Here is a 72,089-nt window from a genome sequence, read left to right as displayed (position 1 = left end):
AGTATGATGTTAGCTGTGGGTTTGTGGTGTATGGCCTTTAGTATGTTGAGGTACTCTCCTTCTATATGCAATTTGTTGAGAGATTTTATCATGAAAGAATGTTGAGTTTTGTTCAATTCTTTTTCTGAATATAGTGAAATGATCATATATTTTTTATCTTTCATTCTATCGATGTAGTGTATCACATTTATTGATTTGCGTATGTTGAACCATCTTTGCATGCCAGAGATGAATTACACTTGATCATGGTGAATAACGCTTTTTAAAAAAATTTTTTTAATTGAGTTCATAATAGTTTACATCAATGTGAGATTTCAGTTGTACATTGTTTCTTGACTGTCACCACATAAGTGCTCCCCTTTACCCTCTGTGCCCACCCCCCACCTCCCTTCCCCGTGCCCACCCCCCACCTCGCTTCCCCGGTAACCACTGAACTGCTTTCTTTTTCCATGAATTTGTTCATATTCCACATATGAGTGAAAGAATGATCCTTTTAATGTGCCACTGAATTTGGTTTGCTAATATTTTGTTGAGAATTTTTGGTTCCAATTTCAGCATAAATATTGGTCCATAACTTTCTTTTCTTGTAGGGTTCTTATCTGGCTTTGGTATCAGGGTAATGCTGGCCTCATAAATGAGTCTGGGCGTGTTCCTTCCTCTTCAATTTTTTGGAACTGTTGAGAAGGATTGGCATTATTTCTTATTTAAATGTTTGGTAGTATTCGCCAACGTATCCATTTGGTTCTGGGCTTTTCTGTGTTCAGAGGAGATTTTTAATTGTTAATTCAATCTCCTTATTCCTTATAGGTCTTTTCAGATTTTCCATTTCTTCATGATTAAGAGTAGGCAGGTTGTTTAGTTCTAGGAATTTATCCATTTCTTCTAGGTTGTTCAATTTGTTGGTGTATAATTATTCATAGCTGTCTTATGTGATCCTTTGTATTTCTATGATATATGTTTTAATGTCTCCTTTTCCATTTATAATTTTATTTATTCAAGACGTCTCTTTTTTCTTGGTAAATCTAGCTATAGGTTTGTCAGTTTTGTTTATCTTTTCAAAGTACTGACTTAGTTTTGTTAATCTTTTCTATTATCTAATTCATTTATTTACTATATTCTTCCTTTTGGTAACATTGGGCTTAGTTTATTCTTCTTTTTCTAGTTCCTTTAGGTAAAAAGTTCGGTTTTTAATTTGAGGTCTTTCTTTCTTCTTGATGAAAGTGCTAATAGCTAAAACTTTCCTCTTAAACTGCTCTTACCATATCCAACTGGTTTTGTTATGTTGTGTTTCATTTTCACTTGTTTCAATATTTTTTCTTTACCTTTTGATTTTTTTCTTTGGTCCACTAGTTGTTCATGAGTGCATTGTTTAATTTCCAAGTGTTTGTAAATTTTCCACATTTTCTCCTGTTACTGATTTCTAGTTTGAGACCATTGCAGTTGGAAATGATACTTGATATAATTTCTATCTTCTTGAATTTGTTAAGAGTTGTTTTGTGGCCTAATATATGATCTATCCTGGAGAATGTTCCGTGTGAGTTTGAGAAGAGTGTGCATATTTCTCCTGTTGGTTGGAATGTTCTGTATATGTCTGTCAGGTCCATTTAGTCTGTAGTTTTGTTCGAATGCGCGGCTTTCATATTAATTCTCTGTCTGGATGATCTACCCATTGTGAGGCGGGGTATTAAAGTCCCCATCTATTACTGTATTGCTGTTGATTTCTCCTTTTAGTTCTGTTAATATATGCCTTATATATTTAAGTGCTCTGATAGTACGTGCGTAAACAGTTATAATTGTCCATCTTCTTAATGAATTGACCCCTTTATCATTATATAATGACTTTTTTCTCTCTTTGACCCTTTTTATTTAAAGTATTTTGTCTGACACAACTATAGGCGCCCCTGCTTTCTTTTGGTTACCACTTGCTTCAAACATGTTTTCCCACCCCTTCACTCTCAGCCTATGTGAGTCTGAAAGCCAACGTGAGTCTCTTGCAGGCAACTTCTTGTTGGATCTTGTTTTTATCGACTTGGCCATTTTATGTCTTTTAATTGAAGAATGTAATACATTTACATTTAAAGTAATTATTGATGAGTATGGACTTACTATTGCCATTTTGTTCATTGTTTTCTGACTGTTTGGTAGATCCTTTAATCTTTTCTTCCTCTCTTGCCTTCTTCCTTTGTGATTTGATGAGTTTTGGGGGTGATATGCTTTGATTTCTTTATCATAATCTTTTGTGTATCTACTAAAGGTTTTTCCTTTCTCTTTACCATGAAACTTACATAAAAGATCTTACAGTTATAACATCCTATTTTAAGCTGATAACAATTTAACTTTGATAGCATATAAAAACTTTATGCTTTTACTTCTCCTCCCTCACGTTTTAGATTATTGGTGAGCTAATCTACATCTTTTTAATATTGTGTATCCAATAACATATCATTATAGTTATAGTTATTTTTAATATGTTTGTTTTTTTAACTTTTAAACTAGAGTTGTAAGAGATTTGTGCACCACCATTACAATATTAGAGAATCTAGCTTGGACTATATATTTATCTTTATCAATGAGTTTTATATATTTATACGTTTTCATGAAGCTAATTAGCATCTTTTCATTTCAGCTTGAAGAATGCGTTTTAGCATTTTTCTGTAAGGCAGGTCTAAAAACTTCCTGAGTTTGTCTTTTTTTTTTTTCTTTTTTTTAAATTTGTTTTTATTAAGGTTATGAAAGTTAACATCCTTGTGAAATTACAGTTGTACATCATTATTAGTCATGTTGTAGGTACACTGCTTCACCCCTAGTGCCCTCCCCCCACCCCCCTTTCTCCTGGTAACCACCGATCAGTTCTCTTTGTCTATATGTTAACTACCACCTATGAGTGGAGTCATATAGAGTTCGTCTTTCTCTGTCGGGCTTATTTCACTCAACATAATACCCTCAAGGTCTATTCATGTTGTTGTGAATGGGACGACTTTGTCCTTTTTTATGGCTGAGTAGTATTCCATTGTATATATATACTGTGTCTTCTTTATCCAATCATCAGTTGCTGGGCACTTAGGTTGGTTCCATGACTTGGCTATTGTGAATAATGCTGCGATGAACATAGGGGTGCATGGAACTTTCGGAATTGCTGATTTCAGGTTCTTAGGATAGATACCCAGTAGTGGGATGGCTAGGTCATAAGGTATTTCTATTCTTAACTTTTTGAGGAATCTCCATACTGTTTTCCATAGTGGCTGCACCAGTTTGCATTCCCACCAACAGTGTATGAGGGTTCCCTTTTCTCCACAGCCTCTCCAACATTTGTCACTCTTGGTTTTGGATATTTTTGCCATTCTAACAGGTGTAAGGTGATATCTTAGTGTAGTTTTGATTTGCATTTCCCTGGTGATTAGTGATGATGAGCATCTTTTCATGTGTCTATTGGCCATCTGTATATCTTCTTTGGAGAAATGTCTGTTCATGTCCCCTGCCCATTTTGTAATTGGGTTGTTTGATTTTTTATTGTTGAGCTGTGTGAGTTCTTTGTATATTATGGAGATTAACCCTTTGTTAGATAAATAACTTGTGAATATTTTTTCCCAATCAGTGGGCTGTTTTTTTGTTTCAATCCTGTTTTCCCTTGCCTTGAAGAAGCTCTTTAGTCTGATGAAGTCCCATTTGTTTATTCTTTCTATTGTTTCCCTCATGTGAGGGGTTACAGTGTCCGAAAAGATTCTTTTGAAGCTGATGTCAAAGAGTGTACTGCCGCTGAGTTTTTCTTTGTTTGCAAAAGTCTTTCTCTCTCCTTTGTGTCTCTAGGACAGCTTTGCCAGTGTGATATTCTTGCTTGACGGTTCTTTTCTTTCTACATTTTGAACATATCGTCCTTCTCACTCTCCGCCTGCAAAGTTTCTGCTGAGACACCTGTTGATAGTCTTATGGAGGCTCCTTTGTATGTGATGAGTCATTTCTCTCTTGCTGCTTCCAAAATTCTCTGTCTTTGATTTTTGGCAATTTAATTATCATGTGTCTTGACATAGCCCTTTTCAGGTTCAGCTAATTTGGGGTTCTTTAGGAATCATGTATCTGGATGTCCATTTCTCTCCCCAAGTTTAAGAAGTTTTCAGCTATTAATTCTTTAAATAGACTTTCTGTCCCCTTCTCTTTTTCTTCTCCTTCCAGGATTCTCATAGTGAATATCCAGTCACGCATCACTCAGTGATGGGGATATGTGCTGAGAAATGTGTTGTGAGGCAATTTCATCATTGCGCAAACATCATGGAGTGTCCTTACACAAACCTAGATGGTACAGCCTGCTACACATCTGGGCTGTATAGTGCTAATCTTATAGGATCACCAACGTATACGTGGTCTGTTGTTGACCAGAACATTGTTACGTGGCCATGACTACATTGTTCTTTTAATGATGTCCCACACGTCCTGCAGGCCTTCTTCACTCTTTTTCTTTTCTTTTTTTTGCTCTCCTGATTGGATCATTTCAAACGGCCTGTCTTTGAGTTCACCAATTTTTCTGCTTGGTTGAGTCTCAGTTGAAGTTCTCTATTGAATTCTTCAGCTGAGTCATTTTATTCTTCAGCTGCAGGATTTTTGTTTTCTCCTTTTTTTGATGGTTTCTAGTTCCTTGTTGAACTTCTCATTTTGTCCATGTGTTGTTTCTCTAATTTTGTTTAGTTGTCTCTGTTCTTGTAGTTCACTAAACTACTTTTTTTTTTCTTTTTAGATTGGCACCTGGGCTAACAACTGTTGCCAATCTTTTTTTTTCCTGCTTTTTCTCCCCAAGTCCCCCCAGTACATAGTTGTATATTTTAGTTGTGGGTCCTTCTAGTTGTGGCATGTGGGACGCCGCCTCAGCATGGCTTGAGGAGCGGTGCCATGTCTGTGGTCAGGATCTGAATCAGTGAAACCCTGGGCTGCCAAAGCGGAGCACATCGACTGAACCACTCAGCCACGGGGCAGGCCCTACTGAACTACTTTAAGAGGATTATTCTGAATCCCTTGTGAAAGAGTTCATAGATCTCCATTTCTTTAGGGTCAGTTATTGGAGCTTGTGATGAGAAAGTGGCCATTCTGAGTCACTGCCTCAGAATTTACAGTATGACAACCCTGCTCACACCCCAGAGTCTGGAAGTCTGGGTGCTTAGATGAGGATCTGACCTTAGGATGCCCACCTCAGGTTCCCTTTTGCTACTCCCGGGGCACCTTTTAAAATAACCACTTAGAGTTGAGCCCATGAAAAGTTAGTGACCTCCACCCTAACCACCTCGTAAGTAACAGGTGCCTGCTGCCCTGCTCTCCACCTGCTCGCTGGTGACCTGGGACGGAGGACTGTCCTTCCCTGGCTCATTGTGCCCCCTGTTCTGGGATCTGTAAGTAATGAATCTTGTGACTCTACTTCCTTCATGTGAGGGTACTGAAACCACATCTTCCCTCAAAACGACCCGGGGTTTTACTTCCCCAAAGTGGGAGCTCAGTGTCAAGGGAGCCACCTGCTGACCCCGGTGGGTGGCGCGTGCCCCCTCATTCAGCAGGTCATAATCTGAATGTTCTTAATGTAATACACCAGCTCCAGGCCCCACACAGACCTTCATTAGTTCCCTTGGTAGTGTCACGTCTGCATGATCCTTTGGGAGCCTCGAGTCCTGGCATTGATTTCTGTGCATTTGAGTAGGCAGTCTCCTTGTCCAGACTTACAGGTTTGCTTTGGTAGGGAAAGATGTTCACCAGTCGGCTTAGCTTGGGGTACTGGACAGATCAGCTGATGGCGTTCTTGGGCAGCAGGGTCTGCTATTGGGGTCTCTAGATGGGTGAGGCCATTACCTGTGCTTCATCTCAGGGGTTGGGTGCTGCTGGCTGGACTATGTATTTGGGGGGCCTGCTGGCTGAGCTCTGTCTTCAAGTGGGGCTGCTCAGTGGACTCCCCGGTCAATGGGGCTGCTGTCTGTGTTCCATGGTCACGTGAAGTGGGCCATTAGCAGGGCTCTGCAATCACCTCTGGTTGGGCAGGTCACACTCTGTGTTCCCTGGAGACGTAGTGCCACTGATCGGACTCCCTGGTTGGGCAGGGCTGCAGGCTGGGCTCCACAATCGCTCCTGGTCTGATGGGGCCTCAGGCTGTGCTCCCCGACTGGATGTGGCTGGACTCTGCATTCAGGTACAGGACTAATGAAGCTGGTGACTTTAAGTTGAAGCCAATGCTCATTTACTATTCTGAAAATCCTAGGGCCCTTAAGAATTATGTTACACCTATTCTGTTTTGCTCTATAAATGGAACAACAAAGCCTGGGTGACAGCACCTCTGTTTAAAACATGGTTCACTAAATATTTTAAGCCCACTGTTGAGACTTACTGCTCAGAAAAACAGGTTCCTTCCGAAATCTTACTGCTCATTGACAACGCGCCTGGTCACCCAAGAGCTCTGTGGGAGATGTACGAGATTAATGTTGTTGTCATGCCTGCTAACCCAACATCCATTCTACAGCCCATGGGTCAAGGAGTAATTTTGACTTTCAAGTCTCATTATTTAAGAAATACATCTCATAAGGCTACAGCTGCCATAGATAGTGATTCCTCTGATGGATCTGGGCAAAGGAAATTGAAAACCTTCTGGAAAGGATTCACCATTCTAGATGCCAATAAGAACACTCGCGATTCTAGGGAAGGGGTCAAAATACCAACACTAACAGGAGTTTGAAGAAGTTGATTCCAACCTTCACGGGTGAGTTTGAGGAGTTCAAGTCTTCAGTGGAGGAAGTAACTGCAGATGTGGTGGAAATAGCAAGAGAATTAGATTTAGAAGCGGAGCCTGAAGATGTGACTGAGTGGCTGCAATCTCATGATGCAACTTTAACAGATGAGGATTGCTTCTGATGGATGAGCAAAGAAAGTGGTTTCCTGAGATGGAATCTACTCCTGGGGCAGATGCTGTGAAGATTGATGAAGTGACAACAAAGGATTTAGAATGTTACATAAGCTTAGTTGATAGAGCAGTGGTGGAGTTTGATAGGATCGACTCCCATTTTGAAAGAAGTTCTACTGTGGGTAGAATGCTATCAAAGAGTATGGCATGCTGCAGAGAAATCATTCATGAAAGAAAGAGTCAATTGATGCTGCAAAATTCATTGTTGTCCTGTTTTAAGAAATTGCCACTCTAACCTTCAGTACCCACCACCCTGACCAGTCAGCAGCTATCAACACCAAGGCAAGACCCTCCACCAGCAAGAAGATTATGACTCACTGAGGACTTACATGATGGTTAGCATGTTTTAGCAATAAAGTATTTTTTAAATTAACGTATGTACATTTTTAAAGACAGAATGCTATTGCATACTTAATAGACTGGAGTATAGTGTAAACATAACTTTTATATGCACTGGGGAACCAAAAAATTTGTATGACTCTCTTTATCGCCGTATTTGCTTTACTGCAGTTGTCCGGAACTGAACCTGCAATATCTCCGAAATATGTCTGTACACACTATAGAATATTATTCAGCCATGAGAAAGAAGGAAATCCCGCCATTGGGACAATGTAGATGGACCTTGAGGGCATTTTGTTAAGTGAAATAAGTCAGGCAGTGAAAAACAAATACCGTATGATGTCACTACATGCGGAATCTAAAAAAAAAAAAAACTGTACTCTTAGAAACAGAGGCATAGAAACAGCCAGGGGATGGGGAAAACGGGGAGATGTTGGTCAAAGGGTACAAACCTCCAATTAGAAGATGATAAGTTCTGGGAGCTGATGTACAGCATGGTGACCATAGTTAACAAGACAGTGTGTGCTCTAAAGTTTCTTAGAGAGTAGACCTGAAATGTTCTCGTCACACAAAAACGGTAAACAAGGTGGTGGCGGTGTGAACTAACTCTACTGTGGTCATCATTTCACAATATATACGTCTATCAAATCATCCTGCTGTATATCTTAAACTTACACAATGTCGTATGTGAATTATATCTCAAGAAAGCTGGAGAATAAAGACACATGTGAAAGAAGAAGAAAAGAATTTGGAATTTTAACCAATTCCCCGAGGATGCTGATGCTGCTGGCCCTGGGCCCACACTGTGAGACCCGCCGGCCTGGAGACAAATGGGTGACCTGTCTGTGTTTTATGGCTGCAGGGAGAGTCGGGCCAAACTTAGGGGCCAATTGTCGGTCAGCTCCCTGACTGACCTTTTCAGTTGTCACAGTATTGCTATTACTGTTCAAGGACCAAATTATTTTTAGGAAATTCCTATAAGGTCTAAATATTTCTAGGATTTTGGTCGTAAGGATTCCACATTCTATAATAGGAATCTTAAGCACTTCATTGCCAAGATCTCACGCGTACATCCGAAGTCAAACAAGTGAACACAGACAGAAATACGTGTATCAGCCACCAAGATGCAGACTTCACGGGAAGCAGGAAAATCACTAACAGTTACAACACTCCATCAAAATTGACAACGCCCAAATGTAAGCCATTTTATGTGAATCTCAATCTATTTATAAGTAGACACTAAGGAATGCACATGTAAAGAGTTGTAGATTCTTCCAGGAAAAAAATATAGCTACACTCAGACACATACACACAAATTTACCAATCCAAGTGAAATTCTGGAGAGGTGAAGAACTTCAGGACTATGTGCTGTCTGAGTAAAGAACATAGGTTCACCACCATTCTCAGGGGCCTTAATTGCATATTTAAAAGCTTCACGTAATTTCTGAAATAAGAAAAGATAATTAAGGTGCAGGATAATTAGGGGTATGAACATCAGGTTACATCCCTGTTCTGGCCCAGACCATTCACCCTCTAACAAAGGGAAACGCCGAATCACGCTAAGAGCTCCAATCTCCAGTACTGCAGAGAGAAAAGGTGCCATATTAAGGTTCAAACGCAGAACTTCTCTCCAGTTTGGGGCAAGGCTGCCTATTTTCAAAGTCCAAGAAAAGACAGGATCCTATGCAGCAAACACACATTTTTATTCTTTGAAAAAAGGGCTTAACCTTGTTGTTTGTAGCCTGAAAAACCATAGTTGGAATCTACCCATCTTCCACCTCAATGAGTATCCGTTGCGCTTTATCTGACTTGATGGGAAGAGTGTGCCTTAAGGTCTGAGAGAGCTGGTTCTGGTTTTGGCAGCCACTAGCCACCAGCAGTCTGACCTTGAGGAAGTCACAACACATCTGGAAATTAATCCCTTTACATGTAAATTTAGAAGTTAATCTTTTTCAAGCTGCATGCAAGATTGTATTTTTTTTTTTATCAATAAAGTGTGAACAGCTAGGATCCAAGAAAATCAGATATATTGTGTTTTCTGCTACTATTCAAAGAGATTCCTGTCTTAAAGCAAGTGGTAGTGCCAATGCAAATTTAAGTAGTTAAATAAAATGTTGCAATCAAATTATTTTTGCCAGTTGTACAGATGGCTGACACTCCTATTCGTCTTTGGTTTAGGAGGTGTGCAGGAGGCGAGACGAGAACGACATGTGCACAGCAAATGTGGGGTGGGGTGGGGCATAGACACTGTCTGGTCACCTGGACTGGACTGGACTGGCTGAACACCGGCCCACGACGGGACCCCATCATGTAGGAGATGAAGACACATCGGGTGGAGTCGAGGGAAGAAGTGAAGCTTCTCTGGGCTTCTCAACAGGGCAGTGACGGACCCAAGACTTCCCTGTGTCTGTGTCTCCCTTCCCGTGTTGGAGGGTGCGGATTCAACTCTTGGCTCCCCACAGTGTCATGGTTTTAACTTTGCCAGTCCGGGACCAAATGAAGAAATTGATCTACTTTCATTTTTACATAAAACCCAGACATCAATTCTCTCTTTAAGAAAACCGGAGTCTCATGTTTGGGAACTTTTGTGATGCTTTCCCGGTGAGCTCTGCCTTCATACATGGGGGCCGGGGCCAACCTCTGGATGCGAACCCCACTCCCTGAGGTCTTAGCTCTGTAAATAAGCTGATGTCTGTCCTCAGGCCCCCAGACTATTCCAAATTCCCAAGGCCACGGGGTGTTAAAGTTGTCCTCTCATCCCCTTGGTATGCACAGTAAAATGACATCATGTTTGTTCTTCAAGCACTTAGAACTAGTTGCCCTTTCCTTTATCCGTGTGCCATCCCCTTAGCCCTAAGGCACCTTATATACGGGTGTGAGATGAAATATGCTGGTTGAAATGTGGCTCTGTGCCACTGTGCCCACTAAGCTGCAGAGATGCCCCCTCTGGTCAGTCCTGGTAGCTTTTGCCCTCAGCTAACTATTTCTCTTCCAAGCTGTGCTGCTTAAAAGTTCATTAACTCCTCACTGGGGAAGGCACTATTTTTGTGCTCAATCTCCCATCAGAGTTTCTGTTGGAATTTCCTTCGGAAGATCGAGAAAGTGAAAGGGACCAGAATTAGCTGCCTCATCCCTGAGAAAATTCTTGGCTGATCTCTGGAATTGAAGTAAGGAGAGCTGACAGATCGTAGATCTTTCACTTTCTGGAAAGAACAGCAGTGAGGATTTCGATATGAGCTTTGTTGTAGCAATGAGTCTTATTTCTGTACCCTTGGTCCCTTGTGTATGGGTATATAATTATCTTTGTGACAGTTTTATCAAAGCACCAGAGCAAGATGGTTCCCAACACCCACTCGCACTTTCACTCCATTTGGAGCAGTCACTGCACCCAATTCACAAGCAATCGAATGGCCCAAGTTCCAACAAAGTGGGTCTCAGACAGACAGATGAGGACAGATTATGTCTACTCACTACCTCATTCCTCGTTGGGCATCCCCTGAGCCTAGATGCACACACAGCCTCATCCTTTTCAGTCTCCTCATGAAATGAGAGCCAATTTGAAGGGAAGATCTCTGTGTTGTCCTGTTTGGGCATAGTGCCACATCAAGCTTTGCAAGCCATCCTGGCAACGCTGAGAACGATCGCAAGCTTCTCCCCAGCTAGTGCTCACGTGATGGCTCTGCTGTCAGACCTGTACCTGCCGATCGGTGGGGGAGCAGGAGTAAATGATCGACTTTAAACAAGTTTAAATAGATAGAAACAGGGGAGGGAGGCAGAGCCAATGGGACTCGGAGCTAACGGGTGGGACTGGCTCTGACGTGACCTTGCTCTGACATGAAGCTGTTGTGCGAGCACTGGCTGTTCTTTTGACCTCCCTGTCATTGAGGCCATTGGTCTCTAACGTGGAGATCCTAATGCTTGGCTTGTCCATCTTGCAGGGCTGCTGTGAGGAGGGCCCAGGACTGTGGGTGTGAAAGCTGTGAAATGTTTAACGTGTTGTAACTGTGAAAAGAGTGATGGTTGCTTAGAATGCTTGGGTGTAACCCTCTGTCAGAGAATCCAGCCCAATGCTTCGATCCAATTTCAGACCTTTAGGCCGAAGCTTTCAAAATCAGCGCACACTTATAGTGTTATGTGCCAACTAAACTACTATAGGTGTTTGAACGACTGCATTCCTTTTCAATTTCCATTTTCAACAGCTCAGTTCCTTGCAATTTCATGGTTCTGAACTCAGAATATGAGCCAAAACCCATTAAAAAACTAGGCTCACTGATTTATACCGTTAGGCGAAACAGAGGAGAGCCTCTGGGTCTCGGGCATGAGGCCAAGCATTGGGTCATCCCGAATGAAAGAATAATAGGTTGAGAAACCATCACTTAGAGTAGGTAAATTGTAAAAAGATAATGTGATAAATTTGCAATTTTGACTGAGGAGTCAGGCCCTAAGTGATGCAGGTTGCTGAGTAAGTTGTGTAGCTTGTCGTCGCCACTTGTGGGGTCTTTTATTTGTTCTCTTGAGTGTGGGTGAAGGCTTGTGACAGGTCTGTGGATACAGAAGTGCGTGTTGTTCTTCACAACTGACACAGCAAAGTGTGTGGGCCAGTCTCCCCTTGAGTGTTCGGCTGACCTCATAAGGCCGTGCTGCAGGCTTCGGTCCTTGGCCGGCTGCTTCTGATCATTCTTCACGGGCTTTGCTGAGGGTCCTGTGCCTGACGCAGTGACTGGAAATGGACAGAATGTCCACCTGTGGCTCTGGCTGGATAGAGCTCTTAGCTTCTCCACTGGTCTCAACAGGCGATGACAGAGCCGCATGGAGATACCCGTCCTTCCAAATGTTTCCATAGTCTTCTTCCTGCTGCTCCCTTCTGTGTGTTGCCATCTGCTATCACCACAGCTGATGCAAGCTGGCTGAACACTGGTGCTGGAGGCAGAGCCCCATCAAAGCCCTTGGCATAAACTGCAGAAACTGTGAAGAGCAGAGAATGTTGAGGGCATATACCCAGTGTCCCCAGTCACATGGGCATGTGAGGTCTGCGTGTAGATTTAGAGAGGACCTAACCTGCTTTCCAGCTTGCACAAGGAAGCACCAAGATATGGACAGAAAAACTGGATTTCAGACCACACATTCGCAGACGTGCCTTTCATAAAGGCAGAATCCAGTCTCTCATCTCAACTTCTTTCAGGGTCAAAAAGCATTGTGTTTAATCTCAATAAAATTCCACGTCATTAAGGAGTTGCCTGGCAGGTACATTCGTGGATTCCCTGAGCATCATCCATGAATTTGGTCCTTTGTGCCTTTGAGCGCACTGCTTCCTCTTCTTGAGACGTGTTTTGCTCAATCTGCCACATGTAAAATTCTTACCTGTTATTTGGAAAACTACTAAAACCCCCCTCAGTTACTGCAGTCTCCCCTAACAGGAACTCCTACAGGGGTTTCCCTGGTGAATTGGAAATAATTTGCAAAACACTCAGCTTTTCAACAAATCTTCTTCTAGAGAACTTTCATTTTCTCCCTTCTTTGTGTTATTTACCTAGGAGGCCAACTCCTGGGTCAATTCATCTTCTACCCTCCAGGGGCATTGGGCACACTACTTAGCATACAATAGGTGTCAATTAGTGTATGCTAAAAAGAGAATGACTCTCCTAACTTTGCAGACCCATAAATGGAAATTGGAGAGTGTTGGGTGCAGTCTTCATTTGCGGCCTCATCCAATTCTTTTTTTCTGCATCTCCATAACAGCTGGGGAAGATTATGGGAAGAGACAATGACAGCTACCAACAGGCATTCATCCTGGTGGGCTTTTCTGATCGGCCTCGACTGGAGATAATTCTCTTTGCTTTTATCCTGGTCTTTTACATCCTGGCCCTGCTGGGCAACACTGCCATCATCCTCTTGTCGATCGTGGACACCAGGCTCCACACACCCATGTACTTCTTTCTAGGGAACCTGTCATTCTTGGACCTCTGCTTTACGACGAGCATTGTCCCCCAGCTGCTGTGGAACCTTTGGGGTCCAGAGAAGACCATCACCTACCATGGCTGTGTGGCCCAACTCTATATCTACATGGTGTTGGGCTCGACTGAGTGTGTTCTCCTGGCTGCCATGTCCTATGACCGCTATGTGGCCGTCTGCCGGCCCCTGCATTACACTGTGGTCATGCACCCACATCTCTGCCTGAAGTTGGTGGCTGTGGCTTGGTGTTGTGGCTTTCTAAACTCCTTTGTCATGTGTCCCCAGACAATGCAACTCTCTCGATGTGGGCGTCGCAGGGTGGACCACTTTTTGTGTGAGATGCCTGCTTTGATTGCCATGTCTTGTGAAGACACCATGCTGGTAGAAGCGTTTGCCTTTGCCCTGGGGGTCGCCCTTCTCCTGCTGCCCCTCTCCTTGATCCTTTTCTCCTATGGTGTGATTGCTGCCACTGTGCTGAGGATCAAGTCAGCAGCAGGGCGCAAGAAGGCTCTCAGCACCTGCTCTTCTCACCTGACGGTCGTCTCCCTCTTCTATGGAACCATCATCTACATGTACCTGCAGCCAGCCAACAGCTACTCCCAGGATCAGGGCAAGTTCCTCACCCTCTTCTATACCATCGGCGCCCCCAGTGCCAATCCCCTCATCTATACCCTGAGGAACAAGGATGTGAAGGGGGCAATGAAGAAGCTCGTGGGAGGGAGGAAGGGGCTGGGGAAGCCTGAGTGAGAGGAATGCTGGGGTGATAGATGGTACTCTGCAGACACTCCCGGAGACATGTCTATAACCATGGGGAGAGCTAATATTCAAAGACTGGAGTGAACGTAGATCGGCACAATGCTCTTGAGATTGACCCTGTCCTCTGCTCTCTGGATGTGAAGCGGCTTCCTTCTGCTTAAAGGTGTCTGCTTTAGGAGATCTCTACTGTACTTGCATTTCCTCCATCTTTGGGCTTTAGTCACAACTGCAGGGGCCCTATAGATCTAATTCAAAGCACACATTCTGCAGATTATGTCATGAAATGTCAAATAAAAATGAGACAGCATGAGTGGCCTCCTCTTGAAGCCCCTTTATTTATGACTGCAGTGGTTTTTCAGAGAGGGGCGAGTCACCATCAGTAAAATCAGTCCTGTCCCAGACATAGGTTGATTCTCCGTGACTGAGGAGTGTTCTTTGATTTGCTTTTTGAAAGGAAGGAAGAGTTTGTTAGAGTTGTCTGCACCTTTTCCTTGACTTTCTCTCATAGCCAAAGCATTTACAAGATAGTTGACTGGAGTTAGAGTCCAAATGAAACACATCAGAATAGAATGAATCACTTTGGTCTCCTTAGCAGGTTACTTTAATTAGCTATGTGTGTTCCTCTTTAAAGACAGCTGTGCTATATTCAGATTAATTACCACTCCCTCCAAAAAAAAAAAAAAAAAACTTTGATGGGCAAAGTGATTGGAATTGGAAGTTACTAAGAGCAGTCCTTCCAAAACTTGGTTTTGCATCAGAACTCTTGAGATAGGAATTTCCAAGAACTCTTTAGACTTCTTGCATCAAAAACTCCAGGTGTGGAGTCCAGGCATCTCTGTTTTTAAAAACTCCTCTAGGGGCTGGCTCCGTGGCCGAGTGGTTAAGTTTGCGCGCTCCGCTGCGGCGGCCCAGGGTTCGGATCCTGGGTGCGGACATGGCACCGCTCGTCAGGCCACGTTGAGGGGGCGTCCCACACCCCACAACTAGAAGGACCTGCAACTAAGATATACAACTATGTACGGGGGGTTTGGGAAGATAAAGCAGGAAAAAAAATTAAAAAAAAAAAAAGAAGAAGATTGGCAACAGTTGTTAGCTCAGGTGCCAATCTTTAAAAAAAATTTTTTAATAAAAACTCCTCTAGATATCACTGATGACAGATTTGGAAATAATTGTTTTAGAGACAATTTAAATCCAACTCTTTGCACCAACCAGGAATCTCCTAGAGCATTCTGAGTGTACAGCCACCTTTCTGGGCGTGAGCAGCACTGCGAACCAGGCAGGGAGACGTTATCACCCACATCTGGGTTTGGAATTGATTTGTCCTCTCTCTGGGTATCTCTCGGAGTCTAGCACTTTTCATGTGTATTATTGGGCTAAGAGTCTTCTTTTTGTGAGGTTGTAGTAGACGTTACATACAGTGAGATGTGTCAAGTGTGAGGCAAGTGGTCTCTCGACAACATTTGCCTTTCTTTCCATGATCCACAGCCACTGGCAATCTATTCCTTTTGAAATAGATTCAATTTTGTTATTTAGATCTTGTTTTAGTAAAAATCGTGTTTAGCATTTTCCCACTCAAATCTGCAAGGTGAAAAACTCCTTCTCCCAGATATGGGAACTTGCTTCTTCAATATGAGGTAAGTAGGGTCCCTCATGAACTCTCCGAGGACTCTGCTGCACACTTTAGCACCGCAGCATAAGTGTGGGGTGGGGTAGGGGGGCAGGTGAAGACCCGGGTCTGCGTGCTGATTCTACACTGTTAGTAGACAGCACAAGTTCAGCTATGGGGATTACGGGGGAGTGGGTCACAGACTACGACAGAGGCTAAATCTGTAATAACAAGATATCAACCTGGAAATGGGAAAATTATTTCAAAGTCAACTAGGTGCTTTGGAGATGTTAAGAATAAAGTGAAATTAATTTGTTTCTCTCATCTTCCTGTATTATGAAGATGATCACAAGACCACATAGGGAAGGTAGATATTTTTTACTCCATTTGCAAATGATGTGATGAAATGAAGGGAGGCTGAGGGGTTGCTCATTCTTACGAGGGAAGTGAACACCCAAGACAGAGCTCAGTGTCTGTCAGACGTTTCCCATTTCCCACTGAGTTTTCCATTTCATCAGCTGCCTCTTGTGAATTCAGGCTGTATGCAGTTAAAATGTGGACTATCTAGTAGCCCAATGTGGCCTTCCTATTTTATTAAAAAAAGACCATTTAAGTTTCCTTTTAAGCTCAAGAAATCACCCACAGACATCATCTGGGAAATAAAAGACTGAAGGAATTCTGTCTGTTGTTCCAAATGCCAGTCCTTTTCTCTATCCTGCTTCTCCTTGTTGCGTCTCTGTGATGTGACAATCACAGACAAAGCATCCACACACGTATAATAAGGGTATTTCCTGCTGATCTGGAGTAGAGTGCTGGCCAGAGAGGGGACGTCATTTCCCAAGTGGTTCTGCTCTTTCACTGAAAACCTCCTACAGCCATGCTATTTCCGCAATAAAATTTCCAATAGGCCAACATGATAAGTATTTATCAAACACACATATATCCTGGAAATTCTAAGGAAATCAAAGAAACTGACCTGGCCGGGGGTGGGGTGCCTGCCCATTCATACCTCCCTAAGTACGCCCATTTTTCCTAGCACTGACACTGCGACAGTGGACAAATTTTGCTCCAACAAAACCTCACCCTTGTATATACTTAATGGTGAACAGGAGTTTCAGGAGATGGAGTGAGGAGTCAACCAACCAGTCAATGAACCGGCCAGTGACCTCTGTACCAAGTCTCTTTTAGGGGTTTAGGAAACTGACTTGGAGATGCTCCCCAAAACTTCATCAGTTGAAAAGAAATTGGAATCAAGTACTTTATAATAAAATACAACAGAAAGTAAAGTGAGGAAGAGAAGACATGGAATAGTGATAAAAGATCTGGCCAGAGACTTGAGTTAGAACAGCTGGAAGTTATAGAATTCTGATGATCTGCAAAAATATTTGAAAGGAGCAAAAAAAAAATAATGGCAAATGGGAACAGATATTTCACCCTGGGAAATATGGCAGCACAGGCGGAGTAAGATTGACTGTAAATGGTCTTAAATCACGGCAACAAAGATTTCACGTGAAAAGAACGCTAGTAAGGTCAAATTTCCCCGGAGGACTGTTCACCTGGGACCGGCAGATGCAGCCCACTTTGAGGTTTGCACTGGAATGTGCGCGACCTAAGGGCTGAGCTCCTACCTTGCAGAATCCCTCTTTGGGCCTCCATGGTGCCCCCTGGTTGCGCAGGCTCAGAGACGCAGACTCACTTTAACCAACTTCGTCAGAGCCTGCATATTAGAGCAGGATGGCAATGTGCTAACTTCACGATGAGAGAAAACTGTCTTTCCATGGTACCATTCCTTCTTGCCAATGAACAGTAGATTTTACTCCTGTTGGGAAGCTACATGGGGAAGCAAACGATCAGAAAGTGGCTTGGTCAACGTGTAAAGCAAATAAAGGGAATTTGATTTAAAATGAAGATTTGATAGTATCAATCTCTGCTAATACACAATATCTAACTCTCAACTAGTGTTTACCATGTGCCAGGCACTCACAAACATTTTGCCTTATATAACCCACTTAGATCCTTAAAAGCACCCTGAGAAGAGAGGTAGGTGCAGAGAGGTCTGTAACTCCGCACAGGTCACACAGCTCATAAAATGCTGGAGTCAGGGACTGATCCCAGCGTATCTGGCTCCACAGTCCATGCCTGTGGCCCTTGGTACATCCTGCTTTACTCGCAGCTCTGAACAAAGGACAAATACAGTCCAAGTTTAGTACGAGGAACTCCCAGCTAGCAGCCTCTTACAGATGTGATGGGGCTTGAAAAATGAGCTGAGCTTAACCATCTGATTATTTTCTCACAAACTGAGAATTGAGAATGAGAGGAACTAAGACAGCAGCAAGTAAGACCTGAAGCAGACACATCATCATGCAGAAGAAGGCCAGGCAGAGATCAGAGAGGGGTTGTTTGGAGGGGACATGTGTAAGGTACTGTGGTCCTTGGGTAAAGGAGCCAGAGGGAGAGGCAAGGAGACTGCCAGTAGGGAGGGAGACAGGAGAAGGGCACCTGACGTGGGAAGGACCATGGGTCTTGCTGCGAGATCCTTTTCTCCTGGAGAGCCCAGGTGGTGCTCTGGTCTCTGCCTCAAATTCCCGTGGGATCACTCATCTGCTTTACAGCAACATCCACCTTCTTTCACATGAGGTGGCTTGAGTTGGTCTTTCCTGCTTTTACTTAAAAACAAATAAAGGTTCAAACATCTTTCCCTACTAAAGAGAGCTTGAATGGGCAGGATCAGTCTTCCACCACGATTCTCCTTTCAGTTTTTTGGTAGAGCAATCTTTTCTTTAGCTCTTCAAATCCTGTCAGTCAAGCCAAGAAAATATTTCTTTGGCAGCTGTCCCTCTATGATGAATTTTTTACCCCCTTTTCTTATTCATTCTTTCACAGTTTAACATTTGGAAGACAGTAACAGGTAGAATTTACTGAATATTGACTATGGCGCTCTGCTAAGACTTTACATATTTTATCTCAGTTAATCTTTACGAAAACTCTGAGAAGCAAACACTATTACTGTTCCCCAGATAAGAAAACTGAGTCTAAAAGGGTCATCATGAGAGTCTTAATTGGGGGCTGAATTCCTGTTTCCTGGATGTCGTCAATCTATTGTGAGTCAGACCCAGCGACTGAAGGCCAAGAGCCGGCGATGTGAGAACTGAAGCAGGTTAGTGAGGCAAAGGCGTGCCCATTGATAGATGCCCCCCGGCCCCCCAATTCTTAACTTCTCAGACTGAAATAACCAAACAGCCTTATCTCGTCTATCCATTCTGAAGTCATTCACTTAAGAAAACTTTGAGCCTGGGGAAACCAGGTGAGGCCGCCATGGTGCCCAGGAGGTTAAGGCCCGTCTCTGCAGGCTGAGGCCACACCACTCTCTCCTAGGGCAGGAGGCCAGGAGCAGAGTGTGAGAGACAAGAGAAGGTCGTGGACTCAGACCAGGGGGACAGTTGTGCTGTCCTCACTGTTCTCCCCTTGGCCTTGTCTTTCCCAGTCCATGTTCCCAGGCTGGACATAGATTTTTCCCTTCACAACTCCTTTCCTGATAATGCAAACCCTTATTAGTCTTGTTCTTAAAACTTGTGAATAGGAATATGAGAACTGGTCTCCAAAATTTAATGTTTTTTTTAAGATTGGCCCTGAGCTAACATCTGTTGTCAATCTCTTTTTTTCTTTTTCTTCTCCCCAAAGCCCCCCAGTACATAGTTGTATATTCTGGTTGTGAGTGCCTCTGGTTGTGCTATGTGGGATGCCACCTCAGCACGGCTTGATGAGCTGTGCCATGTCTGTGCCCAGGATCCGAACCGGCGAAACCCTGGACTGCCAAAGTGGAGTGCACAAACTTAACCACTCAGCCATAGGGCTAGCCCCACCAAAACTTCATTTTTAATAACAAATCTTAGTTGCTGTTTCTAATGCAGGCATGCAACCAACTTGGGATTCCATTACCAATTTGAGGCCAGTCTATACTTTGACAAATTGAAAATCCCTGGAACGTTTATGATAAGCTTTTCAACACTGACAAAACTGGTCTTTCTTCTCGCATCAAAGATATTTAATTCACGCCTGCTTGCTTGTACCATATTTTCAATATGGTAGGTTCAATATTGAACCCAATAGTCCTCCTACAATTGTGGGACCTTTCATAAGAAAGCATGAATATTTTACACCCCTGTGTATAATCTTCTACTCTCTTGATGTGAATTTGCTTTGGGAGGGTGGAGAAAACAGAATTCCAAATGCCCATTGCAGTCATTATGTTCCTTTTTTCTCACTCAATGAGCAGGTATTTACTTACTACTTCCCGCGTGCCACACGTGAGGCTACGACAGTGGGGACACAAGTGTGAAACACAAAGAAAAGTGCCACCTGACATTGACACTTTGCTGTAGGATGAAGTGGGCACCCTGCACTTGACCCCTGAGGCTCAGTTTCCTGCAGCAGGTGATGGCCGCTGTGAGTCTTGAAAGGCGAACTAGTTATGAAGTAAAAGAACTGAGATAAGGTGCTGCAAGTAAACGCAGAAGCTTGTGCTGAGGCAGGGAGACGAGGGGAAGCATTTGGAACTCAGCGGGGGGTGTGCTTGGATGTCCTAAGGGAGTGGTGGTGGGTAAATAGGGAGCTGTGGGCAGGAGCCAGGCCTTGAAGCATCCTCCCCAAGACTGAGCTTGGATTGTATTTTGTCCATCATGGAGAGGAAATGAAGGTATTTAGGAAAAAGAACGAAATCAATGGGGTGATTTTAGGCAGATGATTTGCTGCAATTTAAAGTATGTCTTAAACTTGGAAGCAACCCAAGTGCCCATCAATGGCTGAACGGATAAAGATGTTTTATATATATACAATGGAATGCTACTCAGACATAAGAAAGACAAAATCTTGCCATTTGCAACAACATGGATGGCCCTTGACAGTATAAGCAAAATAAGTCAGATAGAGAAGGACAGATACTATATGATTTCACTCATGTGTGGAAGATAAACACATAGACACAGAGAATAGATTGGTGGTTACCAGAGGAGAGAGGGGTGGGGGGAGGGCAAAAGGGGTAAAGGGCACATATGTGTGGTGATGGATAAAAACTAGACTATTGGTGATGAACATGATGTATACAGAAGCTGAAATATAATAATGTACACCTGAAATTCACACGATGATATAAGTCAACATGACCTCAATAAAACAATCTTTAAGAATAAAAATAAAAAATAAAGAATGTTTTAGGAAAGAGAAGAAAAAGCATTTTGATAATCCAAGTGAGAAGTTAGGAGAATTTAATGAAGGGAATGAGGTGTGGATGCCGCTGAGGAGCTGGACCGGGGGATGTCAGAGGCAGAGAATTCTCAGGATTTGGGATTTGACGGGAAGTGAGAAACCAGTAACAGAGAGTAATCTAGACTTACTCCCTGGTGCCTGGTTTACTTTTCTGGATGTAGAGGGAGCATGTTGGCCCTGATGGCTGAAGAGTTCCATTTTAATTACATGAAATGGCAATTAGCATAGTTTTCTCCCAAAGCAGGAGGAAGGATCTCAAGAATCATTATTTTAAGACTAAGGGAACAAATCCCGTGAAAATAAGGATCTCAGATTCAGCATGCCCTCTGAGCCAGGAGCCCCCAGCGCAGAAGGACTCATTAAGCCTTTGCTGAAGACGCCAGGCTGTAATTGGGTCATTAAAAAGTTTGGTGTGCTGATGTCTGGGTTGGGCCCCTGAGGTGACAATGTCTTTCGAGGTTTCTTTGTCATCTCTACCGGAATGAGCTCCAAGGCCTGGGTGGAGATGCTGACAGCCCCAGGGAGAGATGTGTACGAGTCAGTGTGTTGGAAGTCCCATTGCCCTGTGCAGACATGGGGACAGTGTTCTCCCTTGGGTCCTGCCTCATCTGTCTGACTTAATTCTGTCTCAGAGCAGAACACCCATAAGCGGGTCAAAAGTCCCACAGCTGATGAATTGTCAGTAAACTATCCTGTTTAAACTGAGTTTTAAAAAATTACTCAGGTTGCTTGAGTTGATCATGCCACTCCTTTATTTTGTCACTGGAGTTATAATTACCCATAACAGTTGAAGCACTGTTTGCCCGGCCCACTCAGCCAAAGGAAATAGGAGGATTAAGATGGTTTACGTTAACAAACGTTTCTCTGAAATATCCAGTCATGAATCTTCTAGGCCATTATTCCTGCTTTCTATATTCTAATGATCTTTGAAACACTATATTCCAGACAGAAGAATGAATCTAGAACTTGAGTAACTTTCCACCAGACAGCTTTTCAAATAATAGGAAAAGAGTCCCTAGGTATTTAAGAAAATCCTTTCTTCAGATTGTTTTAAACTGTACTTTTTAGTTTGTCATAAGGTAAAACTGTAAATTCTCTGGTGAACAGTTCTATGAATTTTCTCTGTGTACAGATTTAGGCAACTGTCCTCAAGATGAGGGTGTGGGACAGCTACGTGACCCTCCAAAACGCCTCGTCTCATCCCGTTATTGACACATCTCCCCTCCTCTGCTCCCTGGCAACCGCTACCTGTCAGCATCCCCATGTTTTTGTCCTTTTGAGTTTGGAACATCCACCAATGAAACCGTGAGGCACCGTGTTGGTAAGACGGCCTCCTTTCAGTGAGCAGGAGGCCTTGGAGAGTCCCCCAGATCGCTGGGTCAGGAGCGCATTCCTGTGTTTGCTGAGCAGAATCCAGTGGGGGTGACATGGGTTTGCTTATCCATCCACGGCTGAGGGTGTTTGGCTATTTCCAGGGTCGGGCAGTTGTACATAGAGCTGCTCTAAACATTGGGTACAGGTTTCCAGGGGAACCTAAGATTTCATCTCCCTGGGTTAACACTCAGACGTGGGACTCAGGGTCACAGAGTAAGTGTTTGTTTATAAGAAAACGCAAGACCGTCTACCAGAGCGGTGGGCCACTCTGCATGCCCACGAGCACTGAGAGGTCCCGTTGCTTGGCAGCTTCATCAGCACTTGATAATGTGGCTATTTCATTGTAGTTACGCTAATAGGTGAGCAATAGCCTTTTGCCATGGTTTTAATTTTCCTAATGTCTAATCATGGTGAACATCCTTTCACATCCTTATTTTTCACCAATCTGTCCTTTCCATTAAAATCTCTTGCTTAAGTTTTGCCCATTTTTAAATTGGATTATTTGTTTTCTTCCCGAAGAGTTTTGAGTGTTCCTTAACAATTATGGAAAGAAGTCACTTGATGGATATATGATTTGCAAATATTTTATCCCAGCATCTAACTTGGCTTTTCATCCTTTTAGCAGTATCTTTCTGAAAGCAAAAGTTTTAATTTGTATCAAACCTAATTTGTTAATTTTCCTCTTATGCATTTGACTTTTGATGTCATGGTTAAGTACTCTGCCTAACTCCAGGCCAAAAAGATGTTCCCTTTTGTTTTCTACTAAACAATTTATGATTTTACATTTGCATCTGTAATCTGCACTGAATTTTTGTAGAAGATGTGAAGTTTAGTTGGATGATCATAATTTTTGCATATGGATGTCTAATTCCAAGGATTTGTTGAAAATGCTTGTTGAATTGCTTTTGTGCCTTTGTCAAAAATCGAGCGGCTACACTTCTTTGGTTCCATTTCTGACTCCTGTTCTGTTCCTTTCTAATACCATGTCATCCTGTCATTTTAGCTTGATGGCAAATCTTAAAATCAGGGACTGTGATTCCTTCAACTTTAATCCTGCTTTTAAACTTTGCTCTAAATTTTTTTTTCATCTCATATAAATCAGAATTAACTTGTCTGTATCACCAAAAATGTGGCTGAGAGTTTTACTGGATTTGCATTAAATCAATGATTGTATTTGGTTTGAATCAGCATCTTTCCCATGTTGAGTCTTCAAATTCACACAAATATATGTGCATTATTTTGTGAATGTACTTACTGCTATTGATTTATATAGTTCAAAATTGTTATGACGGTAAATTTATATGTTATGTGTATTTTACCACAATAGAAATAAACTCAGTCTATCAAGGAAAATGTTAGGTCATCACTGTGGTGTATGCCAATAATAAAATGATTGGTTTTCAAAAAAGCTTATAACAGCATGTACCAAAATTATTGTAATAGGCAAGTATTTTCAGACTCTCTCCTCCATCACATGATAAATCTTTGCATAGAGAGACCTGATTCTTAACTTCTGTAAACAATATTTGATTACACAAAAATCTAAAATAATGTTTCATTTATAAGAAGAATCAATTCTGTGTGTACAGAAACAATGAAATCGTAATTATACATTAGGGAAAAAAATCCCAAAAGCTTCTTTCCCTCCAGTTTCAGTCTCCTGATCCATCATCACCCTCAGGGTCCCTCCTGAAGGCTCCAGGGGATAAGATGAATGTCTTGGGGCTGTAAGGGTTGTATGACACACTGGTCCTCTGAGGTCGGCATATATTCTTATTCTGGAAACACTGTGAGCTGGCCTCACTCCTTCTGCTAAGAGTTTTCTTAGGAAAAAGCAAGTGCTGCTTCCTAATTTAAACCTCCTGCTTTTAAACTTGAGAATGTGTCCTTCAGACACACGTTTGAACAGAATCTAGTAGGTGGGCACCTATAACTTGGTGATCTCCAACAGTTTTAGGAATTCCTGAATCCCACCGCTACTCTCCTACTTTTTAATGCCACATGCACTGCATTCATGGATTGCATCAATCCCTGAAATAAAATGGTGCCCGACATACACCATTTCCCCTGCAGACAGGGAGATGCTGCTGCTAGCTCGTCATCAGTAAGTGACATTCTTGATTGTTTGTTTTTCGTGGTATTTAAGATGAACTGGGATGCCACTGTTTCTGGTAATTCCAGTTCAGGTTGATGAGCACTGATCCATTTCAATAATCTGATTTACTTTTCTTGGGGTCTTTGGTGTTTCAGCAGGTTGCCTGCATTCAGGGGTAGAGTTTGTGACTGCATAACTGATTCATGAAATTTGGACTCAAGACATTTCCACAACTGTCACTAGGCTCTCTTTCTCTGTCATAATGTCCCAGGACTAGAGATGGGGTCACATCTTCAAGAAGGATTTTCATTATGACAGATTTGGTGAATCTCTGTGAATGAGCAAACCTCCTCCTTTACTGAGAATGTTATTTTGTTCTAAGAATCTGGTTGTCTTGAGTGTAGCTACAGTACATTTCCTGAGTATCTCTGGGACTTCGGGTAAACCACTGACCATTTCTAGAAAGAGATCAGATTACCACAAAGGGCTGATTTCCTCAAGAACTCAAGAATTCTACTAAAGTACCACCTCATGTCTGAACTGATGGTCCCTATCTCTTGGTGACGTTCAAGTGTTTTCCTCATGTGTGAGTAACACAGTTCCCATCTCTCTACAGAGGGGACACATGCACCCACAGGCGACAATGCAGCTTCCGGTCAGCCTTTCCCTTTTCTACGTTCTCATCAGCTCATCTGAGGTGACCCTTAGTGTGGGGCAGTCACTTTAGTGTGCCATGACTCAGTTGCACGGTACCATCCCCATTCACTTCTCTCCCACAACCACATTCTGAACCACCTGTGTTCTGCCATCTCTCGATGCTCCCCAATTTGGATACCCAGCATCCATCCCCTGTGCTTTCTCAGAGCATCAGTGCCTTCGTGGTCTGCCACATGCAAATCAGACGACTGTCTCAGCGTTCTGGCTCAGTAAAGCCAATACCAATACCACCTCTGTGCATGAATTTTGTCAAATGTCTGATGCTCTTGGAGCCCCATTCCTACATATGCATAATGGAAACTCTACATGTATTTTAAAACACTGCGAATGTACATGTATTCAAGTTTGTTTTGTCTGATGAACTTCCAGCTGTAGAAACGGGTAAGTTTCACTCCCTGGGATTTTAAAAGGGTTCACAGTTGACTTTATAGCTGCTCTGCTCCTCACCCCTGCATAGACTCTGATTATAATGAATCTATCCTTCCTTTTAAAAGACAGAGAAGAAAAAAATTAATGTTTTTCACAGAAAGGCTCCAGAACTTTTCAGGAACGTCTGAAGCAGACTGAGATTGTGCATTTTCCTCTACGGGAGCTTCTGGCTTCACTCCCGGTCCTGCTGGGTCACAGTTGCTTTCTTCCACCTGTACAGGAGAAGGGGATAGTCTGGTCACCTATGCAGGACTCTGACGGTTCCGAGAGTTCTTTCCTGATGACACACTGCGAGATTGCCCTGCGTGTCCCTCAGAAAGGCCTTCATATTACTCTAGTCCTCACTCCCCCGGGACCACATAACACTATACAAATTTCAGGTGTAATCATTATATTTCCATTCCTCTGTAGATAAATCATGCTCACCACCCAAAGACTAATTACAATCCATCACCACACACATGCGCCTAATCATGCCTTTCACCTCCCCCCTCCCCGCTTCCCCTCTGGGAAGCACCAGTCCAATCTCTGTCTCTATCACAAACTATTCTAATGATCTGTTTCACAATGTGCTCGTTCAATGATATCGATGAAGGACTTTCTGTGTATCCAGCACTGGGCAGGGTGCTGGGGACCAGAGGTGGACAAAGTAGACTGAAGGCCATAGCTCCATGGAACTTCTACTCCAGTGGGTGAGACAGGAAACAGACACGATAAATTAGAACAGCACGTGTGTTCTTTGGAGATAAATTCTATGAATAACTGTAAAGCAGGGAAAGGGGAGGAGGGAGCTGGAGGGATCTCAAGATTACATGACACCGTGAGGGACGGCTCGCTGAAGGTAGCTTTTAAAAACACCCTGAAGGAGGAGGGAAAGTGAGTGTGTGCATGTCTTGGGGGAAAGCCCTGCAAGCCTTGTTCCAGGACATGGGGGTGTGGAGCTGTGGAGCAAGATGGTCACATCATGTCTAATGTGACCTGGTTGCTGTGTTGAGAACACCGTGAAGGGACGTAACAGGGACGCGGGGAGACGAGTTAGGATATTAGCTCAATAATTCAGGTGATAGATGATGGCGCCATGGGCCAGGGGGAGGAGCAGAGCTGGTGAGCAGTGATGTGATCTGGACGTATGTAATGAGAAAGCAACAATTTGTGATGACCGTGGGATCTGAGAGAAAGAGGAATACCAAGGTGGAGTTCATGTGGCCATTGACAGAGAGGAGAAGAAGCACAATCTCAATGCTGTGCAGTGTTTCATCACATGAAGCGCCATCCTCTACCCTACAAATCCTCAGCACTAAACACTTAGGTTGACTGCAGATGTTGCTCCCAAAGTAATAGTTCAGTAAAAGTCAATGCCAGAGATTTTGCATGAATGTCTATTTCCCAGGCTACACATGCTCCCTGCCCTTTAGCACACAGTACACATTGGCCTTCAGGAGGTGACGCAACATCATCCGTGGAGCAGCTGGGAGGATGCATTCGAGAACACTGGGGATAAATTCATGTGGAAAATGTGCTAACTGATATAATCTCTTCATGCCTCATATTCTGTGCCCCCCACTCACCCGCAGGTGGCCTTTTTGTCCCACCCCCAGCTGCATATGGTCATGGAAATAGCCAATGCAAGTTCTCCAGAAGTCTTCATACTCCTGGGCTTCTCTTCACGACCCTCGCTAGAAACTATCCTCTTCGTCCTTGTCTTGGGGTTTTATGTGGTGTCTCTCTTGGGCAATGGCACCATCATTCTGGTCTCCTGTGTGGATGTGCACCTCCACACTCCGATGTACTTCTTTCTTGCCAATCTCTCCTTCCTGGACATTGGCTTCACCACAAGCATCATCCCACAACTCCTGGTCAACCTCTGGGGACCACAGAAAACCATAAGCTATGGAGGGTGTATGGTCCAGTTCTATATCTCACACTGGCTGGGAGCTACTGAGTGTGTCCTCCTGGCAGTTATGTCCTATGACCGCTATGCTGCCATCTGCAGGCCACTCCACTATACTGTCACCATGCATCCAAGGCTTTGCCTCAGCTTGGCCTTCATCTCGTGTCTCGGGGGTCTGATCAACAGCATGGTGGGCTCTACACTCACCATGCTCCTGCCGCTGTGTGGGAACAATCGCATGGACCACTTTCTCTGTGAGATGCCCCTCATTATGCAACTGGCTTGTGTGGACACCAGCCTTAATGAGGTGGAGATGTACGTGGCCAGCTTTATCTTTGTTGTCTTGCCTCTGGGTCTCATCCTGGTCTCATACGGCCATATTACCCGTGCTGTGTTGAAGATCAGGTCAGCAGAAGGGCGGAGAAAGGCCTTCAACACCTGCTCTTCCCACGTGGCAGTCGTGGCTCTGTTTTACGGGAGCATCATCTTCATGTACCTCCAGCCGGCCAAGAGCAACTCTCACGAACGGGGCAAGTTCCTGGCCCTCTTCTACACTGTGGTCACCCCGATGCTGAACCCCCTGATTTACACGCTGAGGAACAGGGACGTGAAGAAGGCACTCAGGCGCCTTGTGTTAGAGAAGAGCTGTGGCTTTGCGGGGACACGGGGGCACATTTAGAGACCGTAGTCACTAGTGAGGAGGAACAAGTTTAAAGTATCAAAATAGATTTTAGGGGCAGCATATTGAGATGTCATTTCTCTTCCAATGTTGCTTGAGTTCAAGGAAGATGATAACATGAGATGAATGTGCTCACCCACTATTTTCACGCTTAGGTGAAGAGAAAGTAATTGCTATTTCTATTTTTCATTAAAAATTGTGATGTTTTGGGGGTGGCCAGGTCGCGTAGTGGTTGAATTCACGCGCTCCACTTTGAGGTCCTGGGTTTGCCGGTTCAGATCCCCTGTGCGGACATACTCAGTGCTGGTCTAGCCTTGCTGTGGCAGGTGTCTCACAAACAAATAGAGGAAGATTGGTATGGGTGTTGGCTCAGGGCTAATGTCCCCCAACCCAAAATAATTGTAATGTTTTGTTAGTTGATTATATTGTTATATATGCAATATACATGTTAATTGTTGTATTGTTAACTGTTTATTTGGTTATAACGTAAATTGTTATATTATTTTGTTACCTGTTGATATTAATGTCTGCCATTGAAGGTGCCCAATCTGTGAGAAGTCCTTTACATTCTAGTCCAATATTTGCAACGACTCAGTGAGATAGATATTATTAACCTCATGAAGCTTAGCTAATTACAAAGCTATTAAGGTTTTATGCTGAATTTAAGTCTAGATCTATCTGTCTGTCGACTTGCTTCCACTTTGCCTTTAATAAGAAATAGATGTTGGTTCTTTGTGCCGTTTCATGGCACAGAGTTTCTAGGACCCTTGGAGTTTCCTCAGTGACATGGGGGAGAGGAGCTTCTTTTGTTATTCATAACAAGCCCATTTCAACCCTACCTGATTTATGCAATGAGGTGACTCCAGGTGGGGCCCCTGGATGGCTTCAGGATGGGGACTGGTGGCCAGGGGGTCCATGTGATCAGAGGGTTGGAACTTTCAGCCCCACCCCAGACCTTCAGGGAGGGGAGAGGGGCTGGAGGTTGAGTTCATTCACCCATGGCCAGTGATTTAGTCGTTCATGTCTAAGAATGGAACCTCCATAAAACCCCTAAATGATAGGGTTTGGAGAGCCTCCTTATTGGGTGGGTGTCACACCCCAAACCCCCCCAGGGACAGAAGCTCCTGCACTAGGGGCTGTCCCAGACCTCGCCCCAGGTCCCTCTTCATCTGACTGTTCATGTGTATCCTTTACAATAAACCAGTAAACTTAAGTGTTTCCCTGGGTTCTGTGAGACGTTCTAGCAAATCATGGAAGCTGAGGGAGGGGTCCCCATGACTGATTTAGAGCCAGTTGGTCATAAGTCTGGGTGGCAGCCTGGGACTCGGGACTGCCCTCTGAACTGAGGGCTGCTGTGGGATTGAGCCCTTGGACCTGTGGGGTCTGTGCTGACTCTGGGCACTGGTGTCAGGTGGAGTGGAGAGGTGGACAGTCTGGTTTCTGCAGAGCAGGGAGTTGGTTACTGGAAGGAAAATCTCCCACACTAGGAGTCAGAAGTGCTGAGAGTAAGAACAGTCCGTACCCTTCAGGAGCGGGAACCTGAAGACGCAAACATCTCAAGAGCAGAACCCTGAGTCGGACTCCAGCCCGTTAGCGGTTTCATCGGTAACGCGCTGCACTGATCAGCTACGACCCTGCACTGTCGACGCTCCTGTTCAGCTGGAGACCGTCTGATTCCGGGAACTGTTAGGATGCTTTCACCCACTCACTGGTACCTTTGCTCACCTTCTTCATATGTCCAAGCGTGCGTTCGTTCATTCTTACAGCGAGACCTATTTCTGGAGGTTATGAAAACGAGTTCACAGCACCAGCCTGGGATGGAGAAATCAAGTTCACAGAGCAGTCGCTGGCTTTGTTGATTTAAAGCTTAAAACAGTGTTGTGAAGTTGACAATGTTGACATTTTAGAGACTGGAAAATATGACCAGAGAGAAAATTCTGATTAGAGAGAAAAGATCACATTTACGTTTGTATTCAGTGCCTTTATATCTTCGATCTTTCATGAGAAAACAATGCAGTACTTGTTTTGTATATTTAACAGTTGTGCAGCATTTTCTGTGTCCTAGGCACTACTTAAGCTATTCATTTACTAATTAATCTAAACATGAGCTCATTATATCCTCCTCCAATGAGAAAGCAGAAAAGGACCAGGCATTGATCTCTGTAGATTTGGATTCAAGGTCAGGCTCTCCCACTCACATTCTCTTGATCTTCCGCTCCCATCCTTCAATCTTGTTCCCGCCCTCTTTTGGGATTCAAAATTGCATCAAATCCCAGGATCAGATAAGGCCTCTGTTACATCCTGCTCATCCACAAATTCCTTGGAGAATGTAAAATCACTTATTTAAGCCAAAGTTCTTATTTAGTGCCTGCTTAATGAAAAGAAATTAATAACATTCTTAAGTTACTAAGTAAAGGAAAATGTCCAAAAATTCGAGAGGAATATTTGTATCAGAGAATCTGCAGTATGGTAAACCACCTCTTCTAACGTGAGACTGAAGCCCTTGTACCCTGAATTCTGAAACTCGTGGAACTGAGGATAGCAATGCCTCCTTCATAGCGTCACTGTGAGGATTAAGCCCAACTGTGCAACATGCTAGGCACCCTTCAGGTGCTTGACAAATGTCGATTCCCTTTCCTGTCAACACCAGTGGACCTGCGTGACTGAGGATAAAACCTGGAAAGCCTTTGGTCCAAGTCTCGTGGCTCTTCTGTGGGATGAATGAGCCCACAGAGGCATGGGGTAATGGTTGGGTCTGGAGAGAGCGAAACCTGTTATTACAGAGAAAGGAAAGTGACTCATGGTTGGGTTGAGTTTCTGTTTCTTATCATTTCTGTTTCCTCCAGGTGGTAGATTTGATGGGGATTTGTTTGACAGCTGCAGGAGGAAGTCAGGAATTCCCAGGACTACCTGCCTAAGGTCCATCGCTTCTCTCCCAGCTTCTGTGTCTCCTCTGTCTCCAGACATGTCGGGCATATTCCCAGATTCTCTAATGATGGGCAGGTCCCCAGGAGAGGCCAGGAGTAAACTGAAAGTTCATCTGCGGGAATGGTTTTAGCTTTCTCTCATCTGGGGGAATGATTTTAGCCTTCTCTCACACCACATCTGTGATCTAAATGACTGACAAACACCAAGATGAACCATTGGAAATGCATTTACTTTCAATAAACCTCTTTTTCACTTTGGTTTTTTCATGCTGAATTTTAGCTCTGCACCACCGCTTTTAGGTAAATTTTAAGAGTTTCTTAACTTTTTGTCCATTTTTCCCTGTCATTCCTCCTTACCCACCGAGGACGGACATTTCTCCCTAACACATAAGCCACCTACTTCTTTCTCCAGCTCATCAATGTCCACGCTGTACCACTTCCTCTCTGCCTTTGAAGAGTCCCCATCACCAGTGCCAAACCGCATTCTCAACGTCTCCCATTGGCTCTGTCCTTGAACAATATGCCCCAGTTACTGACAACTAAGAGTCATTCCTGAGCCACCGCTCGCTTCAAACTCTTACAGTTCACATGTCGTCCCTTCAGTGTGGAAGTCTTTTCAGACCTTGGTAAGCCTGCCTAACGTGTGCAGCGCCATCCAAACAGCAGCCCCTCCGAATGCCCTTCCTTCCAGCCGTTGCAAATCAGAATTCCATCCCCTCCTTCCTCTTGTTTCTACAGCACATTGTTTGTGCTTCCTCCCAGAGCACATAAACGTTTGCCCTATCTGAAGAAGAGGAGATTGTGCGGGAGTGGCGATGACTTGACATCGGAAAGTATACCCTGGTCCTCATTTCACAATGTTTACATACATTAAATCATCACATTGCACAGCCTAAAAAAAGAAAGAAATTACACTGTGGTTTCATCACTTGATAGCAAAAGTGAGCTTGACAAGCTCTTATCCTTCCTCAGCAATACAACATCTAACTGTTTTTCAAGCTACTGCACAGTGTTTCTTGAAAAGGCTTGTCCATTTCTAAAGTCAGCGTCCTCTGCAGTCTCTTCTCTATGTTTAATTTTTTTTTCTTGAGGCTAAAAGTGCTGTTTCAAATAGACTTTCCATTAATATTAATTAACCTTAAGGAGATGAAAACATTTCTCATCAGGGCACATGTTTAAATTCAACTCTTTGGGTACAATGGTGTCATTTTCTCTCCATCTCCAAAGACGACATACAAATGTCCAGCAGGTACATGAAAAGATGCTCAGCATCACTAATCATCACGGAAATGCAAATCAAAATCACAGTGAAATATTATCTAACACCTTTTAGGATGGCTGTTACCAAAAATAATAAATGATAACAAATGTTGAGGAGGGTGTGGAGAAATTGGAACTTTGCGCACTGTTGGTAGGAATGCATAAGGCGCAGGCACTATGGAAAAGAAGATGAGAGCTCCTCAAAAAATTAAGAATAGAGCAATCATCTGACCCAGAAATCCCACTTCTGGGTATTCATTCAAAAGAATCAAAATCAGGACCTCACAGAGATGTCTGCACTCCCATGTTCATTGCAGCATTATTCACAATACACTACATGTGGAAATAACAATATATATTGTATATACACACATACATACACACCATGGAGTATTATTCAGCCATGAGAAAGAAGGGCATCCTGCCATTTGCAACAGCATGGATGGACCCTGAACACATTATGCTGAGTGAGATAAGTCAGACAGAGAAAGACAAGTCCTGCATGATCTCACTTATATGTGGAGTCTGAAAAAGCCAAGCAGACAGTAAAGGCTGGTTACCAGGAGGTGTGGGTACAGGACAGATTTGTTTAAGGTTACACACTTGCACCTAGTAGGTAAATAAGTCCTGGAGAGCGAATGCAATTTGAATTTCAGATAAACAACAAATGTTTTTTTGTATAATGCTCCAAATATTGCAAACTTATACTAAAAAAAGAGCATTTGTTTATCTGAAATTCAAATCCAATTTGGCATTCTGTCTTTCTATTTTCTAAATCTGGCAACCTACCATGCTTCCAAAGTAAGGCAAGAGAAGGCGTGACGTGGGGGTCAGCAGGTTCAACCTTCCTAATTCACAATCGTCACCCTCCCGACCCCCCAACACAAACGCACACGCCCAGCCCCTGCTCCCTGTCCCCTTTCTCCCAAGAAGGGCAGTGCCCAGCACCAGGACGCACCTGAGTTCTCTCGGGAGACAATTTCCCATCCTCTCTCTGTGACTCGGTTTCTCCGCTCCTGAGTTTCCCCCACGCCGGGCAGTCCTGACCAGAGCAACGAGGGGCAGGAAGGAGGCAGGACGCTGCATCTGAGTTGCATCTGACCGCTGGCCTGTGTGTCGCCAACCACGAGCTGCGAGGGGCCGGGCGCGGTACAGACGGCAGGAACCCTTCTGAGTGGGAGGGGAAGAAAGCCGTGTGTGTGCGCCTGCGTGTGCATGCGTGTGCACATGTGTGTATGTGCGTGTGCATGCGTGTGCGTGCATACTGCGGGGAAAAATCAGGCTGCAACGTGAGAGAGTAAATCGAACTCTCAGGTCCACTTGGCTTCCAAGGAAATCCCCGGATTGCAGGACCAGACGGCAGGGCTTCTCCCATTCCCCGGAAGCCTGGGATTTCAAGACTCCCAATATTTTGTCCTCTTCCAAACACGCAAAGAGGAAGCCTATTGTGAGAAAAAGAAAACGCAAGGTTGGAAATGAAATGATTATTTGTTCCTCTGGTTGTAAAACCGACGTCAAATGTAAATGTGCTTCCTCGCAGGTCCGAGGCCTCAGAAACAAGACGGGAAAGAAGGAGCAGCGGCGCAGGACGACAGAGGGACAGCGGCGTCAGCGCAGGGGCGGAGGGCGCAGCTGTTCAGACGCCACACGGGGAGGGGAGGGGGGAGAGGGGAGGGGAGGGGGGAGGGGGGCGGGGAGGGGAGGGGGTAGGGGGGAGGGGGAGGGGAGGGGGGCGGGGAGGGGAGGGGAGGGGGAGGGGAGGGGGGAGTGGGAGGGGAGGGGTCAGGGGAGGGGAGGGAGGAGGGGGAGGGGAGGGGAGGGGGGAGGGGGGCGGGGAGGGGAGGGGAGGGGGAGGGGAGGGGAGGGGGGAGGGGGGCGGGGAGGGGAGGGGAGGGGGAGGGGAGGGGAGGGGAGGGGGGAGGGGGAGGGGAGGGGAGGGGAGGGGGAGGGGAGGGGAGGGGAGGGGGAGGGGAGGGGAGGGGAGGGGGGAGGAGGGGAGGGGAGGGCGGGGGAGGGGGGAGGAGGGGAGGGGAGGGCGGGGGAGGGGGGAGGCAGGGAAGGAAAGGGCAGGGCAGGGAGGCCCGCAGACCCGGCTGCCCGACCTTCCCACCTCCTCCCGCGGGGCTGCCTCGGGCAGGGACGGCGGGCGCTCCGGAGCGGGGCGGGGCGCAGGGTGGTCCCCGGTCTCCTGCGACGGCCCGGCCCGCGGGCGGCGCTGCTCCTCCTCCTCCTCCTCCCTCCGAGGGGGAAGGCGCTCGCTGAGTTCAGACCCCGCAGGCTCCTGCCTCCAGCTCCTTTCCCCCCAGTGAGGATCCCAAGGCTGAGGAGCTTAAGTTACTGCCAGCCGTCCGCGGAGCTCGGGGTCTCGAGCGCCTTACGATCAGTTCTCAATCTTGTGTGACTGTTTTGTTTCCGTCTTAAGCCCGAGGAGATGTGTTTGAGGCAGAGGAGCGCTCGCCCCTTGCTGGGTTTGTGGTTCACCGAATTCACGGCTGAGGGCTGTGCCCCAAAGCCCCGCTTCCTAACCTTTCGCGTCGGTACCCACCCTCCGCGGACCCACTAAATGCACAGCCCGATTTCGTCAGACTGGGCTCAGCCCTCCGCTTTCTAACAAGCTTCCAGGTGCTGTCGCTCCCGCTGGTCCCTTGAGCAGCAAGGCACTAGGCCGGGGGTCCCAGAGCAATGGCATCCGCGCCACCTGAGGACTGTTAGGAATGCAGATTCTCAGGTCCCCGCTCACACCTGCTGCATCAGAGACTCTGGGGTGGCGTCCTCCTGTTGCTAAATTGGAGAACCACCGCAATAAACCGTTCTTTCTCTTTTCTGACTTCTCACAAATGAACTCATCCATCCCCAAACGCCTAACTAAGTGGGTCCCCACTGGGTCCCAGACGCTCAACAATGGAGATGTGGCAAGACCACAGTTCCAGTTTTCTGAGCCTCTTTGACGCCCCCCTCAGCCCACACAAGCATGAACGGACTGGAAAAGGGCAAGACTTTAATCCCACTACTGATGGCTAACCAAAAGAACTCGACTGTTGGGGTCTGGCCCCGTGGCTGTGTGGTTAGGTTCACACATTCCACTTAGGCAGCCCAGGGTTTGCTGGTTTGGACCCTGGGCGTAGACCTACACACTGCTCTTCAAGCCATGCTGTGGGGGCATCCCACATAAAAGAGCTAGAATGACCTACAAGTAGGACATACAACTGTGTACTGGGGCTTTAGGGAGAAAAAAAGAAAAAGAGGAAGATTGGCAACAGATGTTAGCTCAGGGCCAATCTTCCTCACCAAAAAAAAGCATTAAAAAAAAACCCTCATTTATCATAAATCCCCTCCCTGGGAGTTTCATCCACAAGGAAAATTGACCCATCACAGGAGAGGAGAAGAGATGAGAAGTCATCACCACACCCAGACAGACATTGTCACCTGCTATCCTATCTCCCTTCTGTTCTCCTAAGGGCCCATTTATCTTTGCTAAAAATCACTTGCACTCTCGTAAGTGGCCTCTGTCCCCTCCCTTCCTCCTGCTAAGATGGTAGATAAGCTGTAATATCTCACCACTCCTTTGGATGTCACTTTCTTTCTGTGCTGCCCTCGTGCATGTAAAACTAAAAATTAGTAAATTTGTATGCCTTTTCTTCTGTTGGTCTGTCTGTTGTCAGTTTAATTCACAGGCCGCCGGTTACTGAACTTAAGAGGATGGAAGAAAAGTTCTTTTTCTCCCCCAAATTGCTTGGTTGATGATAATCATTATATTTACTATTGTTATTATTATTTCATACTAAGGAATTTTATAATTAGCTTAGTTGATTCTCCTCTGGAGCTTGTGGGGATATTTTTTAGATTCCACATGTAAGTGAGATCGTATAATATTTGTTTTCCTCTGGAAAGCACGATGCTATCTAGTTGCGCCCGTGTTGTCAGCAACGGCAGGATTTCCTTCTTTGTAGCTGAGTAATATTCCGTTGTATATATACACCACATTTTCTGTATCCATCCATTTGTCGACAAACACTTAGGTTGTTTCCACATTTGGTTTTCATGAATATTGTGGTGGTTGCTGCAGTGGATGTGAAAGTGCGGGCGTTGGACTACAGGGACAGGAACAGGTGTCAGCATCACGATCATCAGGGAAATGCAAAGCAAGACCAGAAGGAGACGGCACCTCACCCCTGCTAGAACGCCTGTTACCAAAAGACCAGAGACAACGAGTGGTGGCGAGGATGTGGAGAGAAGGGAGCCCTGTGCACGGCTGATGGGAGTGTAGGCAGGTGCAGCCGCCGTGGGAAACGGTGTGGAGGTTCCTCCGCATCCCCACATTGAACCTCAGTTAATTCAGCAAGAACCTTGTCAGTTTAGCAAAGCAATCAAATGATTAACTGAGCCAAGTGGTGTCCTGCTTTTACTTTTCCCAAAGCACCGAGGTGCTCTGCTGGGGTTTTTGCATCAGAGTATTTTGGGGGTTCTGCAGATGGACAGAATCATGGGCAGATGCTGAGTCTGCATTTCAGCAAAGGTGCCGGGTGAACATTACAGGTGTGTTTGTGTGTGAGTGTCTGCACCTGTGCACACAGACCATGCATCTGTCTGCGTGAAGTTCATTTCCTCTGGTACCCAGAATGGCTGGGTGTCTGGAAGGAATGTAAGAGGTGACGTGCTGGGCTGAGAGGTGGCCTCTGGGACATCACTGTTTCTGTGTTGCTTGCATAAATAGGAGGCTTAGTTCTCATCAGAGCTAACTGAAGAATAAGGGGACAAGCTTTCAGTTGTAAGATGAGGAGGTTCTGGGGAAAACGAACAGCATGGCGACTCTAGTTAATGATAACTAGATGTGTGAGGTGAAGGATGGGTGAATCAGCTTGACTGGGGGCATCATTTCACAATGCGTTTGTCTCAAAACATAACGTTGTATGTGTTAAATATATACTATGTTTATTTGTCAATCATTCTTCAATAAAGAAAAAAAGAACTAACTTAACTAACTTGTTTTCCTCTTAAGACATTGAACATAGAATCACAGTGTCATGGGGCTGAATTGTGTCCCCCCAAAGATACATATGTTGAAGCCTTAACCCTGGTACCTTATAACGTGACCGTATTTGGAAATAGATCTTTAAAGAGGTGATTGAGTTACAATGAGGGCTTGGGGTGGGTCCTAAGCCAATGCGACTGATGTCCTTATAAAAAGAGGAGATTTTGACTGAGAGGGCGACATTCGGGACATGCACCCACAGAGGAGAGCATTTGAGGACACAGACAGAGGGCTCCCGTCCTCAGGACAAGGAGACACCCACCCTGAGGGCACCTTGCTCTAGGACTTCTGCCCTCTGAAACTGGGAGAAATGAATTTCTGTTGCTTAAACACCCAGTCCGAGGTACTTTGTTCCAGAAGTCCTAGCAAGTCAATGCCCACAGTTTCCGTCACTGCTTGTCACTCCCATTCACTCGGCACAAACACAAAGAAAGAAAAGTTAACAGTGTGCTTCTTCGATCTGTAGGGGACGATGGATGGAAGGAAGCAGGAGTCACCTCCTGGCACTTGTGTTCTGATGTTCTGGGTGGCAGCGCGTCCCGTGCTGGGAGAGGGGGCGGCTCCGGCTGCAGACGGAGCAGCGGGTGTGAAGCTGTGTCTCCTCCCAGCTCCAGTGCCGCTCGCCCCCCGCTGATGAGGGACAAGCACTCCTCCTCTGATTATCTGAGGAGATTTCTATCTGTAAATTCCCCGCATACTCTACGTATCCTTCTCTGTGATTTTCTTTTCAATATGTGGAGTGTTTTAATAAATCTAGGCCAATAGTTGTTGAATTAAAAGTCTTCGTTTGCCAAATTGATGCATTCCTCATCCACTGGAGGCTTTGACGTCCCAGGGTGACAAGAGGCTGAGGTAACAGCTCGTTTCAGGCTGTAGTCTCGAATAATTTGAAATGCTAAACAATCTGCTCCCTTCTGGAGTATGCAACAGGTAAAACTAGAGGATTTTATGGATGCTGAAAGTTTCCGGTTTGCATAAACCTCAGACTTACAGAGCAATTCGCTTTTCTCTCTCAGGTGTGATGGATTCTCAAAGTGCAAATGATAAAAAATGGAAGGTCTGGAACCAAATGTACGTGCCAGAACTAAAGAGCCACTTGGAGGTTTCTGCGCCCTTTCCTCCCACGGGGAGAGGACGTAAGCCAGCCCCCACGTGCTGTTCCCTGGGCCAGCACTGTTCCACAGGAGTTACTTCACGTGAAAATACGACACTAGCATGCATTTTCTTCTAAATTATATTGAATTACATACACTATGGAAAACAACCAGCATATTTACTGGATATTAGTTTGTCTTTCCCTCTTTTCTAAGAGTCCATCACCATCCTTAAAAATAGAAATCCCTGCCACTATTTACCTAAGGATTTCCCATTTTATGAAGCAGCCAGGTTTCAAATCTGCAGGCAGATTTGGAGTGTGTGTCTGTGTGTTTCTAATTAGTGGGTCCGATGGGAAGCCACCGTTTATTTTCTGCATGCACGGCGTCCTAATGCAAGAGACCTCCTTTTCCACTTGAGCCCCTCTGTTTGGGATGCCTACCTTAGCGTTAGCCATCCTGGGCGTTGAGTGCCTGCCCCACATGGGGCATGACGAGACTCTGAAATACACCAACAAACAATGAACGGCTGACATGGTCCTCAGTGTTCTACCACAGCTAATGTGACCCACAGCACAGGGGCGGCCACAGTTACTGCTTTGCTCAGTGATGCACACAGAAACTCAGATTCTGAGTAGCTCTGTGGCTAGAAATACGAGATGCATTGCTCTAACTTACAAAGTGCACTTTTTTGGTTTTAATAGCTTTAATAGGAAACAAATTTATGAATTAAAGACTTCTACCAAAAAATCGTAGTATTTTAATTATAAAACAATATATTGTAAGATAAAACCATGACTACACCATTTTTTGTGTGTGTTTTGTTTTGGCGAGGAAGATTAGCCCTGAGCTAACATCCAAGCCCATCTTCCTCTTCTTTGTATGTGGGACATTGCCACAGCATGGCTTGACAAGTGGTGTATAGGTCCGCACCCGGGATCCAAACCCAGGAACCAGGGGCCACCGAAGCAGAGCACGCAAAATTAACCACTATGCCACTGGGCCAGCCCCATCTCATAGCTCTTCGAGGAATGTATGAATGAAAAAAATCAGATAATATAATTATCACTTAAAGTAATGTCAGTGTCTTTAGGGAAAAACAAATTCTCCTCTGAAGGAATCAGTTTCTCTTACAGTGTTAGTGTTCCGTAACTCAATGACTTCTATGCAGAATTGGAGGATGTATAAGAATGACCTTATGCAAGTCATTACAAGTTCTCAAGGTTCTTGATTTTTTTTTCTATAGCTGGTGACAGAAGACATGTGAATGACAAGCATTTGGGAGCAGGGTGATTGTGAAGGGTTATAGGTGAAGAGAAAACAACAAAGTGCAGAACCCAGAGTTAGATCTTATCTCTCTTTTTTTATTTTTCCAGCTTTATTGAGATACGATTAACAAAAAGATTGCATATATTTAAGGTGTGCAGCGTGATGTTTTGATAGATGCATATGTTGTGAAATGGTCACCACGGTCAAGCTGATTGTCTTTTCCAGCAGGCTTGTTCGGCTCTGGGGTGGACAAGCTGTGGAAAGGGCTGCCTGTTTGCAGCAGGGTGGGAATTCCTGCTTCCGTGGGCTGTTGGCATCCCCCTAGTGGCCACTGTCCTGCACTCTTCAGTCCACTCAGTACATTTATAGATGCTGCTTAATGCACGTTCTGGGAGCTGGGGATGCAGGAGGGAGCAAAGTGAACAAGAAACTACTACCTTCATGCGCTGACATCCTGAAAGAAGGGGGCACGTATGTAAAGAGAAGGAAAGCAGCACATAGAATGCCAGTTAGTGGGCAGTGGTCTGGAGAGAAGCAGAGTGGGAATGGAGAAAGGGTGGGTCCGCAGCCCACAGCCAGGGGAAGTGTCAGAATTTACTTGAGTCGTAGGACACGTACCCAGCTGGGGTGGAGAATTGCATGGTGGTGTTGGGATAAAACACGTGCTGAAACCCCTTAAACTTGTGCAATGTTGTAAGCCTATTACGTCTCCATAAACCTGGAAAACAGCCGTTTTCTACTGATTAATAGACAGGGTCCACAGTCATTCACTCACTGATTAATAGTAATAATAATAAAGGGGTGATTAGGCACATGTGTGTGGTGATGGATCGTAATTAGTCTTCTGGTCGTGAACATGATGGAATCTACGCAGAAATCGAAAAATAATCATATCACACCTGAAATTTATAGTAATAATAAATAAGTATTGGATGTTGTCAACATGCCAAGCATCAAGGCATGTACTGGGACAATAGGGAATATAATAGTCACTATGACAGACACAGGTCTTAGCTTCACAGAGCTTAAGGAGTAGAACAAAATCTGGAAACCCTTTAAAATATATATGAAAAAACTGAAAGCAAGTAAATCTAAGAGGCTTAACTAACAGCCTAAACAAGTTAGCGCCAGCGCAATGTACAAACCCAGCCCTGACTGATTTCAAAGGTCAAATTCTTAGTAAAGATGCCGCTCAAGGCTCTTTCTACTGTACACATTGAAGAGTGAGTTAATCATGGTGCAGTTAGGGGCTCTTGCTAGAAGAATAAGAAATATCATCCAGCAAAGTAGTAGTTATTCCACAGGACACATGAAAGTACATTGCTGTCTGATAGAGACATTAAGGAAACTTACAGATCAATATAGTTTATGAATATACACATAAAATCCAGCAAAATTCTAGCAAACGAAATCCAGCAGCATATTAAAAGGATTACATACCATGACCAAGTGAGATTTATCCCAGAAATGCAAGGCTGGCTCAACATACAAAAATCAATTGATTTAATTCAAGAGGGGAAATTCCTAAACATGGTAAAGGCCATATATGAAAAATCCACAGCTAATGTCATACTCCGTTGTGAAAGACTACAAGCTTATCCTCTAAAGTCAGGAGCATGACAGTGATGCCCACTTTCACCACTTCTACTCAACATTGTGCAGGATGTTCCAGCCAAAGCAATGAGGCAAGCAAATTCTTCCAAAGCAAAAGACTTCCGAAATGCACAGGGAGAAGGAAAACTCTCTCAGTTCACAGACGACATGGTCTTCACATATGCAATCCTGAATATCCGCAAAGCTGTTAAAGCTAATAAATGAATTCATCAAGGTTACAGGACACTAGAGCAAACACAGACTTCAGTCGTATTTCTGTATCTAGCAATAAACAATCTGAAAAGGTAACAAAGGAATTCCATTTACATTAACACTGAAGAAACAAAACACTTAAGAATAAACTTGACCAAGAAAGCTCAGAACTTGTACAGTGAAAACACAAAATATTGCTGAGAGAAATTAAGGAAGACCTCCACAAATAGAAAGATATCCCGCGTCCACGAGTGGGAAAGACTAACAGGAAGGTTGAGATGGCGGTGCTGCCCCAGTGGTCTGTGGAGTCAATGCAATGCCTACCAAAATCCCACTGGCTTCTTCTTTTGTTGAAATTGGAAAACCCAATTTTCAGATTCATGTGGAATTGCAAGGGACCCTGAATAGCAAAACGATATTGACAAAGAGCAGCTAAGTTGGAGAACTCACACTTCCCGATTTCACAGTTTGCTCCACAGCAGCAGTAACCAAAGTGTGATAACAGTAGACATGTATCTCAGTGGAACAGAACTGGAAGCACAGAAGTAAACTCATATCCTATGGTCAATTGATGCTAGAGGAGAGAGCCAGAGCCCTGCAGTGGAGAAAGAGCAGTGTCTTCAACAAACGGTGCTGGGGCAGCGGGTATGCATCTGCTAAACAATGCAGTGGAACCCCCATCTTAGACCATATTAAAAAAATAACTCTAAAAGGACCTATATAGAAGAGCTACACTATGAAACTCAGAAAAAACACAGAGGAGAAACTTAGTGACCTCCGATTTGACAATGGTTCCCTAAATATGACATTCAAAAGAAAAATAGATAAATTGAACTTTGTCAAAATTTTAAAAGAAAACTTTCTTTTCATCTAAGAACACTATCAGAAGAGTGAAAAGACAACACAGATTGGGGAAATATTTGCAAATCATTTATGTGAAAAGGGTCTAGTAATTAGAATATATAAAGACGTCGTATCTCAACAACAAAAAAAGACACAAAACAATTAAAAGTGGACAAAGAATAAACATTTCTCCAAGGACGATATAAATGTGACAAAAAGTACATAAAACTATGCACAACGAGGGGCCGGCCCGGTGGCACAGCGGTTAAGTTTGCCCGTTCCTCTTCTTGGCGGCCCCGGGTTCTCCGGTTCAGATCCCAGGTGTGGACATGGCACTGCTTGGCAAAAAGCCATGCTGTGGAAGGCGTCCCACATATAAAGTAGGGGAAGATGGGCACGGATGTTAGCTCAGGGCCAGGCTTCCTCAGCAAAAAGAGGAGGATTGGCAGATGTTAGCTCAGGGCTAATCTTCCTCAAAAAAAATAAATAAATAAAATCATAATATATGGAAAATAAATAAATAGAAAAATGTTTTAAAAAATGCACAACATCAATAGTTTTCAGGGAAATACAAACCAAAACTATGATGAGATACCACTCAACACCTACTAGGATGGCCATATTTTTTCTTAAAAAGTAGAAAACAACAAGTCTTGGTGAGGATTTGGAGAAGCTGGAACATACAGTCCTTGCAAGAATGTAAAATGGAGGGCTAGCCTAGTGGTGCAGCGGGTAAATTCACACATTCTGCTTGGGCGGCCCGGGGCTCACAAGTTCGGATCCTGGGCCAGACCTACCCACTACTCGTCAGGCCACGCTGTGGCACGCGTCCTACATATAAAGTAGTGGAAGATGGGCACGGATGTTAGTCCAGGGCCAGTCTTCCTCAGCAAAAAAGAGGAAGATTGGCGGCAGATGTTAGCGCAGGTCTAATCTTCCTCAAAAAAAAAAATCCCAAAATAAAACAAGAATATAAAATGGTGCAGTCACTGTGGAAAAGTTTGGAAAAGTTTATTAGTTCCACAATAAGTTAACATAGAATTACCATATGACCCAGCAATTCCACTCCTAGGTGTATGCCTAAAATATCTGAAAACAGGTGTTCAAGCAAAATTTGTAGACAAATGTTCATAGCAGCTCTACTCATAGTAGCCAAAATGTGGAAGCAACCCGAATGTCCATGAATAAGCCAAATGTCCATCAAAAGAAGAATAGAGAAACAAAATATCATAAAGTCATGCAGTGGAACATTATACAAAGGGAATGAAGCTCTGACACTCACCACAACACAGAGGAGCCTAGAACACATTATCATAATAAAAGAAGCCACACACAAAAGGCCACGAACTGCATGATGTCGTTTATGTGGAATATCAAAGTAGGCCAATCCATAGAGACAGAAACCAGAAATCTGGGGCCGGAGAAGACGGCAAATGCAAGTGACTGCTTCAGGGTGTGTTCGGGGGGTGGAACGTTCTGGAGCTGGGTAGTGCTGATGGCTGCACGATTTCCTGAATGCTCTTGATCCCACTGACTTGCACATTTCAAAATGGTTATGATGGTAAATTTACATGTTATGTGTAAAACTAAGCTCATTCTATTAAGGAAAATGTTAGTTCATCACTGTGGTGTACGCCAATAATAAAATGATTGGATTTAAAAAAAAAAACCTATAACAGCATGTACCCAAATTACTGTAATGAACGAATATTTCAGACTTTCTCCCCCATCACATGATAAATCTTTGCATACAGAGACCTGATTCTTAAGTTTTGTAAACGACTTTGGAAGTATAAAAATCTAAAATAAGGTTTCATTTATAAGAAGGATCAATTCTGTGTGCACAGAAACAATGAAATCGTAATTATTCATTAGGGAAAAAAATCCCCAAAGCTTCTTTCCTTCCAATTTCACTCTCCTGATACATCATCACCCTCAGGGTCCCTCCTGAAGGCTCCAGGGGATAAGATGAATGTCTTGGGGCTGTAAGGGTTGTATGACACACTGGTCCTCTGAGGTCGGCATATATTCTTATTCTGGAAACACTGTGAGCTGGCCTCACTCCTTCTGCTAAGAGTTTTCTTAGGAAAAAGCAAGTGCTGCTTCCTAATTTAAACCTCCTGCTTTTAAACTTGAGAATGTGTCCTTCAGACATGCGTTTAAACAGGATCTAGCAGGTGGGCACTGATGACTTGGTGATCGCCAATATTTTTAGTGCTTCCTGAATCCCGTGGCTACTCCCCTACTTTTTAATGCCACGTGCGCTGCATTCATGGATCATATCAATCCCTGAAATAAAATGGTGCCTGACATACATCATTTCCCCCTGCAGACAGGGAGAAGCTGCTGCTAGCTCGCCATCAGTAAGTGACATTCTTGATTGTTTTTCGTGGTATTTAAGATGAACTGGGATGCCAGTGTTTCTGGTAATTCTAGTTCAGGTTGAGGAGCACTGATCCATTTCAATAATCTGATTTGTTCTTCTTGGGATCTTTGGCATTTTAGCAGGCTGCCTGCATTCAGGGGTAGAGTTTGTGACTGCGTAATTGATTCATGAAATTTGGACTCAAGACATTTCCCCAACTGTCACTAGGCTCTCTTTCTTTGTCATAATGTCAGGACTAGAGATGGGGTCACATCTTCAAGAAGGATTTTCATTGTGACAGTTTTGGTGAATCTCTGTGGATGAGCAAACTTCTTCCTTTACTGGGAATGTTATTTTGTTCTAAGAATCTGGCTGTCTTGGGTGTAGCACCAGTACATTTCCTGAGCACCTTTGGGTATGCATTGAACATTTCTAGAAAGAGATTGATCATCACAAAGGGCTCATTTCCTAAAGAATTCTGCTAAAGTACCACATCACGGCAGAACTGATGGTCCCTATCTCTTGGTGATGTTCATGCATTTTCTTCATGTGTGAGTAACACACTTCCCATATCTCCACAGAGCAGACACGTGCACCCACAGGGGACGACACAGCTTCAGGTCAGCCTTTCCCTTTTCTATGTCCTCACCAGCTCATCTGAGGTGACCCTCAGTGTGGGGCAGTCACTTTAGTGTGCCATGACTCAGTTGCACAGAACTATCCCCGTTCACTTCTCCTCTCCCACAGCCACATTCTGAACCACCCATGTTCTGTCATCTCTCGATGCTCCCCAATTTGGATACCCAGCATCCATCCCCTGTGCTTTCTCAGAGCATCAGTGCCTTCGTGGTCTGCCACATGCAAATCAGACGACTGTCTCACGTTCTGGCTCAATAAAGCCCATACCGGTACAGCTTCCGTGCATGAATTTTGGCAAATGCCTGATGCTCTCAGAGTTTCATTTCTCCAAATGCATGATGGAAACTCTGTGTGTATTTTAAAACACTGCGAATGTACACGTGTGCAAGTTTGTTTTGTCTGATGAACTTCCAGCTGTAGAAATGGGTAAGTTTCACTCCCTGGGATTTTAAAAGGGTTCACAGTTGACTTTATAGCTGCTCTGTTCTTCACCCCTGCATAGACTCTAATTATAATGAATTTATTCTTCCTTTCAAAGGCCAGGGAAGAAAAAAATTAATACTTTTGCACAGAAATGCTGCAGAACTTTTCAGGAACGTCTGAAGCAGACTGAGACTGTGCATCTTCCTCTACGGGAGCTTCTGGCTTCACTCCCGGTCCTGCTGGGTTACGGTTGCTTTCTTCCACCTGTACAGGAGAAGGGGGTAGTCTGGTCACCTGCAGGACTCTGACGGTTCCGAGAGTTCTTTCCTGATGACACACTGCGAGATTGCCCTGTGAGTCCCTCAGAAAGGCCTTCATGTTTCTCCAGTCCTGCCTCTAATGGGCCCACACACCATTCTAAAGACCTGTTTTACAAAGTGCCATTCAATGACTGTTGATGAAGGGACTTCTGTGTACCTAGCACTGGGCCCGGCGTTGGGGAGCAGAAGTAGACAGGTTAGACTGAAGGTCATGGCTCCATGGAACTTGTACTCCAGTGAGAGAGACAGGAAACAGACACGATAAACTAGAATAGCACGTGTTATAAGGTGATAAGTACTATTATTAAATGTAAAGCAGGGAAAGAGGAGAAGAGAGCTGGAGGGGTCTCAACATTATAACACTGTGAGGGAGGGCTCACTGAAAGTGGCTTTTAAAAACGCCCTGAAGGAGGAGGGAAAGTGAGCATGTGCATGTCTTGGGGGAAAGTCCTGCAAGCCTTGTTCCAGAACATGGGCGTGTGGAGCTGTGGAGCAAGATGGTCACATCATGTCTAATGTGACCTGGCTGCTGTGCTGAGAATACTGTGAAGGGACGTAACAGGGATGTGGGGAGATGAGTCAGGATATTAGCTCCATAATTCGGGTGATAGACGATGGCGCCATGGGCCACGGGGAGGAGCAGAGCTGGTGAACAGCGATGTGATCTGGACATATTTAATGAGAAAGCAACAATTTGTGATAAGTGTGGACTCTGAGAGAAAGAGGAATGTCAAGGTGGACTCTGTGTGGCCATTGACTGAGAGAAGAAGAAAGCACAATCTCAATGCTGTGCAGTGTTCCATCACATAAAACGCCATTCTCCACCCTACAAATCCTCAGCACTAAACACCTAGGTTGACTGCAGATGTTGGTCCCAAAGTAATAGTTCAGTAAAAGTCAATGCCAGAGATTTTGCATGAATGTCCGTTTTCCCCAGGTTATGCTGGCTCTGTGCCCTTTAGCAACAGTACACATTGGCCTTCAGGAGGTGACGCAACATCATCCTTGGAGCAGCTGGGAGGATGCATTCAAGAACACTGGGTATAAATTTATATGGAAAATGTGCTAACTGATATAATCTCTTCATGCCTCATATTCTGTGCCCCCCACTCACCCGCAGGTGGCCTTTTTGTCCCACCCCCAGCTGCATATGGTCATGGAAATAGCCAATGCAAGTTCTCCAGAAGTCTTCATACTCCTGGGCTTCTCTTCACGACCCTCGCTAGAAACTATCCTCTTCGTCCTTGTCTTGGGGTTTTATGTGGTGTCTCTCTTGGGCAATGGCACCATCATTCTGGTCTCCTGTGTGGATGTGCACCTCCACACTCCGATGTACTTCTTTCTTGCCAATCTCTCCTTCCTGGACATTGGCTTCACCACGAGCATCGTCCCACAACTCCTGGTCAACCTCTGGGGACCACAGAAAACCATAAGCTATGGAGGCTGCGTGGTCCAGTTCTATATCTCACACTGGCTGGGGGCTACTGAGTGTGTCCTCCTGGCAGTTATGTCCTATGACCGCTATGCTGCCATCTGCAGGCCACTCCACTATACTGTCACCATGCATCCAAGGCTTTGCCTCAGCTTGGCCTTCATCTCGTGGCTCGGGGGTCTGACCACCAGCATGGTGGGCTCTACACTCACCATGCTCCTGCCGCTGTGTGGGAACAATCACATTGACCACTTCTTCTGTGAGATGCCCCTCATTATGCAACTGGCTTGTGTGGACACCAGCCTTAATGAGGTGGAGATGTACGTGGCCAGCTTTATCTTTGTTGTCTTGCCTCTGGGTCTCATCCTGGTCTCATACGGCCATATTACCCGTGCTGTGTTGAAGATCAGGTCAGCAGAAGGGCGGAGAAAGGCCTTCAACACCTGCTCTTCCCACGTGGCAGTCGTGGCTCTGTTTTACGGGAGCATCATCTTCATGTACCTCCAGCCGGCCAAGAGCAACTCTCACGAACGGGGCAAGTTCCTGGCCCTCTTCTACACTGTGGTCACCCCGATGCTGAACCCCCTGATTTACACGCTGAGGAACAGGGACGTGAAGAAGGCTCTGAGGCACCTTGTGTTAGAGAAGAGCTGTGGCTTTGTGGGGACACGGGGGCACATTTAGAGACCGTAGTCACTAGTGAGGAGGAACAAGTTTAAAGTATCAAAATAGATTTTTGGGGCAGAATATTTGAGATGTCATTTCTATTCCAATGTTGCTTGAGTTCAAGGAAGGTGATAACATGAGATGAATGTGCTCACCCACCATTTTCAGACCAGGTGAGGAGAAAGTATTTGCTGTTTTCATTTTATTAATAATCATAACATTTTGTTAGTTGTTTATATTGTTTTATGTGTAGTATATGTGCTAATTATCATATTGTTAATTGTTAATATGGTTATAAATGTAAATTATAATATTATTTTGTTAACTGTTTACAATAATGTGTGTCATTGAAGGTGCCTAATCTGTGTGAAGTCCTTTACATTTTAGTCCATTATTTATAATGAGTCAGTGAAGCAGATATTATTAACCTCATAAAGGTTAGGTAATTACAAAGCTATTAGTGTTTTATGCCCAATTTAAGTCTAGAGCTATCTGTCCATCGACATACTTCCATTTTGCCTTTAACCCCTGTGATATAATAAGAAATCGATGTTGGTTCTTTGTGCTGCTTCCTGGCACAGAGTTTCTAGGACCCTTGGAGTTTCCTCAGTGACATGGGGGAGAGGAGCTTCATTTGTTATTCATAACAGCCCATTTCAACCCTACCTGATTTATGCCAACGAGGTGACTCCAGGTGGGGCCCCTGGATGGCTTCAGGATGGGGGCTGGTGGCCAGGGGATCCAACCATGTGATCAGAGTGTTGGAACTTTCAGCCCCACCCTAGACCTTCAGGGAGGGGAGAGGGGCTGGAGGTTGAGTTCATTCACCCATGGCTGGTGATTTAGTCGTTCATGTCTAAGAATGGAACCTCCATAAAACCCCTAAATGATGGGGTTTGCAGAACCTCCTGGTTGGGTGGATATCACACCCCAAACCCCCCAGGGACAGAAGCTCCTGCACTAGGGACCGTTCCAGACCTCACCTCATGTACCTCTTCATCTGACTGTTCATGTGCATCCTTTACAATAAACCAGTAAAGTTAAGCGTTTCCCTGGGTTCTGTGAGACGTTCTAGCAAATCATGGAAGCTGAGGGAGGGGTCATGAGGACCCCTGATTTAGAGCCAGCTGGTCATAAGTCTGGGTGGCAGCCTGGGACTCGGGACTGCCCTCTGAACTGAGGGCTGCTATGGGATTGAGCCCTTGGACCTGTGGGGTCTGTGCTGACTCTGGGCACTGGTGTCAGGTGGAGTGGAGAGGTGGACAGTCTGGTTTCTGCAGAGCAGGGAGTTGGTTACTGGAAGGAAAATCTCCCACACTAGGAGTCAGAAGTGCTGAGAGTAAGAACAGTCCGTACCCTTCAGGAGCGGGAACCTGAAGACGCAAACATCTCAAGAGCAGAACTCTGGGTCGGACTCCAGCCCGTTAGCGGTTTCATCAGTAACGCGCTGCACTGATCAGCTATGACCCTGTACTGTCGACGCTCCTGTTCAGCTGGAGACCGTCTGATTCCGGGAACTGTTAGGATGCTTTCACCCACTCACTGGTACCTTTGCTCACCTTCTTCATATGTCCAAGCATGTGTTCGTTCATTCTTACAGCGAGACCTATCTCTGGAGGTTATGAAAACGAGTTCACAGCACCAGCCTGGGATGGAGAAATCAAGTTCACGGAGCGGTCGCTGGCTTTGTTGATTTAAAGCTTAAAACAGTGTTGTGAAGTTGATAATTGTGGACATTTTAGAGACTGGAAAATCTGACCAGAGAGAAAATTCTGATTAGAGAGAAAAGATGGCATTTTATTTGTTTTGAGCCTTACAGTAAATGGGGGGAACCACAAAATCATCTACTTCAACAATGTTTTGCATGGTTATTCTTTAGATGGTCATTTTTTCCCAAACTCCTTCCTCCAGAAAATTTTCCCCCACTTTTCTGAATTAAACACCATAAATGTCACATATTGTGTCTCAGACTTCTCTTTTGGTTAATACCAGCAGATATTGAGAGATTTGGCTCTTGGATAAAATGTAAATAGAGTATTGGTGGTGACAGTGGTTCAATCTTATCAACTATTAGCTCCTTAGACAGCTTCAATTTTGGAAGTTAAGAGTCTGTATGTCTGTAGAAAATGAGAACTGATAATTCATACGAATATGTATTTACTGTAAAAATGAAAAGAATTATTAAAAATTTATGAAGCCATGAAATTACCCACATTCTACCCAAATACTCCTTATTTTAATTATTCTCTTCTACCCAGTTCCACACGTTTTCTCATTCAGAAGTGGGGACTAGCATAGTTTAGGCATAACTTTCTATTTCCTTTACTAATAAGACTGACAGCAATCACACAGGACTTATATTGAGTGCTTAGTCTTGGTGGGCATTTTTATAGGAAATTTTTCTGACTTCACTCACTTAGTTTTCACGATAAAGCTATTACTTTGGTACCGTCATTATCCCCATGGTACAACTGAGGAAACTGAGGCTCAAGGTAGCAGAGCCTGGATGCAGGGAAGCTCACATGTGACCTAGGCCGTCAGTTTCAAGGCGCCCTGCTGCTTCTCGAGCACTTTTCTTATTAAACGGCATAAAATGATTCTCATCCACATGGCTTTCATGACGTCGTTGAAAATAATGCAGAACATTCCAGTAAGTGGATATTCCTTAATTTACAACTATTTTTATTTGTAGATGTTGAGTCTATTTTTATTTAATTTTTGCTATGTTATGTGATGGTTGTAGGTTTCTTTCTTCTATTAAATTATTTTCTTAAGATAATCCCAAGAATACATATTACTGGGACAAATATTACCATAATTTTAACTTTTTTACGAACATTACCCACATATTGGGAGTTGGAGAGGGAAACATATTGTGATGAGCTCAAGTTGCTTTACAATCTGCCTTAAAAATGAAATCCACCTGCATACCAAATATTGCATCATATGTATTTGTTTCATCAATTCTGTTTCATGTTGCATCACCCTGCACTTCCCTACAAAGCGTTCCCAAGTGTCAGACCCAGAGCACAGAACTCACTTTCCCTCTGAAGTGAGAAAAAGGGCGTGTACTCCTTCTCTCTGAGTGAATAAGATGGTGTAAACCAAACCTTCCCTCCAGCTAGCCCGCCCACTGCCATCCCACCACTGAGTCATGAGGTAGGATGGAGATGTGTCTGGATTTGGAGGCAGAGAACCTGGTTTTAATCAACTATAGGGCAGTTGTGTTAATCAGGATCCCATCAGATGTCAAAGCAGGTCATTTGAGTAGAGTTTAATAAAAAGAAAATTATCTAAGGTGTGGGAGACTCAAGGAAAACTGCAAGGGACATACATCTCCCTGGACTGGTTCCAGTGGGAACCTTTACTACTTGTGCGAGAAGGGGAAAGGACAGGATCAGTTACAGGACCTAAGGACAGAAGGGCTCTGTGGGGAGGGGTATCTAACAGGAGTCATGGTCTACAGGGGAGAGGAACACCCAGATGTGGCACTCCTGGGGGAAAGTTAGGGGCTCAATATGTTGACTTCACTCTACTCCATCCTACTACCTCGTGGCATGAACTTCATTGGCCAAACTCAACCACTAACTGAAGGCCAGGGACCCACTGGTGTAGTGGAGCACAGAGCAAGTTGGACAAAGTGGGGAGTGAATCTACAGGGGCAAGGAGTCCATCCTCTTTGCCCTCAGTTTCAATCCTTGTCCTGAATTTATATGAAAGTTTGCATCTCCAACTCCAGGAACATAGGAGCTCCCACTGGCAACCACAGCACTAAGGAGCGATGTCAATGCGGGGATAAGCTTACCAAGATCTAAAATATTAGTCACTATCAGTGTTTTTCACAAATTAGTGGGATAGAAGCAGAGTAATAATTTAACATAAAATGTAGCTGGCACAGTCCCCACTACACTCGATGAGTATGAGATAGGACTTCTAATCATGGCTGCTTCTTCCATCACCTAATCCACGATCCCCTAACCTTCTTCCAGCATCGTGGCTGGACAGGGATTCTTTACCAGATGAGGTGAACCATACCTTCATCCTTGTTATTTCATGTGCGATTTGAGTCCTCGAGGTCTTGGCTTTGTTGGGCTGTTGCATTTTTCCATTGTCCAGGACTCTTGAGCAAAGGTGTACTGGGAGTTGCCCCAATTCTTTCTCCTTGTAACATTCTGTAACGGCAATCCAAATTATTGATAGTGATCAGGATTAATCATCCCTGCTGGTAGAATGACTTCATTCTCTGTCTGATGATTTACAGGCATAGGAAGCCCAAATAGAACAGGTGGCAGTCGTAGCTTCTAATTTAAAGAAATCACATGGCTGTGTATATTTTCTAGTGGGAGTATTCTTTCCTTCAGTACCAGATCTTCAAATCCACTATATTATCAAGGTTCTCCAGAGAAACAGAACCAATAAGGGTGTGTGTGTGTGTGTGTGTGTGTGTGTGTGTAGAAGAGAGATTGATTTTAAGGAATTGGATCACATGATGTAGGGGGTGGCAAATTCAAAATCTGCAGGACAGGCCAGGAAGCCGGACATTCTGACAGGAGTCAATGCTGCAGCGTGAGTCCAAAGGCAGCCTGGACGCAGAACTCCCTCTTCCTTGGGGAACTCAGTCTTGTCTTTTAAGGCCTTCATTGGAAGGATGTGATCGGTCCACATTATGAAAAACAATCTGCTTTACTCAGTCTACTGATTTAGATGTTAATCACATCTTGAAAAATACTTCCACAGCAATATCTACACCCGCATTTGAACAAAAACTGCGTACTGTAGCCTAGCCAAGTTGACACATGTGCTCGACCGTTATGTTCTCCAAGCCCAAACTTGCAGTGCCATGAAGCGAACTTCTTCAACTGGACTATTGTGTGTAATAGTGGGGAGGACACTCTCATCTTGCATGATGGTTCCTGGACCCATGCATCAGGTTATAGGGAAGACAACCTCACATGCTGACTGCGGGTGTAGGGCATACACGACAGCTGTAGGAAAGCGGTGTTCACTCACATAGTATTGTGTGGATACTTGCTTGCAGCATAGCTGAACCTCCAGCAGGCCATTCCCTCAGTCTATCAAGACTGCTGCTTATGAACGGTGAGGAGGGAGCAAGAATCATGAATTCCAGTGGTGGTCCTGTTGCCACACTCCCTTTGCTGTAAAATCTGTTCCCTGGCCATCAGTGATGTTGTGTGGGATGACCTGGTGATGATTAAGGTATTCTGAAAGTCCATTCTCTAAGTGGTTGGGGAAGGAAAGATAAACTGCACCCAGAATGTTTTTCTATCCCTACAAAGACAAACATTACCCCATCATCAAAGGAGTCTAATATAATCAACATGCCACTAGTTGTCCCCCGAGACTCCAGGGAATGTGCCAAATCAAGGTCAACCTTGGTGAAAGAAAGCTCATGATATTGAGCCAATCCATAGCCTCCACCCCTTTACTCATGTTCAATTATTCATGGGCCCAGGAGCAAGGTTGGCTGACAAAAGAGGTTGATTGACATCTACTGGAAGAGTCATCTCATCCACCACACTGCTGAGATCCGTCTCTGCAATGGATGCCCTTTAGTGGGCATTTATGTAGGATGCAGATATCTTCATGCCCTGTGCCCCTCTCAAGAAGTCTGTCTACATTCTCCTCACCAGACCTCCCCGTCATCAGTTTCCCAGTCTCTTTCATCTCAAATCCCTGAACAAAAGACCAACCTGTTAGCCAATGCCCCGAAATCATTGCATGTCCAAACTGGAGTGCATATTTCCCTCCTGAGAACTTAACAGCTAATTAATTGCCTGTAGTCCGCCTCCTGGGAAGGTTTCCCTTTGCCACCATGTTTTGGGACACTCAGAGGGACTGTGGTGTAATGATGTCCGTCTCCCTCTGCTGCTGGCGTATAAGGTAGGTTCACCTGTAAGCTGGCCCATGCTTTTCCACTCGGTTCATAATTGGCTAAACATGGCACAACTTTGGGGACTGTAGGGGCAGGGAAGAGAGAGGCGAAGAAGTAGGGCAGCAGGTACCTCGGGAGTCGGAGACACAATGACACTAGTCCCCAAGTTGGGAAGTGAGGAAATGGACTTCACTGACATTGTTTCTCAGTTTACCACCCATAAAATGAAGAGCAAAGAACAAGTGGAGGAAAATAATTTTAAAAGTATTAGATGAAAAATTTCAAGATCTGAAGAAAAACTTCAATCTGAATACTAAAAACTTTCCCTGACCCCTTGGAAAGAGGATGAAAAATCTCCTGTGGAGTTTGGATGCACTGTTATTTCCCTTTGCCTGCTTATGGTTTATCCAAGGTTAGTAGTTGAGTTTTTAGAGCCTCTAGAGATAGCAGAAATGAGGGGGCAAGGGTCCCTGTTTCCCCAAGCTTGTAGCATCCTCCTGACCTCAAGGAGGGCTGATAGGTCATTTGCTAATCCAACTGCTACCAAAATGCTCAACAGAAAACAAAGACATTGTCTCCAGAACCTAAGGAGATACACTTGAAGTGTCATTAGTGCCTCAGATTGATGTCCAAGGAGAAGTGAAAGGAGCACCAGGGATTCCACACTATTCCTGGCCCATGTCCAACAGAATTATTGGGAACTCTCCAGTAGAGTCTTCCTGAACAGAGTGAATTCCCATCCTGTTTGGATGGAAGTCCTAAAGTCACAGTGAAAGGAGAAAAGATGCTTACAAGTCACGTTGGAAACAAACCACCTACCTCTGGGTATTGGGCCACTTCTCCACCCAATACACCAGAATTGTCTAGGCTCCACCATTACTGATCTCTGGTGTCCCTCTTGTGGCAACTAGTTGCACAGTCTTCAATGGCTTCTGACAGAAGGAAACAGACCCTGGATCTTTCCAGAACTCTCCATGAACCGCCCGCCCCCCACTTCCTGCCTGGGTCTCCTCCCTTGCTGGCTGCTGTAAGCATCATGCTGAACTCAAGCATGCACGGCCTGGAAATGAGGCCAGACTGACCATGGGTACATGAGCCAAGTGAGATGCGCTACCCCAATCCCTTAGAGCGCTGATCTGAAATGTATTTCTGGGTGGGTGCTTTTCCCACAACAACCAATTCTCTATGTCAGCTCGGTGTTACAATTTAAATAAATTGGCACACTATTTTCCTGGAGATAGCATCAAATTCCTCAGGTTAAGGGCTCAGTCCCACAAGACTGCCTCCACTTTAGATGCCAATCACAAGTGCGGGTGGTCACCTGTGCTTCTGGCCAACGGGCACTAATTCTGAAGTTCCTGTGACTCCCACCTTGGGTGCGATTAATTTGCCTGAGTGACTCACGGAACTCAGGAGAAGAGTTTACTCACTAGATTGTGGTTTATTCCAAAGGATGTTAAAGGACACGAATGAACAGTCACAAGAAGTTTTCACATATTGAGGTATATGCGGTAGCTATTCTGATTTAAACCTGATTCAGCCTGAACTAAAGAAGCCTGACTCATGGCCTTTCAAATGCACATTGTCCATCTGCTTTAACCACTAAAGTAAAGGGGGCACCAAACATTATCTCAAAGTAAAAGAAGGACCTCTTTGATGATAAGGATGCATACTTCCCTCCCAGAGCACCAGTCTTGGTAAGCCCATGTCACTACTCCTGAAGATAAGTTCCCTTTCTGGGACATCAGGGTCATGCTGACCTGCTAATCTGAAACTGAGTATCTTTGAAATTTTGATGACTACGTACCTTAGGCATGCTTAATGGGTGTTCTTTGTTCTAAAGGTATAAAACTGTACTGAAAACCACGCTTCCGCAGAAAACTTTCTTCCTCTGTGGAGCCTGCCTTCCCAGGTTGTAGCCCTTAGCCTGGCTCTAGTAAAATTAGCCTTGTCTCTTCTATCTATAGAATGGTTATTGGATGTTTGCACTGACATTTCTTGACATAGACAACAGGATTTCAGAGAAATGTTCCTGAGATCGCCTGAAATCTGCTTTGAACAGATGCTTGGAACCAGCATGGGCCCATTGAGCCCTTCCAGCTTCACTGTGCTCCTTGGGTGCCTCAGTGAGTTCTCCTGAAATCTGGACCTCCTTAGTCAAGTCATAGACCCTGACTTTTACATGAGCTCTTTCGAGTCTTAATGCTAGGTGTCTTGAGGGGGTACAGGTGCATATCCTAGTAAAGGAAGCTAGGGGGAATTTCCTAGGCCAGGGGAGCCTAGGGGCAACTTTGGAGTGAACAAGACTGACTGACTTCTTAATTTGGCTTTAAATTGGAAAGAATTGTGCCTATAAATTCTGAACAAGTTGTTTGCAGCAAAACGAGAAACTGAACTCATTCAGTTTCAAAGAGAAGGGACACCAGCTCCTTCCAGCCGTAAAGCATTCTCAGGAGACTGGGAACCTAGTGGGAGTGTCTGAAGTTGGTCCTTGTGACCTGCAGTGGTCTCATGGGAATTCCTTCGTGATCACTCATTTAAGTAACTGACGACTCATCCAGGGATGTGACCAGAAGGATTTGTCATCTAGTCCTCTGAGCCCCCAGATCTCGACTGCCAGTGGGAGACACCAGGACACATAAGAGAGTGTTCACGGCCTTTTAGGAAGTGACACTCACAAGCAGCACACTTCTGATCCACTCCACTGTCCTTAGAAATTGTTCAGACTTTACAATAAAATGAAAGTCAAAGAAAATGGGAAATCATGCTTCTAAAGCCAACCAGCCCCCAAACAGGCAAGCCTCCCCCTGGAACTCCAGCTGGCTTCACAGACAATACGTATGGAGCTGATACTTGCAAGTGCTTAACAAAATGGGGATAACCATAAACGGCTGGATCTTTGGATCAAGATATCCTGGGACAATTTAACATTACAGTGGCCACTTTGGGGTTCCTTCGTGCTTCCAGAATTTGTTTTTTTTGTTCAATAGATTTAAGAACCACAGAACAGACAGATTAAATGCGATCTTAATCTCTAAAGAGTGGAGCACGACAACTTCCAGCACAATTGCTCAAAATCTGAAGGTTCCAGAAGTTGTAAATACCTAGAAAAAGCAGCAGAATCTTCTAAGCTTGTTTTTCTCCTGAGAGCTTCACTTGATAATCGTCAGGTGGGGACCCCAAAATACCATCAGACAAAAATGTGGTTGCACCCCATTTGTAGTCAGATACGGTTGGACAGAAATGCAGGTTGCACTCCAATTGTGGTTGGGATCTTACCAAACTGCCACCAGCCTCAGGAGAGTTACATTGGCCGTTAGAAAGAACATTCCAATCAGACAAGATCAATTAAGAAGTACACTTAAAAGGAAAGACTTCAAAATTCCTAAATAACCTTATGAAAGTTTTGTTGCAAAAAAGCAATAAAAAATTAAGTTATAAGAGGTACCTAAAAGAAAAGTCTATTGAGTTATGGCTCTGCAGACACCCCCATCATCTACCTTCAAAGGAGGGCCTAGTATGGGCCTTCCAGAGTTAAGGAGACTCTGAGATTTTCAGGAAACTGCTGTTATTCCCTTAAACAGTCAAGGGGAAACTAAAATTAACAATTAATGGAGTTGCTTAATGCTGCCAGGAGTATCTACTGTTTGTCCCAGCTGAAACCTGACAAGACATTTGGGAGGATTTAGCAAATTATGATCAGAAATTTGGCCAAATTGGAAGCAGATATTCAAAACATCAGGAGAACTTTCTTTCAAGATAAGACTATGTACCCAGAGGGAAAGAGGCAAAGTAAGGATAATATCATTGTATGGGTGTGTCAGTCCTTTGATAGGTAAGTAACTTCCCCTGTTTATCTCAAAAAGCTCACAACCTCTCTGAGGTTATTATCTAGACAATCCCAGATTCCTAAGACTGAAGAAAAAAGCAGAAAAGAAGCCTTTGAGATGCAGACTGCTATGCAAGCACCCTTGCCCAGAGATCTAAGGAAAATTTTAAAAGTGGAGGCTATGCAATCTTTGCATCTGTTTATGTGTTTATGTGTGTGTCTATATATGTATATTAGAAATATGCACTATTTTTCTACCCCTGGATGGTATCCTTAACACTAGTTTATAAGAGAGCTCTATTCAATTGGCTTAAAGTAAGTACTTATGTAAATTATTTCTAAGTATAATTAAAACATTAACCCAAATGAATCGCAGGGTCACGTAATCTAGGAAAATGTTCAATATTAAATACTTTGTGCCACACTGAGAAACTTTCTATGAGAAAACTCCTGTTTCTAGATAGTATTTGTGGGTCTGCCAATCCACAGGATGCTAATGTAAAAGAATAAGGAAAACATCTCTGTATACAAGGAAGGAAGATGTCTATTTTCAGGAAAGAAGGTATAAGGAATGGAGATATTTTATTTGTTTTGTTAAGAAAGGTAAGTTTGGGGGCTGGCTCTGTTGCCGAGTGGTTAGGTTCGCATGCTCTGCCTTCGGCGGCCTGGGGTTTCACCGGTTCAGATCCTTGGTGCAGACATGGTACCGCTCATCAGGCCACGTTGAGGCTGCGTCCCACACGCCACAACTAGGGGGACCCACAACTAAAAATATACAACTACGTACTGGGGGAATTGGGGGAGAAAAAGCAGGGGAAAAAAAGAAGATTGGCAATAGTTGTTGGCTCATGTCCCAATCTTAAAAAAAAGGGTAAGTTTGCACTAAAGTTCTAGGAAGGAGGGAAGACATGGGACAAATTCTGAATGTAAGAGAGAAAGTAATGGAAGGTTTGTTGAAGAAGAACCCTGAGGAAAGAGTTTTGTGCATGGTCAAGTTGGCTGAGATTAAAATGAATTTAATTAAGTAAATAAGTTTCAATGTCAAAAGTAAGCTGGTACAAAAATTAGAATTTGCTTTTCTTTGTCTTACAGGGATAATTTTCTTGGACTCTTAGTCTGCTCTTGATAAAGAGATGATGAAAGATTTTTCTTCACCTTTAAGCAAGTCTACCTAAAAGACAAGGAGTCTATATTTTATCAAAATAATTTCCTGTGTTCAAAAAGCTAAAACCACTCTAATAAGAGAGCTAGGGTTTTTGAAACTTTTAAACTCCCTATGATTGCCTTTAACATCTTCTGTTGTCTGTTTGGTTAAATGGATAACTAAGCATTGCTTCACAGTGAGCTATAATCCTATCTGACTAAGTGTTTTTTGACCAACTACCCAAAAATACAAAACTTAAATAAAAGCTTTCTTTTGATCTGAAAGTAACTTTGAGAATTTCCAGTGGGCCCGTGGGACTTCTGAAGAATTTGTTCTCTCTTCCTATAGAGAGGGAGATATTAAACTACTTAGGTTTATTTGATATGTTAAATTGCACAGGAAGCAATGCCAAATAAATGATGAGAAACTTTCTTAGGTTATATTGTGTGGGTAAACGTTATTAATATGTCCTGGTATAACTTTAGTCATCACCTTAAAATGTTGTAACCTAATTTCCAAGCTAACTGCATTATAATGTTGTCTTTTGTCATTTACACATAGGTATTGTTTTTCTCTGATGCTTTTACAAATATGCTTCAGCTTCAGAGAGATTCGTGGCAAGGACTGTGACATTTACTCAAGAATAGAGGTTTCTGATGAACTTTCAGATCCTAAAACTGAACTGGATAAGAAACTACAGAACTCTAACGGAGGAAGTGGTGGCTTTGTAAAACTGCTCACACAGGAACAGTTGAGGGGATTCTAGGACTGACTGGATACTGCAGGACTTGGGGGCCTAACTTGGCACTCATTGCTCAACCTTCATATATATTAATTAAGTCTCACCAATCTGATTTGATTCAAGGGACACCAGAAGGAGAAAAAGTCACAAACCGCTTAAAGTCCATCTTGGCTCAGGCCCTGGCTTTAGGTCACACCAATTTCAGCTTGCCAGTTTTCCTCTTTGTATACAAAGATAAAGAAAATGCTTTAGGTGTATCAACTCAAAAACATGGTGATCAACACTGACCTATAGGATATAATAGTCGGCAAGTAGACTTGGTAGCAAAAAAGACTTCCACTGTGTATGAGGGCTATTTCAGCAACAGCTCTCTTGTGTGAGGCTAGTGAATAAATGGTAATGGAATCTCCTTTAACTGTTTATGTCCCATGCTCAGTTGAGTCTCTTCTAAATTCTCTGCATTATTCTGTAAGCCAATGAGCCTCTAAGGAAGTACCGGTGCTTTCTGCATGTAATATTACCCTGGCTCACTGCAATGACATTTACCCTGCTATTTGCTTCAGCATGACAGGAGGAAAATGACCATGACTGCATATTATTAACAGATTACCTTCTTACTCTTAGGAATGACCTACAAGAGATCCCATTAACAATGCTGATCTAATTTGGTTTGCAGATAGATCCTGTTCAAAAGATGAGCAGGCACATTACCAGGCTGGATATGCAATAACATCCTCAGTGGACATAATGGAAACCTTTTATTTACCAGGAGTAAAATCAGCACATCAGGCTGAATTAATTGCCTTAACTCAAAGTTATCAACTACCTAAGGATCAGATAGGTAATGTTTGTACTGACAATTGTTATGCCTTTGGAGTGGCACACGGCTTTGGAATGCTGTGGAAATAACGGAGGTTCTTGACCTCTTCAGGAAAACCTGTAAAAAATGGAACACATTGCAAATTGCTAAATGCTATACAACTATGCAAATAATCATCAATTATTAAAATACCAGGGCATTTCAAATCCGATAGTAGGGAAGCCAAGGGTAACCAACTTGTTGATGCTACTGCTGAGCAAGCAGCTTTAAATACCTATCCTGTCCAGCCTTGAGAATGCCCACTGCTCTCTGTTAACGCTGCTGACCCAGGGGAAGATTTCCTTCTACTGGCTCAAGAAATAGCCACGGAGGGAGAGGAACAAACATGGCAACAAAAAGGGGGAACTTTTGACCCGGCCACACAAATGTGGTTTCGACCTGACAAAAGACATATAGTACTTGTTGGAGCACAATTGCCGTTACTCCAACGTGTACATCATGTAAGTCACTGGGCATTTGAAAAGATGATATTATGGGGAAAACAATAATTTTGGAAAGTTTCTCCCACAGCGGCTCCTAAAGCATATGCTCTTTGTCCTCTATGGCCTAAATGTAATCCCGGGAAGACACATCATGTTTTTCAAGGTCACTTTCCCCTTCCTAAGGGGCCCTTTGAAGTATGGCGATTAGACTTTGTTCAGATGCCACCATCTCCAGGATACAGACACATCTTGGTAATGATTCGTATGTTTTCACATTGAGTTGAGGCCTTTCCCTGCAGAAGAGCAATGACTTTACCAGTAGGCAGACTGTCACTGGAAAGGGTAATTCCTGTCTGAGGAATTCCTGCCGAGGTTCACAGCGACCAGGGAACTCATTTCACCAGACAAGTAACTAAATCTATCTATGACATTCAGCCTATTGTGCAGCACTTTCACAGTGCGTATCATCCCCAGCCCTCGGGGTTAGTGGAAAGAACTAACGGCACCATCAAAACTCAATCGGCAAAACTTTCAGAAGCATTTGCTCTCGCATGGCCAAAAGCTCTTCTGCAAGTATTTCTCAGTCTTAGATCTACACCCTTGGTCAAGGCCAAATCCATCCTTGCTAATGCTGGTCTCCTGTTCTTTGGGATCAGAAACCAGCTGCACTGGGCACAGCCCCCACCTAGGGGAGTCCCAGACTCAGGCGATTTCTTTAAGCTCAGCACAGGCCAGTTTTCTTCCAGCTTGAGAAAGAACAGTGGGTGAAGGGTTAGGAGCCAGATGGTATCGAAAACATGGAGGTTAAAAACTATAAACACACTTAGTGTGGCAAGCTCCTCACTCTAAGAGAGGGATGCGAGAATTGAGAAACCAGCCCTGAGAAGAGCAGGCTTGGGAATCCTGGCAAGTCTGTTCACTGAATACATCATGGATATATTTACATATCAGTATATGCTGTGCACGTGTCTACTGCAAACCTAATGACCGGGGCAGGGTCCCACTCTCACTGTCACAAACAAAGCTACATTGGATCCATGTGTACTGAAATCCTTGCAAACTTGACTACTATTTCTAGAAGATGGATCCTAAGATTCTGAAGCAAATGACGTGCCCATATTTATATTTTATAGACATCTTTAAATTTTCCTTCAAAAACTATAAACTTATACTTTTATCAACAACATGTAGAATGGTTTCACAATTTCACTAACATTGATTCTGTAGATTATCTTAGTCTTTGCTTATCAGTCTTACCAAATTATCAATTTACTTCATCAAGAGTGAGTTTAACACTTTCTGAAATGTTTTAGGGCTATTTGTGTCTTCACTAAATTACTTGTTTCCTCTTATTTTCATTGTCGTTTTTTTCTCTTTTTTTTGCTTTTGCTTATTGATTTAAAGGAGCATTTTATCTATGAATCTAGTCCCTTTGTCATCATATAAGCAGTGAATCATTTTTCCAGTGGATGTTTATCTTTTTCCTATAATTTTTGTTTCCTCTGTGGTACAAAGTTTAAAATTTTATATATTAAACCCCTTCAATCACATATTTATGCCTTCTTGTGTTCCTTATTTCATTCAATAAAATGAATTATTTAAATACATTTTATATGCATCTTGTTCTGGAGCAGGGGATGCAAAAACAGGGAAATGATGTCACTGCTTTCATGAGATGTACAAGTTCACTAAGTAAGCAAGCCAATGGAGGATGTATGTCGACAAAAGACGGGACCAACAATACAGTGGGGTGAGCCTAGAGAAGGAACAGGAGGTATGGGAGCTGATGCTGGAGCTCTCCCTGATGAGTGAGGGAGGGAGACACACAATGTGAGTGTGGAGGACATTCCCAGGGGAAGGAAGAGCCAGGGCAACAGCTGTGGAGGAGGAAGAGCGTCACATGCAGAAAGGTCTGGGTGGTGGGAAGTGAGGTCTGAGAGATCCCTGAGGTCCAGGTGATGAGGGTGTGAGGGACCCTGGAGGAGTGTTGAGTTTTATGTTTTCAGTTTATTTTGAGAAGGGGGGAGGGCATGATGTTTTTTTAATTAAGATTATGATAGTTAACAACCTTGTGAAATTACAGTTGTATATTATTATTAGTCATGTTGTAGGTGCACCACTTCACCCCTAGTGCCCTCCCCTCAGCCCCCCTTTCCCCTGGTAAACACCGATCAGTTCTCTTTGTCTATATGTTAACTACCACCTATGAGTGGAGTCATACAGAGTTCGTCTTTCTCTGTCTGGCTTATTTCACTCAACATAATACCCTCAAGGTCCATCCATGTTGTTGCGAATGGGACGACTTTGTCCTTTTTATGGCTGAGTAGTATTCCATTGTATATATATATACCATATCTTCTTTATCCAATCATCAGTTGCTGGGCACTTAGGTTGGTTCCATGACTTGGCTATTGTGAATAATGCTGCGATGAACATAGGGGTGTATGGGACTTTTGGAATCGCTGATTTCAAGTTCTTAGGATGGATACCCAGTAGTGGGATGACTGGGTCATAAGGTATTTCTATTTTTAACTTTTTGAGAAATCTCCATACTGTTTTCCATAGTGGCAGCACCAGTTTGCATTCGGGAGGGGATGATTTTATGCCTTGATGTCTGAAGTTATACTTAGAAATGCCCTCCTAACCCCAAGATTATGTCTATCTTGTTGTTTTATGATTTTCTATTTATGCTTAGCTTTCCAGTCCATTCCATCAGGAACGTGCATGTGTGTGAGAGTGAATGTGTGTGTGACAGAGTTACATTTAATATTTTCCAATACTTAGTTCCCAATTTATTTCCCTTAACTATATTTTCACCATTGCCTTGAAATTATCTCTCTGCCAGATGCTAAATTTCCTATGTATATATGTTTATTTGGGGAATATCCCTTCTGTTCCTTGGATATTTATTCATGTCTATGTGAGTAATGCACTGTCAGTAACTTGTAAACCTATTGATTTATAGGATATTTTGTCATCTGGTAGAACGAGGCCTTGGTCATTATTCTTTGCATTTTTCAAATTTAGATTTTTTGTGGATGTAACCTTGTTTTTCTTTACCAGATTAAATGTCACAACAAGTTCCCTTCCTACCGACCCAAAACAATGTCTTATTCGGACTTTGATTGGTATTTAAGGTCAGGAGAACTCATATTTTTACAAGACCAAGACTTCTGTGTGGATAATGAGGGAGGGACATGGAGCACAGGGTTTGGGAGTGTGGCGTTAGGTCAGGTCGTCCTTGCTGTGCGGCCTGGCTCCTTCCATAGTGACTATGTGTCCTTGCTCAATAAACACATCTCTCTGATCCCCACTCTCTTCATCTGTAAAGTGGGGCAATAGCAGCAGCCTCACAGAGTTGCTGTGGAGAATTAAGTAGTGAGAGAGTGGGAAATACATACTGCATAACACAGTAAAACCTCAACACACAGCAGAGATTATTCCTCTCTGTATGTGCATGAAGTTCTTTTATTTCTTCAGAAAAATTGGCTTTGATTACTGTTGAGAGTATCAGCTGCACTGATGCAGCAGAGACCAACCATACAGTGGCTCAAAGGAGACAAAGTCACACAGGTGGAAGGGGCATCTGTGCTGCAGGAGACTGACAACCACCAACTGCAGAGCAAGGACTACTGACAGACAGTAGACGTGGGCTCATCGACTGGCAGTTAACCTCGTATCTGAATACCAACTCAGACATGACCAACAACAGCTTCCTCTTAGTCTCTGGGAGAGATCGCCTGGTCCTTGCTCAGAGCACACACCCCAATATCTCATCCACTCTAGAGTTCCCACTAGCACTGATTGTGGGATTCCTTATTGCAGGACCAAAATATGATGAGATTTGGTCTAAAAGAAGAAAACACGTGGTCTCTACATATAGAAAGACTGTTAAACACTGTCAACACATCTTCATCATCATCAACATCATCATCTTCTTTTGCATCTTTATCATAATTATCATTAACACTAAATTAGACACTATTTAGGTCAGGTTCCTGATATTAAGAAAAAGGAAACAGATAAAGAGTGATGCAGTTTATAGGGAATAAAGTTGTTACTGTGATGATGATGTGTTAGTTAGTTAGTTATTTGGAACCACGTCTCCAAAGTGGAATCACATTGAATGGTGAACTTGAGAAGACTCTTGACATGAAAGACTTAGTGATGGAAAAGGACTGGCATAGAGATTTCCTTTCTTTTGAGAAAGGTGCACTCTGCATTTTATGCAATATCCACAATTTTTTTTAACATCTAATAATGCAATGAGAAGGTCTGAACTGAAAATAAAGGTAAAGCTTATCTTGTTCGAGAGAATGACAGTTTGAATATAAGAAACGAGACATGAAAACTGAGTATGAACCTAAAGAATTTAGGATTAAAAAAATAGTAAACCTACGCAAAAGCTAATGGAGACATACTTACATTTTTATTACTTTTTGAGAAGTGTTAATAGCGACTGTATTAGTCAGCGTTCTCCAAAGAAATAGAACAAATAGGATGTGTAGATACAGATAGATAAATAAAGATAGAGATAGAGGTAGTTAGGTATAGAGATTTTTTAAGTTAATTTTTTATTGAGGTAACACTGGTTTATAACATTATATAAATTTCAAAGGTACATCTATATATTTTGATTTCTGTGAAGACTACATCCTGTTCACCACCCAAAGTCTAATCACCATCCATCACCATACACATGTACCCCTTTCATGCTGCCCCCTCCTCCCTTCCCCTCTGGTAACCACCAGTCTATTCTCTGTGTCTATGCATTTGTTTGTTGTTGTTTTTATCTTCCACATGTTAGTGAAATCATATGGTATTTGGCTTTCTCCATCTGACTTGTTTCACGTGACATAATTCTCTCCAGGTCCATTGATGTTAGCTCATCTTTGTTTGTGGCTGAGTAGTATTTCATTGTGTATTTTTACCACATGTTCATTATCCATTCACCCACTGATGGGCATTTAGGTTGTTTCCAAGTCTTGGCTATTGTGAGTAATGCTGCAATGAACATCGGGGTGCATATATCTCTTTGAATTAATGTTTTTGTGTTCTTTGGATAAATACACAGAAGTGGAATAGATGGATCGTCTGGTAGTTCTAGTCTTAACATTCTGAGGACTCTCCACACTGTTTTCCATAGTGGCTGCACCAGTTTCCATCTCCACCTGCAGTGTACGAGGTTTGCTTTTTCTCCGCATCCTCTCCAACACCTGTTATTTCTTGTCTTTTTAATTGCAGCCATTCTGATGGGCACAGGGTGATATCGCATTGTAGTTTTGATTTGCACTTCCCTTATAATTAGTGATGTTGAACATCCTTTCATGTGCTTGTTGGCCGTCTCTATATCTTCTCTGGAAAAATGCCCATGCAGATCCTCTGCCTATTTTTTTAGTGGGTTGTTGAGTGCTATGTGTTCTTTATATGTTTTTGATATTAACCGCTTATTAGACATGTGATTTGCAAATATCTTTTCTCAACTTTCAGGTTGTCTTTTTATTTTGTTGATAGCTTGCTTTGCTGTGCAGAAGCTTTTAAGTTTGGTGTGGTCCCATTTATTTATTTTTTTCCTTTGTTTCCCTTGCCCGAGGAGACATGATACTCAAAAAGATACCGCTGAGGCCAATGTCAAAGAACATACTGCTTCTGTTTACTTCTAAGATTTTTATGATTTCAGGTCTTATATTCAAGTCTTTGATCCATTTTGGGTTAATTTTTGTGCATGGTGTGAGATGATGGTGTACTTTCGTTCTCTTGCATGTGCCTGTTCAGTTTTCCCATCACCATTTACTGAAGAGACTTTCTTTCCTCCATTGTATGCTCTTGGCTCCTTCATAGATAACTAGCAGTTCATAGAGGTGTGGATTTATTTCTGGGCTCTCGGTTCTGTTCCATTGATCTGTCTGTTTTGTACAAGTGCCATGCTGTTTTGATTACTATAGCTTTGTAGTATACTTTGAAACCAGGGAGTGTAATATTCCAGCTTTGTTCATTTTCTCAAGATTCCTTTGGCTATTCAGGGTCTTTTGTTATTCCATATAGATTTTAGGGTGCTTTGTTCTATTTCTATGAAAAATGCCTTTGGAACTTTAATAGGGATTGCATTGAATCAGTAGATTGCTGCAAGAAGTATGGACATTTTTAACTATGTTAATTCTTCTAATCAGTGAGCACAGGAAATCTTTCCATTTCTTTGTGTTTTCTTTCATTTCTTTCGATAATGCTTTATAGTTTTCAGTCTATGGGCCTTTCACATCCTTGGTTAATTTTTTTGAACTACTAATTTAGTACCACGTCTTTTTTGTTTGTTTGTTTTTTGGCAGGGTAAGATTTGCCGCAAGCTAACATCTGCCGATCTTTCTCCCTTTTACTTCCTTCCCCCTGCCCCAAGGCCCAGTACATAGTTGTATATAGTTGTAAGTTCTTCTGGCTCTTCTACTTGAGCTGCCACCACAGCATGGCTACTGAGAGACGAGCAGTCTAGTTCCGTGGCTGGGAACTGAACCCAGGCCACTGAAGTGGGCACGCTGAATTTTAACCACTAGGCCATCAGGGCTGGCTCTGTACTTGGTTAAATTTATTACTAGATATTTTATTGTTTTTGTTGCAGTTGTAAATAGGACTGTATTCTTGATTTCTCTTTCTGCTATTTCATTGTTAGCGTACAGAAATGCAACGGATTTTTATGTTGATTTGGTACACTGCAACTTTACTGTATTTGTTTAATATTTTTAATAGTTTTTTGGTGAGTTCTTGAGGGTTTTCTTATGTAAAATCATGTCATTAGCAAATAGTGACAATTTTCAGTTTTCTTTTCCAATTTTGATCCCTTTTGTTTCCTTTTCTTGCCTAATTGCTCTGGCTAGGACTTCCAATGTTACAGAGGAGTGGTGAAAGTAGGCAGGCATCCTTGTCTTGTTCCTGTTCTCAGGGGGGTGACTTTCAGTTTTTCACCATTGAGTATGATGTTAGCTGTAGGTTTGTCATATATGGGCTTTATTATGTTGAGGTACTTTCCCCCTATACCCATTTTATTCAGAGTTTTTATCATAAATGGATGCTGTATCTTGTCAAATGCTTTCTCTGCATCTATTGAGAGGATCATGTGATTTTTATTCTTCATTTTGTTAACGTGGTGTATCATGTTGATGGATTTGGCATGCTGAACCATCCTTGCATCCCTGGAATAAACCCCACTTGATCATGGTGTATGATCTTTTTATTGTATTGTCGTATTTGATTTGCTAATATTTTGTTGAGGATTTTTGCATCTATGCTCATCAGTGATAATGGCCTATAATTTGTGTGTGTGTGTGTTGTCCTTGTCTGATTTTGGTATCAGGGAAATTTTGGCCTTGTAGAATGAGTTAGGAAGTATCCCCTTCTCTTCAATTGTTTGGAAAAGTTTGAGAAGGGTAGGTGTTAAATCTTCTTCGGATGTTTGGTAGTATTCACCAGGGATGTGTAGATATAGATAGATAGAGATAGAGGTAATTAGATGCCGAGATATTAATGTAGCTATTAGTATAAATATAGATACATCAAAATAGATAGAGACATATTGACATGGAGGTATTTATCTATAGATAGAGATATTGATAGACAGATGATAGGCAGGCAGACAATGAGAGATTTTAAGGAACTGGCCAATGTGATTCTGGGGGCTGGCAAGTTTGAATCTGCAGGGCGACCTGGACACCCAGGAAGAGTTGGGGCTGCAGCTGGAGCCCTAAAGAAGTCTGGAGGCAGAGTCCTGTCTTCCTGGGGGGCTGCAGCCTGTTTCTCTTGGGACTTTCGGTTGACTGGATGAGCCCACCCAACTGTGGAGGGCAACCTGCTTTCCTCAAAGTCTACTGGTTTAAACCCCAGTCTCATCTGAAGAACACCTTCACAGCAGCATAGAGCTTGGTGTTTGACCAAATACCCGGGTGTTGTGGCCTAGTCACGTTGAGACATAAAATTCGCCATCACAGAGTCTAACTAGTTCCTGGAAAGAGTTGAAATTTCATTCATGTTTACAACCTAATCAAAGATTCTTGCTTTCACTTTCCACTGTAAATTCTAAGAAAAACAATGATGTGAAGTAAACTCTGACTTGCCATTAAATCTTGAATCATTCCTACTTCAAAATTGTCAAAAGGTGAAAAGACATGAGTTGATGAAATACGGTTCCATTTCCATCATTATTAGCCTCATTGCCATCGTCATTATCATTTTTCCTGGCTAACCCCTCCTCTACACGAAACTCCCTCCGCTGAAAGTTCTTGGCCTCTCACATTCTCCAGTCGACCTGCTGCCACAGCACTACTCTCCTTGTATGACCCTCTGTTCTTGAATTATGAAGAATTGAATCCCTAAATTATTTCCCAGTGCAGATGTACTGCCTACTTGGGATCTTGTCCCAACATCGACTCTCAAAGGCAGTCACTATCAAACAGTTGTGTCCACGGTTCACAGTAAAAAGCACATTTTGACACACACACAAACATGCACTCACACAACTGGCTCACCCTGCAGTGTAGGATCCTCTCTGAAATTTTCCATTCCATTTCATGCTAGCCTAACTCACTTTTAAATGCTGTTGCATTCATTAAATTGATATCATGATGAATAAGTGGCATACGACCTGAAATTTAAAAGAAACACTCCTCTGAGAGAAGCAGGTACAAGTTACTTGCCCAGGGCGGAAGGAGGCTGGAACGGACTGAGCGAGCGATAGTGTCATCTCCACGGGGGTCTGAAAAATTCAGAACAAAAGGGCATATGGGACGGAAGAAGTGTACCCCAAAATACCAGTCACCTCCTCACACACACGTTTTTATGCCATGGTATCTCCTTTCCCATGTTCTGACCTACTATTGACATTACAGCTTCCTGGAATCAGAGTCACAAGTTAGCTGCACAGAAATCATCATCTCCCTGTCAAACCCCACTGAGCAAAGAGGAAGCAGCGTCTGTCTTTCAACCAGCACATTATCTTCATGATTAACTCTGTCACTTCGAAGGACACAGAGGGTCCGTCTACCTGCCCGCAGAGATACAAGCTCTTGAGTCCAGGACCCTGAAAGAGAGAAGACGCTGCTCCATTCACATTCTAGCATTTTATATGACATTGTGCACGGTTATTGCCCTAGAAGAGAACTGTCTTCATGGACCATAAGTACCTCAGAATGAGTACTGCCTGCCTGCATCAGTGCCCTCCTGTGTCCAACAGGGTGTGGTCTTTTCCAAGAACCTCCCACACAGCCCCCTTCATGTCTCTGTTTCTCAGTGTGTAAATGAAGCGAATCGGAGTGGGGGTCCCCAGGACGCAGAAGAGGGTGAGGAACTTACCCCGGTCCTGGCTTCCCATGCTCCTAGGCTGCATGTACATGCTGTACAAAAGGGACACCGTGGCCACGGGAGGAGCAAGTGTTGAAGGCCTTGTGCTCCCTGGCTGCAGACTGGATCCACAGCACCGCAGCTACAATACAGCTGTAGGAGACGAGTATCATGTGAGAGGCATAAGGACAGTGGGTATGGCCAGGAAGCAAGCCAGGCCCTCTTCATGCTGTCAGCAGAAGATGTGGATGATGGCTGGCATTTCACACACAAAGTGGTTGATGTGGTGGTGACCACACTGCCCCAGGGACATCACCAGTGGGGACACTGGAAGGCAGTTGGCAATCTTGCTGAGCCAGGTGAGAGCTGCCAGCTGCAGGAACAGCTACGGGTGCACGACGGTCATACAGTGAAGCGGTTTGCAGACAGCCACAAAGCGGTCGTGGGCCATGACCAAGAAGAGATGCCCCCCACAGACAGGGAGGGAAGGGTTGGATGACTTAACCTACGTGGGTGGTGGTTTTGCATGGGCCCCAGATGTCGACCAGCATCTGGATAATGCTGCTGGTCCTGGAGCAGAGATCCGGGAAGGACAGATTGCTGAGGAAGAAGTATATGGGCATGTGCAGTTGAGGGTCCACCAGGAAGAGGAAGACAATGGTTGAGTTGTCCATGACAGCCAGAAGGTAAAAAACAACGTTGATGAAAAACAGGGCCGTCTCCAGCTTTGGCCGGGCAAAGAACCAGAGCAGAACGAAGTCTCCTTCAGAGCTCTTATTGCTTCTCTCCATCACCCTTGGCTTGATAAACCTGTTTAGAGAGGTTAAGATGTATGTTATTTTTCACGTGGAAAATGGTGTAAATTGTTTTGTCCCAAGAGTGGAACAAATAGGGGCTGCATTTCGTTGTGCCGCCCACACTATTTAACTGGGACATCTTGTCGGCTAATGGCCTGGAAGTTCAGGGCAAGGTATTAAGAAAGATATTTGGTGGTAAAGGGATGGCAGCTTAGTAAAGGCTTAAGCTGTTTAGCTGTTGAATTGCCTGAGTCCTTAGGTCTCCTTCTGTTCCCTAGAGATACAAAGACATCTTCAAGGGGAACAGCTCTCAAGAGATTTTTGTGGAGGGTGTAGAAGAAGGCCAATGGTATAAGCAATAATTTCACTTCTGACTAATCGTTAAAATGACTCCAATTTGGAGATGAGAGAGAAGAGAAATAAGTCCTCCTAAGTGTTGACTGGTTAATTACAAAAGACTGATTGAGCACTTATTTCCCTGCAGTCACCAAATAATTTGACTAAGATTTCCATTGTATTTAGGAATGTTACTTGGCATTTACAGGGGGAAGATGAAAAGGACAAACTCTTTAAATTAGCGAGCTTTAATCCTGACCCAGGATCAACACTTTGATTACCGCTTGGCATACAAAAATTCATGCTGTCTGGAACACTCACACACATAATTACCCAATCACTGACATCAACAACGAAAGATTGTCAAAAGAAGCAAATTATGGATTATAAACTTGGTCCATGGGGCTGAAATAATAAAGAGAACATAATCACAGTCTGAATAGAGCAATGATGAGAAGACATAGTCTCTTGTCCTCTTAAGATGAGATCTTTAAGATCTTTAGATCTTAAAGAAGGTAATTAAATAGGAACGAGAAAGTTGTGCCTGTAAAAAGAAAAAAACACTAATTAGCAAGCAAGGTAAACAAACTTAATTTTCTGTCTTTCATGAGAAAACAA

At 43.7% G+C, this 72,089-nt stretch overlaps 3 protein-coding genes across 3 annotated transcripts; all 3 read left to right on the top strand.

Annotated features, from left to right (window-relative positions):
• The first annotated feature begins 13,015 nt into the window (after window positions 1-13,015).
• On the top strand, window positions 13,016-13,963 carry LOC103565127 (putative olfactory receptor 2W6). Its single transcript, XM_008541101.2, has one exon. It carries the CDS (start codon window positions 13,016-13,018, stop codon window positions 13,961-13,963), a length of 948 nt encoding a protein of 315 aa, XP_008539323.1.
• Window positions 13,964-27,062: 13,099 nt separating this feature from the next.
• Window positions 27,063-28,028, top strand: LOC139075221 (olfactory receptor 2C3-like). The gene has a single exon (XM_070570010.1). The coding sequence runs from the start codon at window positions 27,063-27,065 to the stop codon at window positions 28,026-28,028; it is 966 nt and encodes a 321-aa protein (XP_070426111.1).
• Window positions 28,029-47,156: 19,128 nt separating this feature from the next.
• Window positions 47,157-48,122, top strand: LOC103545167 (olfactory receptor 2C3). The gene has a single exon (XM_070570008.1). It carries the CDS (start codon window positions 47,157-47,159, stop codon window positions 48,120-48,122), a length of 966 nt encoding a protein of 321 aa, XP_070426109.1.
• Window positions 48,123-72,089: the final 23,967 nt, after the last annotated feature.

This window comes from Equus przewalskii, chromosome 13, assembly GCF_037783145.1.
Source record: "Equus przewalskii isolate Varuska chromosome 13, EquPr2, whole genome shotgun sequence".
Classification (NCBI taxonomy): Eukaryota; Metazoa; Chordata; class Mammalia; order Perissodactyla; family Equidae; genus Equus; species Equus przewalskii.
Note: the sequence above shows the minus strand (reverse complement) of the source record. Positions and strands in the feature narration are given on the sequence as shown.

Bases quoted from the DNA above. Each gene is read 5' to 3' on its own strand.
- LOC139075221 (XM_070570010.1), top strand. From the start codon at position 27,063: ATGGTCATGGAAATAGCCAATGCAAGTTCTCCAGAAGTCTTCATACTC.
- LOC103565127 (XM_008541101.2), top strand. From the start codon at position 13,016: ATGGGAAGAGACAATGACAGCTACCAACAGGCATTCATCCTGGTGGGC.
- LOC103545167 (XM_070570008.1), top strand. From the start codon at position 47,157: ATGGTCATGGAAATAGCCAATGCAAGTTCTCCAGAAGTCTTCATACTC.